At 31.6% G+C, this 72,089-nt stretch overlaps 2 long non-coding RNA genes and 1 pseudogene across 2 annotated transcripts; 2 read left to right on the top strand and 1 right to left on the bottom strand.

The window, feature by feature from the left end:
• The first annotated feature begins 27,959 nt into the window (after positions 1–27,959).
• LOC121218526 (uncharacterized) lies at positions 27,960–29,300 on the top strand. The gene is made up of 2 exons (XR_005914860.1): positions 27,960–28,205; positions 28,372–29,300. It is a non-coding gene; the product is annotated as an uncharacterized lncRNA (long non-coding RNA).
• Positions 29,301–33,590: 4,290 nt separating this feature from the next.
• Positions 33,591–36,384, top strand: LOC107901803 (uncharacterized; annotated as a pseudogene).
• LOC121218527 (uncharacterized) lies at positions 36,182–41,116 on the bottom strand. The gene is made up of 2 exons (XR_005914861.1): positions 40,993–41,116; positions 36,182–36,647 (listed from the first exon to the last, which is right to left on the bottom strand). It is a non-coding gene; the product is annotated as an uncharacterized lncRNA (long non-coding RNA).
• Positions 41,117–72,089: the final 30,973 nt, after the last annotated feature.

Here is a 72,089-nt window from a genome sequence, read left to right as displayed (position 1 = left end):
GACATATTTAGGGTTATCTACTAATACAAGTTATCTTTTTTGTACTACGATCCAACCACGTAATACCGCTTAGTATTAGTTAAACATTTAAACAACCAATAAGCAACATTTGCTTCTATTTTTCTTTGCGTGCAAAATCATGTGAGGAAAATAATACAAAGTATATTAATTTAATTCATGAATAATTTCGTTAATCAGTCTACTTGGAAAAATTACAAGTTTACAAATGAATATACTACATTCATGGCACCAGATCCAACAATCTCTCACTTGCCCTAGAGAAGTAAAAGAGCCATATTCTTCATTCTCATGCTCATCACGTGTTTCTCAAAACTCCTAGCTAGTAGAGTCTTGTTAAATAGGCCCGCAAGGTTGTACTCGGATGTGACTTTAACTACATCCATGATTTTGTCTACAACTGCCTCCCTTATGATATGATACTTTCAATCAATATGTTTTGTCCTCCTGTGGTTTCTCGTGTCCTTGGTATTAGCTATTATTTTACTATTGTCACAATACAGTGTCATAGCTTTTTCTATACCAGGAATGACTACAAAATCCATGGGGAACTTTCGAATCAATATTGCTTCTTGGTAGCTTAGAAGCAACCCCATATTCGGCTTCCATAGTGGAGTCAGCAGTACAAGTCTGCTTTACACTTCTCCAGATAATGAACTCGTTGCCTAGGAAAAAAACACAAGTTGATGTCAGTTTCCTCAAATCCAACATGTTTGGAAGATAGAATTAGTGTATCCAATAGGAGTAAGGTCTCATTCGAAATACACAAGGATATAATCCCTCGTTCTTCGTAAATACTTGAGTATATGCTTAATTGATTGCCAGTGTCTTGGACTTGGATTTGCTTGATATCGACTTACCAACCCCATTGTAAAACAAATATATGGATGTGTGCATAGCATAATATACGTGAGACTTCTTACTGTTGAAGCATAATGAACCTTTCTCTTGTTTTCTCTAAAGAGATATGAAGTCCCAATATGGAAGGTTGATTTCTATTCTTTGAATCGGTCATTGCATAACAGTCCAATATCTTGTCTATGTATGAAGCTTGAGATAGTGCTATCACTTTATTCGTTCGACCTCATAATATTCTCATACCTAGAAAAAAATTAAGTTCTCCCAAGTTCTTCATGCTAACATGTTGGGATAACCACAGTTTAACTGATGACAATGTCCCTACATAATTTCCAATGAGTAGAATGCCATCAACATATAGAACGAGAAAGACCACCATTCCATCCCCTAAACATTTGTAAACACAATGTTCATCTATGTTTTGCTCAAATCCAAAAGTCTTGATCGCCTAATCAAATATTTGATTCCATGAGTGGGATGCTTGTTTTAGTCCATATATGGACCTAAGTAGTTTGCAAACTTTATGCTCATTTTCTTTAGCTATATATCCAGAGGATTGCATCTTTTAGATGTTCTCTTCAAGATAGTCATTCAAAAATGTTGTCTTGAGATCTATTTACCAAATCTCGTAATCGAGAGCCGCTGCAATGGATAGTAATATACGGATTGACTTGAGTATGGCAATCGGAAGAAGGTTTCTTCGTAATCGGTACCTTCTTTCTACGTATAACCTTTTTCTACAAGTTTATCCTTATAAGTTTCCACTTTTCCATCCACTTTTCTTTTCTTCTAGTAAATCCACTTACACCCTATGGGTTTTATCCCTTTCGGTAAGTCTACAAGTTCCCATACTGAGTTGGAATAAATAGAGTCATCTCAGCTTTCATAGCTATTTCCTAGAGCTTAGAATCAGTAGTCTACATCACTTCATCATAAGTGAGAGGGTCATCATCTTCCTATTCAATAGACTCAGTTTTAAAAACACTTCCACCAGATTGGAAAAAATCAAGCCTACAAGAGCCCCTCCCACTGCGATGAAGCTCCCTATGTTGCTGATGATTTGCAGGTCCACTATTAGATGTTGGTTCTAGAACTATTTCTGTAGGGTTTTGTATATTTCCCAAAAGCTCCTCAAGTACCTCTTTACTACAAGGTTTGAAGTCATTCATGTAACTTTCTTCAAGGAAAGTAGCATGAGTTGAGACTATAATAGTTTGATCTTTTAGGTTATAAAACAAACCACCTTTTTTCCTCTTTGGATATCCTACAAACATGCACAATTCTGTCTGTGAGTCCAACTTCCTCGCATCTTTATCCAATACGTGGTTAGATAACCCCAAATTGTAAAATGATTAAGATTCAGCTTCCTGCCATGCCACAATTCGTATGGAGTTTTTGATGCTACCTTAGTTGGAACATCATTCAGAATATAACAAGCCATTTGTACAACGTATCTCTAAAATGATATTAGCAGCTTCAAATAACTGAACATAGAATGTACAATGTCTAACAATGTTCGATTTCTTCTCTCTACCATGCCATTCTGTTGTGGAGTGCTAAATCTAGTTAACTGGGATAAAATCCCATTATTTATGAGGTACCCTAAGAGCTCATTAGATCAATATTCTCCACCTCGATCAGACCAAAGTGCCTTTATGGGTAAACCTAGTTGTTTGTCTACTTTCGCACAAAACTCTTTGAATTTATCAAAGTTTTCACTCTTGGAGTGCATCAGGTATACATACCCATATTTGAAATAGTCATCAATAGAGGTTACATAATACTCGTAACCACCTCTTGCACTAATGCTCATAGGGTCGCATACGTTAGTGCGCACATGTTCTAGAGGTTTTTTAGTCCTCATTCCTTTTGCATTAAAAGATCGCTTAGTCATCTTACCTTCCAAGGAAGACACACATTGTAGAAGATTAATTTTTTTAAGTGAACTTAAGATGCCATCTTTCACAAGTCCAGTGATTCTTTCTCAGTTAATATTACCAAGTCTCAAATGCCAAAGGTATGCTTTATTAGATTGAGAAGTTTGTCTTTTGTTAAATATTTCTATCACAAGTAGTATGTACATATTTGGTTTGATAAAATAGAGATTATTTGACATCCATCCGTTATCGATAAGAATTCAATTTCTAAATATTACAATTCCATTATTAAAAGTCAAAGCCAAGCCGTCTTTATATAAACATGCAATGAAGATTAAGTTTCTTTTGAAACTTGGCATATAGAAAACGTCTCTTAAAATAATCATCCTAAAATTACCAAAATAAATATGTACATCTTCCACTTCTTTAGCTATCACACTTGTTCGGTTTTCAACCCGTAACGGTAAACTCTTATCTCTAAGATCTTCTGTCTCCTCAAACTCTTGTAGAGAAACACAAACATGATAAGTGGCTCCCAAATCAATGACCCAGTGGTCTATTGAATCTTCCACTAAACAAGCTTGTTTCATCAAAAGTTCCATAACTTTGCCTTTAGTAGCTAGATATTCCTTCCACTCTTTACAATTTTCCTTGAAGTTCCCTTTCTTACTGCAAAAGAAGCATTTAGACTAAGATAACTCTTTAGGCTTTCTGGTTCTCTCCCTTTTCAGTAGTGGTGGCCTAAAGACCTTAGCCTTGCCTTTCTTAGCATGTTTTCCCTTCTCTTTTGAGGAAAAATAGATGGTTACATCGACTTCTTCTCTTCGGACTAGCTGATGCCATTCAACATCAACTCATAGGATTGTAACTCCTTCATACTTATGTAAGTATCAGGTTTTTTTTGCCAAGGTTATATGCGCCCCAAAAACTAGCAAAATCCATTGACAAACTTTTGAACACCATCTAAATTTGAGTGTTCTAGTCCAGGTTGGCCTCATTGTCTGCAACCTCGGTATAGTAGCCCATAAGAGTGATAATATGGTCTTTGACCAGAGTGCCGAGCTTTTTCTGGGCATTCATCAAGCTAGTTGTGGTAGTCTATCGAGCCAAGACAGCTTGGCCTCTAAACATGTCTTCTAGCTTATCTAGAATCACTTTAGCAGTCTTACAATTCTCTAGTTGCTTATATAGAGTACAAGGCACGCTTGCCAGCATATAGCAACAAGCTATCTCATCACACTCTTCCCAGCATTTTCTAGCCTCAACTTCAGTGGCCGATAGGAACTTATTGGTAATAACTATTTTAAGTTTGTCATAGCTCAGGAAAATTATTATGTTCCTTTTCCATTCTTTATTGTTATTTTTTTTCAATTTTTTTTCAGTGAGTATGTTCAATAAGGGAGTTGGTGCCATTTTCGAACTGAAAATAAAACATTCATATATTAATATCTTTGTATTAGGCAAATGTTTGAAATTGTTTTGAAACATTACAATATGTATTAAGATTATGCATGTGTCTTATATTAAACCTTGAAAACATTTGTAAGTTGTTGCAATGATAATCCGTACACCCATTGAATCAAGCCACCTTAGGGTGGTCATGATCAACTAGTAAGAACATGGATTTCCATCCAATTAGTACATGAACCTAATTCCTTAGGCATTCACACGTACTAATAATCGTGTAACATTTAGCCATCATTCTAGCTTAAGCATAACTTCTTGAGGAGTTATTAACTAGATGATCTTGAGTGTATAACCATCAACTCAACACCTATAACATCATGCACCACAAATAAGCCATCTTAGGACAATCTCACTGAGTAGCATGCTGTGACTAGTTGTCTTCTTTGAAGACAAAATTTCTTAATGTATTGCATGATAATACCTACCATAGGGACAGGTCCAACTATCAAATGATCATAAGAAAATTCTCTATACTTTTAAGAAGTCTCCTCAGTGAAATCCACATGATAATGCCTATCTTGGGGCAGGTCCATTTCATGCCATGAAGAAAAAACCATTGATGAAGGCCATATGTCCTGTTTAGGGACCTTCTCCCACTCAATATTTTAAAAAACATACAAGGTTTTTAATTTCCGATTTCAATTATGTATGATCAATATATGCATGACAAGTACATGTGGCATTCTTTCCTAAACCATATGTCATGATTATCTCATGTATGCATGACATGCTATGACAATTTTATAATTTTCACATTTAATTATTCAAAAGAGTCAATAAAACAATTTTGATTCTCCATAAATTTTCTCTTAAGGGAAAAACCAAATAAGTGAATGTGAATAGTGCACCAGGTAGGTTCTCTGGAAAGGGATGTGAGTCTTATTTGACAACTTAAAAACCAAACCTTTACTTGCTAGTTCCAATCCTAGACCTGCACTTTCTCATTACCACACTCCTCACAATAATCGGATGACTTAAAAAAGTGAATGGAACAATACAACAAATGTATTTTCTCATTACCACAATTCTTATGTTTGAGAGATGAAATATGGATCATCTCATAAATATATATCACATTTATATCATAAATTATTATCAAACATATATATAAAGAGATGGGTAATAAAATAAAATTGTCCGCCAAGGTTTCCAGGTTCTATTTCTAGAAAATAAATGAAAAAATTACATAATTTTTCATCACAAGGCATTCCTTGTGTCTTTGGCTGCCATCGCTCTAACCCTTTTTGGGTGACCCTAAGGTGACTTATATAGGCTACACATTACTTGGTGCCCACACAACCTAGATACACTTTGATACTAATTAATTCAATATATTATTAAAGGACTAGTGTTCAATTAAGGAAATATCCAAAAATGGCCATCCAAGAATTCAACTCATTTCTTCCCATCTTTGTCGCATCGCTGTGACGTAGAGAAATTCCTAATCACGATGTCACTACCAAGACTTCCTTCCTATCTTTGTTGCATCATCGTGACGTGAAAGAATTCCTCGTCACGGTGTAAAGTGCATTTTTGCCTTAGTAGCTTCACCGATGTGACAACATAGACCTCCCTATGTCGTGACACAACCATCGTCCCTTATTCTCATTAACCTAAATTGGCATCCTGTACACTCAAGTAGCCTATTAGTCATACCCAAAACCCAAGTTGGCCTACCATGTCGTCAAAATAGTAAAAAGTGCATAAATATTCTTATTTTGAAATAAAATGAATCTAAGCTAAAAAAATATTAAAATACAATAAAATATGTTAGAATTCTTAGAAAGAAAACTCGTTAAGTGTTGAAAAGTACTTAATTTGCCAATACGATTTGTGGTAGATTTGAGATATGTTGGATTTGGTATCTAATATGTAGTATTTTCATCAATATACACTTGTAATTTTTCAAATAGATTGGTTAATAAAACTAATTCATTGATTATGATTAATCTAATTTGTATTATTATTCTCAAATGGTTTTTGAATGTAAAGCAAAATGGAAGCAAATATTGCTCATTGGTTGTCTAATGTTTAACTAATACTAAGCGATATTATGTGGTCAGATCATAATACAAAAAGACAGCTTCTATTTGTAGACGAATATAAACTTGTCTTTAGTCTAATCGGTAATGAGAAAACTAATTGAAAGACTAATATGTCATTTATCATATCCAATTGGGGAGATGCCTTATCTTGGGCATCAGAGCAGATACTCCCAGAAGATAAAGACATAGATTTGACTGACTAGACTGACTGTACATTAGATAGGACCTAAGCAGAATAGATCTTGAATCTGCTTATGGATTTATTCACTTGTGATGTTCATAGTGTGACATACCTCATCCTAAGTGGATGGTGGACTATGTTTGCATGACTCGTACAGTTTGATGTAAGCAAAAGCCTGAGTTCAAATAGATAATGAATCGAAAGTTGGTACGTTGGTGTACGACTTCTATAGTATGTAGTGTCATTCACAATAGTGGAATTCATAGCCCATAACATGGGTAAATAATATCCTCTCATTCATATTACATGGTTGATGAAAAGTAAACATCGCCACGGGTCGTTTGTCTTTGTGATGGATGACTTGTTCACTATTTGATAGTGATTGATTTTTCATGAAGTAATATGTAATGATTACCATGAGATAAAATAGGATCATATTAGGAGCACGAATATTATTGCGAGTAAGAATAATGCAAAAAATATATGAAATAAAGCGGTGTTCACAAGTATACGGGTTAGGTTGTAATATAGTTATTACAACAGAATATGTAAGTATTTCGAGGATCGTACCCAAGGGAAGCGAGTACTAAATTAATCCTAACTTAAACAAAAATAGACCTAATTGGTACTTTAAATAAATCATATTAGGATAAAATATAAATAGAACTTTTTGGGGTTTTATAAAGAAAGAAATAAAAATAACATAAATTAAATGAGTCTTCGGAAAACTAATTTCTAAACTATATCAAATGTAGGCATGGGTGATTAGCTCACTTCGATAATCATAACTAACTATCATTTTGGGTTTCTAATCAATCAACTAGTCGTTACCCTAGTAGGATCTCTCGATCTTCCACTAAACTAGTGAGTCAGCAACAACTACTTATCTCTCGACTTTACAGTCTAGACTGGTTCGAGGCTAAGGTGTTCATGGATAGACCATGCCAATTTTGGATTAATTCCCACCTAAATGAATTACTAGGGTCGTCAAGCTTAGGGCTTAAGTTTTTCCACTCCCAAGCAATTGATCCGCTAATAAAACCCTACTAAACAATTAATCAATCATACCTCTACTCGCTAATCTCTCATAAGAGGATTAGTTCCTAATGGAATCAGCAAACATTATAAACGTGACAATAAAGATTTGCATGAAGATAGATCAAGAATAAGTTTAGAGAATCCTGGTTGTATTCGTATATGATGTGCTGAAATCCTCAAACATTTGATGGTGCTTAAAAACCAATTCTCCAAAAAACAGAAAAGAACTAATTGAAAAAAAATCTAAAATCTAATAAAGGAAAAAACTTAAAAGTACAAAGAAAATTGAAAAATATGGAAAGCTCACATTTAACAAGTGTTTATGAGCCTATTTATAGAGTTAGGGTTGTCGTTGTCCTCAACCGTAGGTTAGCTTATGCTCTTGTATTTAACTTTTGATTGTGCAAACCAAAATGCCCTTGGTTCGTAAGTATCTCCCATGTAAGGTCGATGTCGCAATACCCTAATGCCTGTATCGCGACACCCTAGTGCCTGTGTCACAACATCAAAGGCAATATGCTCAAGTTCAAGGTAGCTTCAAGGGTGTGTCGCTACATCCTATGGTTGTATCATGACACCAAAGGCAGTGTGCTCCTTCTGACCTTCTGCTCCCTATGTTGCAACCTCAATTCCCCATGTTGCAGCACATAGACCAATATTGAGTTCTTATGCCCTTGGATGGTCTCATGCACACTTACTAAGTTAAGTGGCCTTTATGCCTCATTTGACCCCTAAGGTCAATAAAAGACTCAAATACACTTTTTTATTGGATTTAAACTAAAATATAAAAACATAACTAGAATATAATAAAAGTACTTGTATTCAAGCTCCTTTCGTTTGAAAACTAGTTTAATCTGCTACACCAAATTATGACAGATCAAACTCCCCTACACTTAAGTCATTGCTTGTCCTCAATCAAAGCAAAATAAAAATAGAAACATAAAATATGACCCTTGAGCAAGTATAGTGCAAGCATCATTTTGGAGCACCTAACTAGGTATTTCATATTTGCACATAATCTAGGCATGATATATAAATGACTTACCACTTTTAATATCAAACACCTAAGTTCTGTATATTACAAAGTACATAGACACTAAGGTTTTCAAATTTATGAATCCATCAATAAATTACACACATAATTTTATTATCCTAGTAGAATACAAACAGTTGTAAATATAGTTACTTGATATGATGTCAACTCATGAATAAGTCTACCTAGATCACATAAGGCTTTTCGGCTTGTAATGTTCTGAAGCTTAGGAAAGGTATGGAATTCCATAACAGGAAGCATCAAAATAGTTTCAAGCGTGAAAATAGTTTGGCACATCGTATTGTTCCCTATTCTTTGTCCTTAGTGACCATTACCCACCCATCGCCTTATTTCTCCTTCTCTCACCTTCCTTATTTCTCCACATAGGAAGTCACAACATAATATAACAACTACGAATAGCTCACGAGTTTTTTGTGCACTAACGAATGAATTTTTTATCCTTTTGTGACTTTGTCATAATTTTCTTTTTCAGTATGTCTCACTCACAAATGCTTTTACTTTTCTATTTCCAAGTATTATTTCTACCTGTTTTTCTTTTCTTTTTGAATTTTTCTTTTATTTGGCACATATTGACTAACCTATATTCACTATATCACACTACTTCTTCCTATTTCGCTCTTATTTTTACAAAAATCTCCTTGATGTATCTACTTAACCCTCAAAATATATGACCAGACGTCTATAGTCGTGCAGTTCAGGACTAAAGAAAAAGGGTAAATACAAATTGATATTTTGGGTCGGGTTCTGTATGAAGGTTCATTAAGAAGTGTTTTCTAGGTCAAAATAGGTACTAAGGATGAATAAACAGGATTACCTTTTTGGCTCTAGCTGTATACAAAACAATACCTTAAGTCATCCCTAAGCATCTCAATATTCAATATTCAGTCAATCAAGGAATCAGAAATTCAATAATTTATCATACAAACTAACATGTTCGTTTCCGTATATTCTCTATATCATTTGGTACATTCAATTGCTCAATGCCTATTTATAGTGTAATATATAGAACATAGTAGTATAATAATAAAATTTTAAAATCATCTGCTATCATGTCAAAATTATAGTAAATACAATAAACCTATGTGCATATTCCTAATCAATCACCAGAATTTCTACAAGTTCAAGCACACAATTGACAATAAAAATTAAAAGAAAAACATAAAAATTAAAAACAAATTTTTCATGTCACCCCCACACTTTAGATAGCAAATTGTCCTCAATTTGTAGCCCTAAAAATATAAGGAAAGAAGTTACCCGATTGATCGTGATGGTTCTGTTATCTGATGGTCGGTGCTCGCTTCCAATTTTTGTTGAAAGCTCAAAATTGTTTTAATTCTTTCGAGTGAGGTACCTACACAAAAAAAACTTTAAAATAGAGAAATAAAACAAATAATAATCTACTGCTTATCCTACTCCTAAAAATAAAAATTAAAAATTATCCCAAATACAATCTTTAAACATTAACAATTAAAATTTTCAATTGTCCTCCTCCTCAAAATAATTTGTCTCCTCATCCTCCTCTCTTTCCTCTGTACTTTCTTTTCCTACCTCAGCCTCTTGCTCTTCTATCTCTTAATGACTATGATCAAGCCAAACATATCTGGTGGGTAATTAGGAACTTTCATGTTGTTTCACCATGCAAATTCTTGAAGATCTGGGCATGTTTCTTGTATCCACTCTATCATTCCGTTTATTTTTGCTTCACTACTCTCGCCCCTTTCTTTTCGAGGTGTCGATTTTCCTTTCCTTTTAAGTGATGCTGGAACATCCTTTCGTTGGGCACATGAATTGCTCGGTCTCCTCTTGTGGAACCTCTGCGCTTTTGCAAAGTGCCGTCACTAGGTAAGGAAAAAAAAATCCCAATCTTCTGGCCATTCACACATCGCTTCATATTTTGATGGATCCATTCCCCTATGCATATTTGTTTCTTCTGTAAGATGCCATACAAAAAGATAGCTTGAAAGTATTTACATTAGATACCTTTAGTGTAGGTGCTATCCTAGTACTTATAAATTACATCCACATCTTAGCGACTGGAAACATGATTGCTTGATTGAAATTGATCAGAAGTCCTATATCTGGTCGGAGTTTCCATTCACCATGATTCCCAGTTAAATATTTTACAATGCTTTTCATGTTTATGTCCTCAAATTTGTCTAAATCAATATTTTCTAAAAAGTTAGTTCCATAATAAGGAGCATCATAAAATTCGCAAATGGTTTTCGGGCTGAATGGTACATCCTTACCTCTTACCATTAGTAATTTCCACTGGACACCGTATGGTCTCCGCGTCTCTTCGTCCCTAAGAGTAGCATAAAATTCATGGACGAGGGGAATAACAACATTTTCTTTTAGGGTCACGCGAAAGCGTTCCCATCTATCATACCGGACTAAGGACATATTTCATTGCAAACAATCATCGATGGTTCGAATCCTCTTTCTTGAATGAATGTTTTACCTTGTAATTCTAGAAAATATTTTTCAATAGTACGGTTTTAAAATTTTAAAGGATTCGAGACCGCCATTGGTTCTTATGTGTTTGTTTTTCTAGATTTCCTAGGTGGCATATTGAATGTGATATTTCTCTAAAAACAAAAAAAAATATCAAGCAATGTACTCAATGTAACAGTAAAAACAATTGAGTTTAGGAGCCTTTAACCTTGAATGATTCCTTTGGGATTCCTCATAAAGCTTGCTTGTCTTGATTCTTCTCATTTCTTTCATTTTTTTTCTACACCAAATAACATTAAAAGGAAAATTTCTTTTGCAGCAAACTAATAGAGAAGAGTAAAAAAAAGGTTTAGGGTTCAAAGGGTTTTGACAAATTTGAGAGGATTTAAATGTTAATAAGGTTTTAAATTTAAATTAAAAGAGTTTTTAGGCTTTTAAAAAGGATGTTTAAGGGTTAAAACTAATTGAATGATGTTTTAATCAGTCGGGTTGCATCATCGGGTCGAGTTAACCCTATAAAAATTACAGCAATTAGCGACACAGGTTTTGTGTCACGATACCCCTAGCAGTCTATCAAAGTCGTGACATCGGAGTTCAATGTCACGACGCACTCTGAAATTTTGAAAACCTAGGTAAACTATCCTCTATGTTAAGACACAAAGGTGTTGTGTCACGACATCAAGATGATTTTCTCGATTTCTTTGATTTTAGAGACGGTGTTGTGACACGGAGTTGCCTTGTTGCGACACCAACACTATTTTAGCCTAAAATTCCAATTTTCAAAGTCCTTCGATTTATAATTTTCAAAAAATAAAAATTAGAATCTAACAACTGATTAGTTAACAAATACAATAATATAAAAAAAGTTAAAGTTTAATTTAAAAATTGTCATGTTTTGCTGTCGGATTCATCAGTTAGCTCAATTAATGTACACGTGGATACTCTTCTTGTTCAGGTTCTATCTATATTGGTCCAGCATTTATCATGTAATTCCACCTTCCTCCGCTTGTGCCATTTCTTGAACTTATTTTTTTGACCTGCACTGATCACAAAAAACATTTTGACTTGTTTAAGTAATAGGGATTTTTACATATATTTCAAAGCATTGCTTCCCTAGATTTTCCCTATGTTCCTCATTCTGATGGTGACCACATTTAAAGGTTTCAATTTTAACATTGATTTTCATAGTTAACTCATTATATTCCAGGTCAATGGTGGACATCGAGGTTGCTAGAAATGGTCTACCCAACAGAATATGTATGTTATGGTCTTCAAAATCTAGAATAACAAAATCGACCAGGATGATAAAGCTCGTCACCTTAACCAGCACATCTTCAAGCACTTACTTAGGTCGTATCGAAGATCTTTTGGCTAATTGTAGCGTAATTTGTATGTTTCTGAGCTCCCCTAACACGAGCTTTTCATAAATGGATAATGGAATTAAATTAATTTTGGATCCTAAATCGCTTAAGGCCTTACAGAAATGGACTTTCCCTATCTCAATTGGTATTGTAAAACTCCTTGGGTCTTTTATTTTTGGGGGTATTTGTTTAGATATAATTTCACTATAAGAAGCGCTTACGTTAACTTGCTCTCCTATTTTTATTTTCCTACGCCTAGACGTAATTTCTTTTAAATATTTGGCGTACTTAGGAACTTTTTCAATGAAATCAATTAGAGGTAAATTAACTTTCAATGATTTAAATAAATTCAGAAAACTTACAAATTATGCCTCATCCCTTCTTTGTTTCTCTTCTAACCGTAAAGGGAATGGTACCTTTTTTAGTGTAGGTTCCTTGGCTTGATCATCTTCCTGTTTAGCTACCAGCTCGACTACCTCTTCAAGTTTTGGTTTAGTCTCATCTGATGTTCTAGCTTAGTCAATGTTTTCGTTGTAGTGCACTCAGACTGCACTTGTTCTACTTTAGTCCTCATTGACTGCATCTCCCCTTCAATCCGATCAAGGTGTTGACCACATACAGTACCACAATTTAGGTTGGCCTTTTTCTTGAGGCTTCTATAAATAAGGAGGTTGGTAATTAGCATTTTTAATTTGGCTAGAATTATTACCTCCTCCTTGGTCTTCGCCCCATCTCAGGTTTGGGTGGTCTCTCCATCTTGGATTATAAGTATTTGAATAAGGATTTCCACCCCTATTCTCGGTATAGTTCACATCCTCAATTGGGTTGTTGATGTAATGAAAAAGAGGTTTATCTACTTCATATATTGATGATGAACAAGTCGAGGACTCTATAAAGTTGAGTCTATCCACAGTTTGTTGATATCTATCTTAATCTCAGACAGTTTTGCCCATAGACGGTTTCTGGCCATAAGTGTAAAGTTCAGTTAGACACTAGTAGGAACTCATTGCCATATTTTCTATTAATTCATATGCATCTTTGTATGTTCTATTCATAAGGGCCCCCTTGCGGCTCCATCTAGTCATGATCATGCATATGCATCCAACCTGCTAGGGAACATTTGCAGTATTAGCCACTCGGGTAATCCATGGTGTGGGCATCTCTGGTTCAACGTTTTAAAGCATTCTCAAGCTTTCTATAAACTTTCTGCTTCCATTTGTTTGAACGTTGCAATCTCCCTCCTTAGTTGGACCATTTTGGTAATAGGGATGAACTTTTGTAAGAATTGCGAGTTCATACCATGTCGTGATATATCTTGGTTCCTATGAATCTAACCAAGAGAAAGCGTTATCAATTTAGTAGAAGAAGATCAGTCAAAGGCGAATAGCGTCATTGGTGACCCTGTTGTATTTAAAAGTATCACAAAGTTGAAGGAACCATTTTAGATGTTGATTCGGGTCCTCCGTCATTATGCCTCTAAACTACAAATTATTTTGGATCATCTGGATCATGGCCGATTTATCTCGAAATTGTTAGCCATGATGGCTAGCCTTGTGATGCTTCCTTGAACCATCTCCAAATTGGTAGTGCATAGTCCTTTAGGGTTTTTTCGTTGCGAGCTATAGGGATATTTGCAGGTAGTTGTGGTTGTGATAGTGGTATGTACTATGGGTTAGCTTCATTAATGTCATCCAATAGCGGGTTCTCATATGGTGGATTACCTACAAGAGGTGGCTGATTCTGCATCTGATGTTCCTGTCGACGGTTCCTACAGATCAAACTTTCCGAATCAGTGGCTAACTCTATAGGTGTTCCTCTATTACAAGTCACAAACTGAAACTAAAAAGTAAAGTAAAAACGCTACTAAAAATAAAATAAAAAATTGTATCTATGATTTAGATATTTTCTAATTATTTTATTTAATGCAAAGATAAAAATCAATCTAGTGACGCTACCTCCCCGAAAATTGCACCAACAACTTAACCGCCTCTTGTTGTGCTATCGTCTTGAGTAAGAATATTGCACAAAATATAAGAAATCAAGCGGTGTTCGCAAGAATACGGGTCAGGTTGTAATATACTTATAACAACAGAATAGGTAAGTATTCCGAGGATCATACCCAATGGAGGTGAGTACTAAATTAATTCTAACCTAAATACAAATAGATCTAATTAGTACTTTAAATAAATCATATTACGATAAAATATAAATATTTTTTTTGATGTTTTATAAAGATAGAAATAAAAGTAACATAAATAAAAAGAGTATTCGAAAAAATAATTTCTAAACTATATCAAATGTAGGCATGGGTGATTAGCTCACTTCAGTAATCATAACTAACTATCACTTCAGGTTTCTAATCAATCAACTAGTCATTACCCTAGTTGGACCTCTCAATCTTCCACTAAACTATCGAGTTGGGAGCAACTACTTATCTCTCAACCCCACAATGCAGACTGGTTCGGGGCTAAGGTGTTCACGGATAGGTCATACCAATTTTGGGTTAATTCCCACCTAAATGACTTCTTAGGGTCTTCAAGCCAAGGGCTTAAGTTCTTTCTCTCCTAAGTAGCTAATCTGCTAAGAAAACCTTACAAGAAAATTAATCAATCATACCTCCACTCGCTAATCCCCCCATAAGAGGATTTGTTCCTCATGGAATCAGTAAACATTATAAACTTGACAATAAATATTTTCATGAAAGATAGATCAACAATAAGTTTAGAGAATCCTGGTTATATTCAATATATGATATGTTGAAATCTTCAAATGTTTGATGGTGCTTACAAACCAATTCTCTGAAGAACACAAAAGAACTAACTAAAAATAAATCTAAAATCTAAGAAAGGGAAAACTGAATACTCAAAAGTTCAAAGAAAATTGAAAAGTATGGAAAAATCCCCTTGAACAAGTGTTTAGGAGCCTATTCATAGAGTTAAGGTTGTCATCATTCTTAACCTAGGTTAGTTGATGCTCTTATATTTAAATTTTGATCGTGCGGACCAAAATGCCCTTGGCTCATAAGTATCTCCTATGTAAGGCCGATGTCGCGACACCTTAATGCTTGTGTCATGACATCAAAAGTAGTATGCTCAAGTTCAGGGTAGCTTCAAAGGTGTGTCGCGATATGCTATGGCTGTTTCACGACACCAAAGGTAGTGTGGTCTTTCTGGCATTCTACTCCCTATGTTGCGCCCTCAAACTCCCCATGTTGCAACGCAGTGACCAGTATTGAGTTCTTGTGCCTTTGCATCGTCTCGTGCACACTTACTAAGTCTAACATACAAGGTACATACTCCAAAGACATTCATACCAAAATGTTCATTAACATACTCGAAGACATTCATAATAGAAAAGTCCTATACATGACATTTATAACCTTGGCCAAAATAACTCAAAAACTACCGAAGTGATTATTGGATAATGTAATAGATCTTCAAAAAACCTCCAACCAATTGAGCTTCTGATAATCTACGAAACAAAGGAAAAATAACTAAGTAAGCAACTAGTGCTTGTAAGCTCGTATAAACTCAAACACAACTTACCATTCTTAAGCTCAATTTATAAAATGTGTATAACATATTTACCATACTCATAAACTTAATACAATCCTATAATCTCATCATAATCATAAATTAGTAGGCTCATGGTATAATGCATATAAAAAATCAACCATTTCACAAATGAATCTTCATGAACATAACATTCATCACATAATCATTTAGTTCCCTTCAATTCATTTGCATTCATCCAAATTTACCTTTCATAAGTTTATGAGAAATTATCCATTTGAACACATGTCTTGCCAATTACCTTTACTTACCCATTGAATCATCTAAAATTACATTGGATACTCAGAAATGCTCACACATAGTGTGTATTCAAGACCAGCCCCCCAAACATGAAATCCCTAATGACATGTCATCCGTATCCTAAGAATTCTTAAGGTTCAAACGGGATTATTTATTCGTTAATTACTCAAAATGTCAATCTATTTATATATTCAAGTCAATTTATAACCAATATAAGCTAACAGATAATCAATCAACTATCATTAATAAGATTTTAGTTCATACAAACTTACCTCGATAACTATAGTCGTAAAAGTAGAGTTGGAAACTAATCTGAAGCCTTTGTCTTTCCTTGATTTAAGTCTGGTTGTTGTTTATCTTGATCTAAATAAATAAGTTCATTCAATTAAGTACTTCAATTATCCTCAAGTATTCAATTCAATTATAATCCATATTATCATGAAATTACAAAATTACCCCTCCTATTTAACTTTTTCACAAATTAGTTCTTAAGCTCGTAACTTGAAATTTAATCATTTTAAACTAAACCCATGTTAACTGATTCTACTAGGGGTCTTGAATAGCCCATAATTACCAATATTTCACATTAAAACCGATGGATTTTACACTTTCAACAATTTAATCCATAATCTGAAATTCATCAAAAATCACTTAACAAAACAAGTTTATTTCACAACTAACTTTAATTATCTATCAATTAACTTCACAATCTCATCAATTTTATTCATAGGATATCCCTCAAACTTTAACAATTTTGCAAATTAACCCTCGAGCTAAGTAGTTTAAGCTAAAACGAGCTTAAAAACGTAAAATCATTGAAAACTAATAGAAAAACCACTTACATGCAAGATTATTGCACTAGCCGAAACTTGAAGTTCAAAAATGGTGCTTTCCTTCACAAATTCAATTTTGAAAAACAAAGAAATAATAAGATGGCCACCAACTATTTTGTTTATGTTAATTTAATCATTAATTACCATATTGCCCTTAAGTTATTACTTACAAAACAATTAAACCATGTCCATATTTGTCCACCATAAATTCATGTGATATATTTACTACCTAAGTCCACTAACATACATTTCCAATGCTATTTAATCCTTTTAATTAACAGAATCTAACTTTTTCACCTTTTTCAATTTAGTCCGTTTTACCTAAATAACCATTTAAACCTTAAAATTTCTTAACAACAATTTAATACTACTTTACATTAACCCTATAGACATTAAATAAATATTAAAATATTTACTCCCTCGTCAGAATTGTGGTCTTGAAAGCACCGTTTTTGACACCACTAAAAATGAGTTGTTACACCCAACCTCATGAAATGTGACATGGCATGCAAACTCATTTTCAAGATATTAATCATGTTAAACATTGTAATATCTCATTTTTCATTAGTGTCAGAAATAGTGATTTTGGGACCATAGTTCTAAAATACGAAGTCGTGTTTTATTAATTAACTACTAATTGTAGAGTTGCATTAAGGTCATATTAATTTTTGGTGAAGAAATTTTAATTTGTACCTAGTTAATTTAGTAAAAAGGACTAATTTGTAAACGTTGTGAAAGTTAGTTGCTAGTAGTAAATTGGGCTTAATAGCTTTAGAAATTTAATTTGATGGCCTCAAATGGTAATTAGACCTTCATTATCCATGATGGACGGCAATATGTTTAGGTTTGGATTAATTGAGTAATTTATTAAAAGGGTATTTTAGTAATTAAAGTAATATAACTTAAGTAAAATTAAAACAAAATGAGTATCATCTTACTTAAGGCATTCCCCCATCGAAAATAGAAAAGAAAATTCTCCATTGTTGTGCTAGCAAGGTTCGGTCAAGGTACTCTTTGCATACAAGTTCAAATTGAGCTTAATTTTTCTAATTTTTATGTTTTTGAGGTCGTTACAACTAGATTCATCTAATATGTACCTTCGCTTTTGAAACTGTCAAAGTTTTTGAATGTTGCCATTGATGAACCCTTGTTGTTATGATGTTAAAACTTTGATTTAAGGTGTTGGTTGTAGGTTATAATGAAATTATAAAGTAACTTTTGCTAGTTTTGGTTAAAGGATTATATTGATTAAATGTTAGAAATAATAAAGAATTTATGTGAAATTTTAACATATGTGGGTTGAATATATTAGGGTGAAAATTTGGCTAGCTTATGGTAGCTTAATATTTTGATAATTTGGAATTTTTGGATTTAGGGACAAGATTGTGAAAAATGTAAAAGTTTAAGGAAAATGTGTGATTAATGAAAATTTAAAGGTCATATGTATTACATTGAATGTGAATTTTAATAGATTGAATTTAATTATTATATAGATCAAGAACCGAACCAAAAAGACATTAATCGAGGAAAGGGAAAAATTACGGAATAGGTCCCTGTATTTTAATCGGAAGTGTTAGTAGGTAAGTTCATAGTATTTCAATATGTAAATTTAATTTTATTGTGATTTGTATTGTTGTTCTCTAGTTAATTGATTTATATATTTATGTGAAATTACTTTGGTTATTTATATAACAATAAGTGTTACAAATATTTTTGTGTATTTATGAAATTGATAAGAGATTATTAGTAGTGTTTTTCTTGGAATTTTATTAAATTTATATGTGAATGAAATGAATTTAAGTATGTATATAGAAATTAAGAAAGTGTTCCTAAATGCATATTAATGCCCCTTCTTAAACTTCGATACTCCTGTTTGTACTTCAATACCTCTGAATTGCACTTTGGTGCCTTTATTTGCACTTTGGTGCCCCTAAATCACATTTGTGCCCCTTCTTGCACTTTGGTGTCCTTAAAGCACATTCATGCCCCTGTAAGCACTCTGGTGCCTTTGATTATACACTCCTATTTTGGTTGCACTTTGGTGCCCTTGTCTTGCATCTATGATACCCCTGAAAATGTAGTAATGATCGAGCATATGAATTGAGTGTTGACGATTTAGATTAAATGATATGGAATGTTTATAGAATTTGATTTAGTATGTTATTATTTGGAGTTCATAGTTTAATCTAAGCAAGTAAAGTAAAAGTTATACTAAGTACTTACTAAGCTATTTAAGCTTATGTTTTTTTTTCTTTTTTTTCTCTCATGTTGTTTTGTAGATAATTGTTCCTGGCCATTGGAGGGATCAACCATAAAGCACACACTATCCAATTACTTTGGTAGCTTTTGAATCTTTTTTTGGGTTGTGGCATGTACATAGGTTAAAATTTTGAGTATATGAATGTTGATAGACTTAGATAAGGAATGAGTCAAATTGTTTTTCTTAGAGTACACTTTGTAATGTTGGAATAGTAAGTAATGAATAGATGAGTGAATTGATGTATATTTAACGAATGGTGTTGGATGAAGTTGTGGTTGGTTTGTTTGAATGTTTTCTTGAATTGTGGTATCCTTGAGTGATACATTAGTTAGAAATTTAGGTGAATATTTTGACATGTTTTAGGTGAACCTTACTGGGCAAGTTTTGGCTTGATTTTAGCTTGTTTAAGGGGTTAATTTGTACGCACACGAGCTATCACATGGTCGTGTGCCACACACAGTCACTCCACACGACTATGCGTGCTTTGTTAGTTTTGGTGCAAGTTTCACACTGTCTAAGACACAGGCTAGGACACGACCATGTGTCTCAAGTCAATAGGTTACACGATCTATGGCACGGGCTGGGACACGGCTGTGTGTCCCTGCTTCGAATACTCACATGGTCTGAGCTGCGTCACACAGCCTGGCCACATGGCTGTGTGACCCCTATTTTCAAAATTTTCATATTTTCCAAAAATTTCTTGATTTATTTCAATTTGATCCCTAATTGTTTCTAAATTATTTTTATGGCCCTGAAGGCTCGGTTTAAGACCCAAACAGTAATATTTTCCATAGTTAAATTATGTTATCAAATGTTGATATTTAAATTGCATATGGTTTTAATTTTTAATGTTATAGTTATGTATTGTTCCGTAATACTTCGTAACCCTAATCTAGCAACAGTGATGGGTTAGGGGTATTACAAACATGAAATCATATACAAATAAAAAAATCAATGGACATGGTATTTCATGCTGTATAGAACGGACATTTCTAATTTTCAATACTAACGAATCCTGACAAACAAATATGCCATAATGCCACATGAAATGAGAATTAGAACAAAAACACATATTAATGAACATAACATATCAAAGAAATTTTAGTTAAAATATAAACCCTAAATCCACATAATCATTAACCATATTAATTTTTTCTAGTAAATTATGCTTATATTGATAACTACTTAATCATATAGACATTATAATCAAAATAAACAATTTTACACAAAATACTTGAATAAAATACACACATTTAATTGTCCAAATCGTAAATCCTAAATTGAAGTCGAACACTTTAGATCCAAATTGGTAGAAACTTGATATGTTCCTAATGAGATTATATTGAAAATTAGAATTCATTTATAACCGATAGAAGAAATCAACTTCAAACCAAATATCCAACTTACTCTTCATACCTGTAACAAACACTTACCCTTAATCTTTTTCAACCACAACTCTCACTTGGAATCACAAATGAATTATGCTTCTCGAATCAAACCTTCAATCCAAAACAATCACTTGATTAAAAGATCATTCAACTTTTCTCCATCAATCAGAACTTTATAAAATTGCAATAAAGTTACACCACCTTTATACTTACTCATTTATTTCCAAAAGTCAGAGAAGATATGTTATGAATGTTGATGATCTAAATTAGTGCCAGGATCTAAACGTCATAAGAAAAGAAGGAATAAATCAAAATAAGTAGAGATTAAAATGAAATAATAAGGTGAAATAAAAAGAGAAAAGTGAAGCAATAGATGAAATACAGTGGCTGCCGGTGGTGATCAAAAGCAGCAATGATGGTGCATGGTGGTTGTCTATGAAGGAGATTCAAAATTATATTCAATAGAAGAATAATAATAGCTAAGTAATTAAATAAAGAGAAGAGAAAATAAAGAAAACTGAACAAGAGTGGTGATACAAAATGAAAGATGAAGAAGAGTGGTGGCATAATGTGGTTTTCGTGGTGGTGATATGGTGGTTATAGGCAGCCAAAGGTGGTGGAATGGTGGAAGAGAAGAGTTGAATGACAAACAACAATAGAAAAATAAAATAAATATGGTGGAAAACTTCCAAAGAAGAGTGGCTCACAGTGGTTGATAGGGAGGAGAAAAAGAGAGAATTTGATGGAAAACCAAAAAATATTTTTAACCAAAATGCTTACTATAGGACAACAACACTAGCTACCCAATTCAAAATCAAAATTCAAACTCCCAACATCTCATTCATGAGGACACAATGGAGTTAGAATAAATTGATGATGAAATAAACATGGGAGTTTCAAAACATAATATGAATAGCTTTTAAAAAAAATGCTACAAAATTGAAAATGAGTTACATCCATGCACACTTGCATGGACGGTTTGCAGGGCTAGGTTGACCAATCATTTAATCAATTTTTTTTTAAAAAAAATGAGAACATAGAGACTTGAACTTGGTTCACTAACATCAACATTTAAAATTTTGGGATGTGACAAACCTAAAATGTTTGGAACTTGAACATGTATTGTTTACAATCTTATAAGGTTAATGTTTACATTTATAATAATTGAATTATGAAAGTACCATTGAGCTGTATCGCTCAGCATACGGTTTGTTTATCTTGTACATAGGTAATAGTAGATCTTGAAGACTCGATGAGTGATTCAGCATCTGGTTCGCAACTCTTAACTTAGTATAGTTCCTTTACGTTTTGATTAGTGTTGTAAATGAATCGAGCTTGAACAAACAAACCTTTGTTCATGTTCGTTTGTTTATTTTTAAACTTGTTTGTGTTTAGTTTGTGTTCGTTAAGAATTTTAAATTTTTGTTCTTCATTTATTTAAAATTATATGTCTTCATATTCGTTTGTTTAATGTTCAAGAACATGTTCATTTAACTTAATCGAACATGTTCACGAACATTAAACGAACATGTTCATGAACATATGAACATATAATTGAACATGTTCACGAAAAATGTTAATAAATAATAAACAAACAAACAAACAATAAATACACACACATATATTGTTTAGATATAAAATAGTCAAATATAAATATTAATAATTATATTATAAATGAAAAAATACAAACCAAGATAATTTTATTAATATATACTAATGGAATTTTTATAAGAAAATATCATTAATAAATAAACAAGTCAATAAACAAGCTTATAAACGAGCCAATAAACGAGCTTGTTCGTGATCATAAACGAACCGAGCACACCTTTGTTCGTGTTCATTCGTTTATTAAATGAATATAAAGGTTTTGTTCATTCTCGTTTACTTTAATAAACGAACATAAATGAACATTATACGAATGGTTCATCAAACGTTCTGTTCATTTACACCCCTAGTTTTGATATATGGCATGTACTTAAGGTTGAATTGGTTTTATATTATTAAACATCATATTGGCACCTTAAATGAAAATTGTGAACTTGAATATAATTAAATGAATTGTAAGTATGTATGTTCGATGTCATTTGGCATTGGAATTAATATTTGAGATGAATTTATTGCATTTTTGGCTCATTAGACCATTTAAGTATGTACATTGATAGGTTGAATCAAATGAAGAAAAATTTGAAGGAGTTTACCCTCAAAGTCGTGACACATTCCTATTGTTGTCATGATATCAGCTCTCAACGTCGCGATGTCCCCTGGTGAAGTCGCGATATCAACCTCTTATTTTTGGAGTCACAACATTGCACTATTGAAGTCACGATGCTGAGCATCTGCCTTTGATGTCGCGACGTGATCCTTTCATGGTCTCGGTGCCAACCCGGTAAACTTTGAAAATTTTAAATTTTAGTCCTCAAATGGCCTTAAGTTATTGGAAGAGCTTTCGTAAGCTCGTTTTAACCCCAGAATTGATTATATAACATATTGTGCTTATTTATTGAACTTAATAGCATGTATAATTTATTTAATTGATTTGCAAATGTGATCGTAGTTGCTTCAACATGGAATGTAATATTCCATAGCTCGAACCCGATGATCGGGTCGGGTAAGGGTGTTATATACAACCAGTGATTCTAAACCTATTACTCCCTAGTGACAATTTTCTCACTATTGTACCTTTGAATACTAGAACTCTCATTACTAAATTCTCTCCATGAGAAATTAAATTGTAAAACCACAACAAAAGGGTTTTATAACCAAATGCACTCATACAAATAAAGTTCCCCACTTGAATAGATTAAGTATACTTTGAATTAGTACGTCAATCTATACAAGTCTATCAATTATATAGAATTTTTTAGACTTGCTAACATAATGAAGCTAAAATAGCTAAATACAATATAATAACAATCAAGGTAACATAGACTATTAGCGAATAAGATAATAAAGTTTATATCCGATCCAACTTCCTAAATATGGTTCCACAATCTCATTTCAACCCAAAAATATGGTTCAATAAGTTGCCAATGTCCTAAATACCTTCAACTATATGTGAGAAACCCATAAGCAAAGAGATATGAATTTGAAAAGATTGAAGTCAATAATTTAATTTTTTTTAAAATATCATAAGAAAATTTGAAAATATAAAACTGAAACCAATAATTAAAAATTAAAAAATTGGAAAAGAAACCATTAGCAGAAAATTGAAAATTGAAGAATGATTAAATTTGAAAATAATGCTTTGGTATTTGATTAAAATTTTTTTAAAAACTTGAAATAGAAAACTATTAAAGATAAAAAACGAAAAAATGTTTGTTTATTTTTTAAAAATAATTATTTTAAAATAATTTACTTAAATTTAAATTATTTTAAAGAATATATTAAAGATGAATAAGTATATAATAATATTTTTATATCATTAAAATATGATGACGTGGATTTATGATGTAGGTGATTAAAAATCTACTGTCATCTCAACATAATTTATATATTATTATTTGTTATATTAATAGTAGAAATTTTTTAACTTCACAAGTAAATTAAAAATTGTCTAAGTACCTTATTTATTTGGTAATACATCATTATCAGAGGTTTGTAACTTCACATTCAGGTTAAAAATTTGTTACATGTTTTATTTATTTGTTTTTTTTTATTTTGTAAAATTCAATTATTGACACAAACTTCATTTGTGAAGATAAAAAAAAAACTTTACCCTTATCTATCAAATATTTACCTATAATTTATTCTATTAGGTTTGAACGTAAAATACTGTGGTCATTAATTTTTCTAATTTGATCATTTCAACAAAAAATTCATTTGTTTGTTGCATTAAATATTTATAAATATATTTATTATATAATTTTTTTTCCTCTTGTGATAATCTAATACTAGATTTTATCACATTTATGATATGGATGAACAAGTTATTATTATTATTAAAACACATCTTTATAACATTGGTTCAATAAATAATTATTGATAGAGTGGTAAAAATTTTAAATTTGAATTTATTGATTTTGTGTTTGATTGCCAAATAATGTTTTTCAACTATTTATTAAAAGATAAAAATATTATTATGATAATATTAATTATTTTTTAAAGTAAAAATATTTTAACAATACTACAAATGTGAAGTTCATTCCTCACATCAATTCAATACACCATTTTATAAAAAATATGAACTTTATCAATACTCAAATTTATAAAAAAAAAATAAAGTTGAAATATTTTGTTTTGAGGTTGGAGCTCTGTCTAAATCGAATGGAACAAAATCTGTAATAATTGATATGTTATTTGGAGAAAAAGACTTGAAGGGAAAATCAGTGTGTGAGCAGCACTTGTCTGATATTTTTTTTTGTAATGATAGGGCCTAGGAGCGTTAGTAAAGGCACAACTGTTGAGGGAGAAGTGGGTGGTAGGTGATGGGTGGTTGGGGGGTCACTCTTGTAACTTTCCTCTGCATGCCAAAGTCTGTGAATGAATGTGATGTGCCTCCACAAAAGAAAAAAAAAAGACCATTTTTTCAACTTAGCCCACGGAAAAATATCATATTCCAACTCACCTACGATTAAATTTGCAAGAAACCAAAACTATGATATTAACAAATAGTAAGGACATCATCTTTGACCATATAATATATAATATGCTACTACACTTCTCATTTACTTTTTATACAATGCTGAGTAATAGAATTTAAACTTGACAAAAATTTTAAAAGATTTTACTCTCATGTTTTCAATTACTTAATACTTATATCAATATAATTATTAAAAATTATAATCAGATAAAACCCCTAAAATTTACAATCTAATAAACTTCCAAAATATATATAAAATAATATATTAATGAAGTGATAAGAGTTTTTTTATATAAATTTGGTGATTTTGTGCTGGATTCACAAATAATAATTTTCAATTATTTTATTTGAAGATTATATGAAAATATAAAAAAATAAAAATATTCTTAAAATAATATTAATCATCCTTTAAAATAAAAATATTTTAGTATTTTTCATATTTTACTTGAATTCCAAAAACAAGGAACTAGCTTCCCAAATTGTGGGGTGGTGTTTTCCAAGCATGAGAGAGGGAGATGTAGTGAAAAGAATGTGTATACTATTATTTAAATTCATCCATATTTTTTTTAATTATATAAGGGAGAAATTAGAATTTTTTTTCTTCGGGTGGGAATTCAATTGTTTATTCTTACAACATTTAAAATGAAATTCCACAATTTTAATAGTTTATATAAATTCAATTTTTAAATTATTAAATCAAATTTTTATCATTTTAATGGGTTAAAATGTGATTTTATCTTTTACTAAATTAAAATATTGTAAAATTAAAGTATCAATGTGAAATTTTTTGTTTTTAGGGGGTCGGGGCCCCTACCAACCCTCTCTGGTTTCACTATTGTGTCTATACTATTTTTTTAATAATATTGATTGAATTGGTGTATAAATAAATTGTATTATTGCAAGAAGAATTTTTTCTTGTTTAGATTTTTAATAAAATTAGTAAAATATTTGCATGTTGTGAAATTTATATCGATATCACCAACATTTATAAAATCTTTTTTTACCACTTTAATTAAATATTTATATTTATTTTCTTATACATTTCAATATTATTACACATTGTTTTGCCCATATTGTTTGTATATCTATATTTACTATTATTTAAACCCTTAACTGAGCTGATGTCACCATCAATCGGTTCTAACTCGATTAAGAAAATTATGAAAATATCCCTTCATGTATAAATAAATTATATTATTATGAGGTTACTTTTATCTTTTTTGTATTCTTAATAAAACCAGAAAAAAATTGTACAATGTGAGATTTGAACCCATGCCACCAACTTTTTTTTACCACTTCAACCAAAAATTTATATTAATTTTCATGTATTTCAATGTTATTGTATGTTGTTTCACATGTGTTGTTTGTATACCTATACTATTTTTAAAACCCTTGATTGAGCTTATGCCACCTTCAACCAGTTTCAACTTAGTTAAGCAAATTATGAAAATACCCCTTCATGTACAAGCAAATTATATTATTGTGAGGGTAATTTTGCCTTTTTATATTTTTAATAAAACCAGTGAAAATTTTCATATAGTGAGATTTGGACCATGCCACCAGCATTTATAAAATCTTTTCTTTACCACTTCAACCAAATATTTATATTAAGTTTTTCATACATTACATTGTTATTATACATTGTTTCACCCACATTATTTGTATATCTATATGTATTATTATTTAAACTTTTGATTGAGTTAGTGCTACTCTCAACCGGTTCCCAACTCAAATAAGAAAATTACAAAAATACCCTTTCTTGTGCAAATAAATTATATTATTGCAAAGGTACTTTTGTCTTTTTATATTTTTAATAAAATCAGTAAAAAATTACATATGATAAGATTTAAACTCATGCCACCAAAATTAATAAAATCTTTTCTTTACCACTTCAACCAAATATTTATGTTGATTTTTTTATACATTACAATGTTATTACATATTGTTTTACCAACATTGTTTGTATCTTTAACTATAATTTAAGCCTTGTTTGAATTTGTATCACGAGTCACTAAACACCAACATGGTTAGAAAAATTACGAAAATATCTTTTTATAATTAAAATAAGTTATATTATTTGAAGGTACTTAGTCTTTTAATTTTTTTCAAAATGACAATAAAAAATTATTATGTGGTGGGATTTATACCCATTCCATTTGCATTAATAAAACATAAATTTTACCACACAACTAAACCTGTATTTTAATTTTTTCTATATTGATAAAGTTGTTGATTAAGTTGGTATCACAAGTTAGCTTGGTACCAACTAAACATTGATGATAAAATCAGGATAAACAATTGTAGTGCAATGTATTTACATGTTTAAATTACATTTTATTCACAATTTTATCTATTAGTTTCATTTTAATATCATACTTATTTCATGTATTATTAATTAGTTTCAAACTGTACATTTCATTATTCATTATATGTTATTTTTATACACACATCTGTGTTCTAAGTACGTAGTTTTCACACACATACATGTGCTATAGAATTCCTAGTATTAATAATGCCATTGCTTGAGTTGGTATCGCAAATCAACTCGATACCAACTAAATAAAAATGACAATATTATGATAAATAATTGGAGTACATTTGATATTATTAGTAAGATATGTTACTTATTTAAATTTCATTTTACTGAAAATTTAAATTATTTTATTTCAATTTTATACATATTTACATATTTCAAATCAAACCTATGTTATAAATACACGTGTGTAAGAATTTAATGCTAAGAATGAAAATGTAGATGGATAAAGGAGAAGGCTCCTCCCCCATTCCTAGTCCTAACTAAGCATAACGAGTATCATGCGTTCCTGACCATGACCCTCAACTAACCAATTTATTCGCTTCTTCATTACTTCATTCCCAACCCTTTTCTTTTAATTCATACTATCACAATTACACGTTAGACTACCAGTATCCAAACTGTGGCTTTCGCTCGGTAATGGTAGGAAAGCAAATGTCCCTTCGCTCGGTAAGTTTTGTTTTCGTTAAAATGTTGAAAGAAAAGCCCTTCAAGTTCTTTTTTAATAATTACTATAGATTAAAATTATTTATCGAAATATAATATTTTCTACCATGTAAAGGAAAGTGAACTTACTTTGATTTTTCCCCATATTTCTCATTTTTTGGTAACAAAGGAAGGCATAGCCTTAAGAAAATTATTACAAGGGACTATTCAGATCATCTTGAAGAAAACCGAATACAGGCAATCGGTGGTTGCCTAACCAGTTGAATACAGGCAATCGGATTAGAAAGAAGGCTGGCCAATTTATCAGCTCCCTTGTTAGCTTCTCTGCATATTTTATCCCAACCATTATAACTGAATTTAAATGGAAAAATATATGCACACACTTCCCTGGTTTGAAGTGAAGCAAACACAGCTTTTATTTCCCTCATTTGCATCCAGCTACAGCTACAGCTGCGCCTAAATGATTGCCATACACGTGTATATAGTCTTAAAATAAATAAAGAAATAAAAAATATATTCAAGTGAAGTTTTCAATTACACAAAGATAAGGAGATGCGAAAGACAATAGATTTTATTATAAAAATAGATAGAGAAGTAAAGGAAAAATTTTTACAATTACTAGGAGATAAGGATATGCGGAAGACAATAGATTTTATTACAAAAAAGATAGAGATGTAAAGGAAAATTTTTTACAAAGAAACAATGATTAAGAAAAAGAAATATTTCTAAACTATTTTTCGATGTCTTCTTTAGACTTCTTCCTTTTCTATTTATAAGACAATTCTTAAACTCTTTTTAATTTTATTTGAATCTCGCACAGTTATTTGATAAGGACTCCTTCTCATCATGAACATGGTTGCTTCCACGTTGCATTGTCTTGTCATATCATTGATTTGATGGTTGCTTCCACTTTGCAATCTTTTTTGTTATTTTTCCACATGGCTGCCTGTTTTGGCTTTATCCTTCTTGAATGTTATCTAGATTCATTTCTTCTATCTCATCTAGATGTAATGAATTTAATGCAAGTCTTGGTGAATTCCAAGTCTCCCACGTGTTTTTGATTTCTTCTATTATATGAGATGAAAAATCTTCAATCTCCATTTCAGCTATCTTCTTTAATAGTTGCACAAATTCTTCATCTCTCATTCTGGATGCTTCTAACTTCATATGCCAATATGCGTCTTCCATCAGTTCAGAGTTTATAAATTTCATGCTGAAGTAAATATTGGGCTTTTATCATCAAATCTATCCCTGTTTGGATTTGATAATAACTAGGATTTTTGTAACACTTGTCAATGTTTTTTGTCAAGTGTTTTTTGTCTTCTTTGACTGATGGTAATTTGGGGCTTCCAATCATTCTTTAAATAATTCAAATTTGATATGGCTGATAAAATTTTTCTTTTTCAAGAATACCAATAATAAGACTGCTTATTTCAATATGAAAATAATAGTAAAAGTCACCATTATTTATTATATTTAATAATATAGATTTAATAGATGCATGAAAATCTCTTAATAGATGAAAAGAAAAATTTTGAACTACTATTTTTTTAATAAAACCCCATTCAATACTGCTTATATCAAATGGTTCATGATTCAGTCTAAATTTTATTGTAGGAAATTTTTTATCTAAATCATTAGTAAAAACATAAGCTTGTAAAAAATATTCTCAAAAAACCTTTTGAAATTGAGTTTGCTGTTTGCAAATAGGTCCATTTATTTTTGTAAAAATTTCTACTAGTAAAATTTTTCTAGCTTTATTATATAGACATAGTCTAAATATTTTATACATAATAGGACTATTTGTTCCTTTATTAATAAAATACTGAAATATATCAAGAAGATTGTTTATCTCCTTAATATCTATATATTCTATTTCAAGCTCTTCCTAATCTCTATATAAAATAGATTTTAATAATAAATCATGAGCTTCATTTTATTTAGTTGTTTTTTCAACTAAAAATTGTGAAAACTTAGTAAGAACTCTTCTAAAATTGGCTCTTTGTCCAGAAATATGAGTTTTCTATATTTCATTAATAAAATTATATAGTTCTAGTGATAAGCCTGGATTGTAAAAATCTTTTATTTCGTGAATTTATTGTTGTTTCAACAAATTTTCTGCTCCTTTTATCATTTCAGCATAACTGGCTTACAATGCTGAATTTGAATCTTGAGATCAAGGGAATTGACTTACCATTTTTTGTGTTAATGATAAATGAGTTCCAACTGGTTGTCTTACCATTGGATATTGCACATAATATCTTTAATTAGGATAAAAAGGTGCTTGTGTAGGTATAGTCACAAATCATTTATTAGAATTTGTTGTTTTCCCTTTGTTTAAGTTTTTGTATGGACAGTTGTCCATTCACCAACTTTTTCTAGAGATTTTTTTACCTCTATCCATAAGGCCTGCTAAGATAATCAGCAATAATATTATCAGTTCCTTTTACATATAAAACTTCAAAATTAAAAGTACATAATTCATTATACCATCTAATTCTCTTAGGTACAGTTTCCAAACTTTTGTTAGTAAGGACTTGTTTCATTGCCTGATTATCAGTTTTTATAATAAATTTTTCAGGTGTTAAATATATAAGAAAGTTTTTTATTCCTTTTTTATTGATAATAATTCTTTTCATATATAACATAATTAATTTCATTTGGTTTGAATTTTCCTGAACTATATCCACATATTAGTTCTTTATCATTTATTATTTTAGCTTTTAAAATACATTCTCAATAATTTTGTGAGGCATCTGTTTCTAAAATTAATTTATCACCTTGTTTAGTAAATAAACTTTTGGAATATAATTTATTTCAGATTTTAAGTTTTGTATAATTTCTGAGTCTTTTTTAGACTAGATAAAAGGTTTATCCTTTTTTAATTTTTCATATAACTTACCTATTTTTTTAGATAAGTTAGGAAAGAATTTTCTTCCATAATTAATAATTCCTAAAAATTGTTGAAGCTGTTTTTTATCTTCAATATTTTCAAGGAATTCTTTTATTTTTACTATAATATGATCTTTTAATTTAAGATTATCTACAGATAATTTTAATCGTAAAAATTCTATTTCTATTTTTTCTAACTCTAATTTCTTAGGGTTTAATATGATTTCATGTTTTATAAATTCTTGAGAAATAATATTTAAATATTTTTTATGTTTTTCTAATGTATCTGTAAATATTAAAATATCATCTATATAAACTACACAAAATTTTTTATATTTATTGTATAATCCATCCATCTTTGGAAGATTTAAGGTGTATTACATAATCCAAATGGCATTACTCTCCATTGATAATGTCCATTAGGAGCACTAAAAGCTGCTAAATGTTTAGATTATTCGTTTAACATGATTTGCTAAAACCCCGATTTACAATCAAATTTACTAAAATATTTTGCTTGTTTAGCTTGATGAATTAAAACATCATTTCTTAGAATAAAATATCCATCAAAAATAATATTTTGATTTAATCTTTTATAATTAATAACTATTCTAGTTTTTCCTCTTTTTATTTCAGCATGATTTTTGACCATAAAAGTTGGACTAGAATGTGGACTATTAGTTTGTTCTATTAATCATTTTTCTAATAATTCTCTAATTTGTATATCGAATTCATCTATATCTTGTTTAGTATAGATCATTAGTTTAACTCTAATAATTTTATTGGGATTTTCCAATTTAATTTCACAATATCTAGGGCTATTTTGCCATAATTTTAATGGTTCTTCACTAAAATTATTTTTTAAAATTTTAAACCAATGACTTGTTTCAAGTTGTTTAATCTATTCATTTCGTGGTGGTGTAAAATTTTTATCAGACACAAATTTATGATTTTCTACTAATGGTATTTTTACAGAAGATTTTTCCGCAGATAGCATAATTAAATTTTTATCAATAGAAAATGGTAAATGCTGGTATATAAAATTATTTCCTAATAATATATCTCCATGCATTACAGGAAAACATAAAATTTTGGGTATCACAAATCTTACATTATTTATGTATATTGATACATTTCTAGCTTTATTTTGGATTATGATTTCATTACCATCTATTCCTATTGCTTTTATTGGATGTTTCATAGGTTTCCATTTTTCTACAGGAATGACATTCTTTCTGCAGCTACTAGTTGTAGCTCATGTATCTAATAAAGCATGTAAGGAATATGTTTTATATTCGAATATGTTTTATATTCTCTAAAATGAAATATAATTTCAATATATGTGTAATATTTCCTGGATTGAAAATTTGAAAATATAATTACATCATTTGTTCCAATTTTCATTTGTTGAATATTTGTTGAAGTTTGTATTTCTTTCATTCCAGTGTTTCTAGAATTTCTACTTGGTTCTGTAGGAAAAATAGGAATATGAACTATTTTCATTCCTATTGATGTAGAACTTGCACTTATATTATCCTCTTCTTCCTCTATTGGAGTATTTGAGGGTAAAATTAAATTGTCATTTATATTTGTTATAACAGTATTTTTTTTAAATATAATTTATTTCCAAACGACATATATTCTATAGTACTTACAGGTTTAGAAGCACTTGCACTACTTATTTTTTCTATTATCTCATCAGAAAAGTCTTTTACTTCTCCAATTAAATTTCCTAATTTTATATATTGTTGTTCATTTTTAGGAATTTCTTCTAATTGATTATTAGAACTACTTCCTATTTTAAACATAAATATATATTCTTCATCTGTATCAGAATCTGTTTCTGATATTATTTCATATAATATTTCTTCAGGATTTATTTCCTCTTCTGAACATATTTCTAAGGCTTCTTTTGGTTTGTCTTTGCATACCAGTGAGGAGCAGTTGGGGGGAAAAAATGGTAGCAGCCTCACTGGTCAGCCGTTTGGTTCAGCATGCCAGTCCGGTGAGAAGCCATCTCCACCACGCTGGTCAGCCCCAAATCAACTGGAGATTTTTGGTCCAGTAAAAATTTAGCAACTTCAGTTGCTTTTTCTTTTCCTCTTTTACCCATATTTTATTTCTTTTGTTTCTTCTGTTTGATAACTTGTAAAAGCTTACGGCTTTTCTGATGTTTGGTTACCCTTTTCTCCCCTTTCCCCTTCCCCTTCCCCTTCCATTTCCCCTTCCCCTTGGGTTGCAAATCAGTTTGGTCAAGGACCTCTGCCGGTTCCTCCTTCATCCAGGTAAGGCTTCTTCTCCTTCTTCCGTTCTCTATTCCTTTTTCTTCTTCCGCTCTTCATCTTCTCTTCTCAGCATATTCTGTTTTGTTTCCTCTCTTTCTCTCTTTCTCAAGCAAATCTACCATGAATTCTTCGCTGGGTCTCAGGCAATAATTGAATACCAAGTTGATCTTAATAGATGGAAAGCTAACTAGAAAGCAGCCATGGATGGTATGTGAAGGTTTTTCTTTTTTTGGTTTAGATGTATGTTATTGCAGTTTTAAGTAAATGATTTCTTGTTTATGGTTTCTAAAGTTTTAAGGCGATAGCTTTTGCTTGTTATTTTACTTTAAATGTGAAAGATTTTTCATTTTTGTTATTCTGGACTATGGCTGAACATAGTTATTGTTTTGAAATTGAAATTAGTACCTAGCAATTGTTAAATGTTTAACATAAATTTTGTGTTCATGTCTCTGCAAAGATATATGAATTTTGCTTTCTATCAATTCTAGTTATTGTTTAAAATTATGAGTGACCAATACTCATTGACTGATTTTCTTTGTTACCTACTGTATGGTTTCATTTGATTCACAACCAACTATGGAGGAAACCATATTGGTTGGTGATGACCTAATGATGGGGCCACCATCTCCTGTCATCCCACAAGAAATCACATCTCATGTGCTTGAAGGTGTCGAGTTATGTGATGGGATCTTACGGAATTTATTTTTATGTAAGTTTTGTGTTTTTAACTTAGCAATCTTTATGTAAAAGGCGGAGTATGTATAGCATTGATTGACTGATATTTATCTTCATTCTTTTTGGTGACATGATTGATTATTTGCTTAATTTTGCCAAATGATAGACCAAATACTTTCTCATGCATTTCGTGTACAGCCATACATTCTTTATGATTGATGTATGCTGTAGGTCTGCAGATTAATGATATCGAGCCTTTCTGTCAAGATGAGCTGGCATTATATAGATAATGTGTTAAAAAGAGGGTAAGGTTTCTAATGGTTATTCCTGTTGCATGAATAAGTACATCGAATTAGCTTTCTTGAGTTTCTTAAAAAAAAAAAGAGGCTTTCTTGAGTTTGTTTGAAAATTATGGTTTTAGGACAAAGTTTTATGCTGTATTTTAAAATGCTATGCTGTATGTATGCCGATCTGCATTTTATTCTCTTGTGTTCTTTGTCTGGTGATGTTCAAATTGTTAGGGAGCTTGTTACAAATACTTTTTAAAATGTCAACAACATTCTATTTCAGCGTATACCTTTTTTTATTCTTGCTATGTCTGGTGTTTGGTATTGCAGGCAGAGCTCGAGTCTTTTAAAATGGAATATGAAAATGCACGACTGAAATGTAATGCAGCTGATGAACGTGCTAATATATTGGCTTCTGAAGTCATTGGTTTGGAAGATAAGGTAACAAAGTTTCAATGGGTAAAGGTTTTCTTCCTTTTCCAATTTCATTCTATTCATTACAGAACATTTATCACTACTGATAATAATGCTGAAAGATCAGTAAGCTGCCATGTTCGTATATGCATGGTTGTAATATATACCACGTGAAGGGTGTTTCTTGGACGTATAGTAGAGCTGCAACGTTTTTAAGTGCCAGTTTAACTTAAGTGGCTCTCTAGTCCTTTTTTATATTTGATTTGATCCTGTTACTTGCTTGTTTTATATGATATTATTAGCATTTGGAGTTTCTTACTTTATTCCATTGAATATATTTCTGTATAAAGCAGTTGACACTGGAGTGAAATTACTTTTGTCTTCTGCTAGATTAAAATGAAATTAAGTTCCTTTCTGTAGGCACTTCGATTAAGGTCAAATGAGCTAAAATTGGAGAGGCAATTGGAGAACTCACAGGCTGAAATTTCATCTTTCAAGTATGTATTTTTTAGGTCTAATTATGAAATTTGTCCCTTTATTTTACAGCATCTGAGAAGTTAGTCCCTCTGATTTGTCAGAATGGTCCTCATATTTTATGAACACTAAGAAATTAGTCCAATTGAGTAACACTGTTAAACCTTCTTGTTAAAATGAGCTGTTTAGCAACTTATGTGCTAGGAATTAGTAAAAACCAGCAGTAGCATATTTATGTTACAAAAAAATTGACCTATATTCAACTTAGGTTACTATTTAAGTTTTGAGTATAGTTTTGGCACAGCATGCAACAAGTTAATTTTGCACCATGCATCTGGTGCAATTATATGTTATTTTCAGTCTTACTAACCTGGATTATTTTAATAGTTTGTATCATTGGTGTATCCATCAGTTAGTGTTGATTGTTCGATACTACATGATTGCTATGAATCATTTGCAATGAATTGCTTTGGAAGATACCTTGTTGCTTGCTTGGGTATGTTCATTTCAAAGACCTTGAACTTCAAATAAAGATTTTATTTCTTATCTCTAGATCAGCCTTGCATGATATTTCATTTAGTTTACAGTTTCTGTGGTGACATTGTCTTTGTTATTTGCTTTGCTTATACCCTTGAATCTGAATTTTGGACACCCATATATTATTTTCAATGTCATTGAATAGTCATTTCAACACTCTGCTTTTTCATATCTTTACTTTTAAGAATATATAGGTTCTTCTGATGTCTAACATACCATAATCATAATTCCCCTTAATGCACTAAAAGGAATATGCACTACTTTGTTAGTAAGAAAAGTACAGGATGTTGTTGAACTTTGGCCTGCAATGCAACAGGAAACCAGCAGCAAACCAACATGCAGACCAGCATCCAAGTTGAACCAGATAAGCAGCAGCATTTTGTTTATTTTGTTCATTTGTAACTTGATTCAGTTGCAATGTAATTTATACTTAAAGTTAGTAGGAGTAGTTGTTGATTTATGTTTGATGTTATAGCTGGTATGTCAGTTACATTTTGTTTGTAATTCTATCTAGGCTTTAGTCATGTATTAGTGGGAGCAGTTATACATTAGTTAACTGCCATATTTCATTATAACATGAATGCTTCTCAAGTCAATGAAAAAGAATCTGATTTTTGGAAATCAAATTCAGTTTTCTTCTTGTTTAAACTTCTTTGCATTTGTTTTTCTTTTTCTCCATAGTTTTCTGCTAAAAAAACCAGCACATGTAATCCGGACTACTTATGTATATGGCATATTGCTTATTCAAGTAATGAAGTTAATCTTTACATCATCCGGGTTACTTGCTTCTGTTTTCTTCCTCTGTTGTCAAAACCCCAACAGATGTGATTTTCAACTCTTCCCTTTAGCATTGATGGCCAGCTCAAGGCTCGACATTGCACGTTCTACATGGTGGCCATAGGCTATGTCAGTTACTAGCCAACGGTTGGTTTTAGTTTTAAAGTTATTTGGTGCTAGCAATGTCTTGCATTGAGTTACTGATGACAAACTTTTGAAATAACATGCATTAAGACGCACAGACATTGAGAAAAAGGGTATTGTAAATATTTCATTAAAGAGATTTGAAAGAAGAATGAATAGTTTTGTACTTATGTCAAACTTATGTATACATGCTTTTTTTCTCTTCATGTATTTGGCATTATAGATCTATTTGTCAGAATTCATAAATTGGTGCTTTCTCAGAAATATGTGAAGCAATGCCCTTAGAAATGTGCAGATGTTACTATTAGCTAGTAGCTGCACTTCCTCAGAGTCTTCTATTAGATGCTTTCGTACCAAAGTTCAGCAGTATAACAGTCTGATGCCATATATTTATTTATAAACAAATCATTGCAATATATGAAAAAAATTTAAAATATAAAAATTTATTAATATATGTAAAAACAACTTTTTCGGAAAATATTTTCAAGAAATTTGCCAAACAACAGAAAATATTTTATACAGATTCATACAAATACCAGAAAATATTTTCAGTAAATCATTTTCCAGAAAACATTTTACTGGCAAACAAATAGACCCTTATTCTAGAGTTGCTTTATTATTTTATCTTTCAATAATGTTTTATTTTTCTAAAGGCTCAATAATTTCAATAATCTTTCAATAATGAATTGAGCCCCTATAATTAAATATATGATTAATTTTGAAATATTAAATAAAATAATTTTTTGAATTTTTCTCTAGTTTTAATTCATTTTTAATTATTTATTATTGAAAATAAATATAATTGTAATAATTTTTAATCATTTATTAATTTTGTAATTGTTAAATAATTTTAAAAACTTCTATTATATATCATTTTTAATCTAATGTCCTTAAAAGTCATTTTCTATTTTCACCTCACCGCTACAGCTGCGTTTGAATCCAAACACACACTCCATCGTTGTTTCTAATCTCATTGCTACAGTATCCAATCTCACCGCTACGGTAACTAATCTCACCGCCACCGCTATTTTTAACCTCACCGGAGCTAAACACACCGCTCATCCAAACTAAGCCTAAATCTTGTTCTTCAAGTGTTTTAATCATTTTATTTGCATTTTTTCCTTTATTAGGACAATTTGGTGCTATGTGACATTCTTCATCACATATAAAACATTTACATATTTGTTTTTTAGGTTTTTTAGAAGTTTTTCTTCTAACAAATCTTTTCTTATTGTTATAACCAATATATTTTTTATTTCCTGATTTCCATCTAACTAGTTTATACCTTTTATAAGTGTTTTATATCTTTTATAAGTGTTAGGACGTATTGATTTACATCCAAATTCCCATTCATTTTCTAAAATTTTTGTACAATATTTAGTACTTAATTTATGCTTAACTTGTTTAGAAGTTTTATCTTGTAAATAGTATAAAGTTATTCTTTCTTTTGCAAAATTTATTCTATTTCCTATAGAGTCTATGGTACACCAACCATTTTACTGTGTTTTTCTAAATAAGAAACATATTTTTTTTATACATATCTCATCCCATAGTGGTGGTAATTTATAAAAATATTGATTTTTTCAAAATTCTATATTTTCATTTTTTAGTTTTTGATATTCATAAAGAAATGTTTTAGAAAATTCTTATCTAATATCACATAATTTAATCTTTGACAAGATATAACTAGATATACTATCTTGATCTTTTTTATCAAAATAGCCACAAAATTTTGTTTTTAGAATAAAAGTTAATCATTTTAAAAGATCTTTGGAAGTTCCTATTTGGTTGATTAACTGTCATTTTTGTTATTTTTATCAGATTCTTCTCATCTTAGAAATTGTAGAATATCTCCTTGATATGTTCCAACAAAATACTTTAAAATTTTTTCTTTTGACCACATATTGTTGTTGTTTACAACAATAGTCATAGATTGTGCCCAGTCATCTATGGTTTTTTCATAGTCTGCTATAAGAATATTAGTTAAATCTAAATATATTCCACCTTGAGCAATGTTTCTTTTATTTAAATCATCTATTATATATGGAATTGGTTGAGTAGATGATTCTCCTAGATTTTCAGTTTTTATTTCATTTGTAGCTATATTTTCTGTTTTATTACCAAAAATTCTAGTTGTATTTTAAACTTTTCTAAAATCTTTTCTAAAAGATCTCATATAACCATCATTTTGAAGATCTAACTCTTTTTCTTTTTCCATAAGGATCTGTTTGATTAGTATCTATAGGTTCTAGTATTTCTATATTTTCGTCTTCATCTGTTGAAGCATTTTCTTCATCAGATTTATAACTTGTAATTTTTAGGTATTCTAGGTTTATAGAATTATCAGAATTACTGGAACTACTATTGTCTGTAATGTCATAGTTTAACATACAATGATAGTTAAATAAAGTAAATAAATCTTTATGTTTTTCATAAAATTGTTCTATTAATTTTAAATTTTCAACTCTTTCATTTTTATCAGAACTCTTAGTAAATTTATACTTCCAATGGTCTATAAGTTATTTATAAAATATTAGAAATCATATTTTTGTTGATAACTATATTTTCTTTTCTGTTTTTCAAGTTTTTTTTATTTCTTTTATTAATAGAAGATGATTCTTCTGAAGAAGTATCTTCTTCCTCAGACAGTTAATATTATATTATTATTTTCATAATATAAAGGTACTAAATCTACCTCTTGTTCTATATTTTTATTAATAAGAATTTGTTCTAATTTATTATTAACATTAGATAATATTTGTTTAGATTTGTTGTTCAAATCTAATCCTGCAACTTTTCTTAAATTATTGACTTGATGTTCTATTTTACTTACTATGTTATATAATTTATGAAACTATATAGAAGTAATATCTATTAAACTATTAAAACATTTACTCAGAACTGAAATATTTTCATTTTTAGAGTCAATATGCATAGCATGATTGCAAATTTTTTCTTTATAGAGACAATCTATTTCTTCTATGAAATTTATCTTTGGTACCTAAAACCTTCCATTATCTTTTTATGTCTTTACTTTCAAAGGCCTACAGTCTCACACAGACATAAACAGGCAATAGAAAGACAGAATAACAAATATACGAGTTTTAAGATAAATAACTATGAAAGAAACAAAATTGTAAATAAAAGATAAAACTTATAATGAATACTACAATATTATTTCTCCAAGTATCATTACTCCGGCCTCTAATACCAATTACAGGGAGAGAAGAAAATAGGAAAGACAATAATTTTTTTCTCAAAAGTCTCCATGCAAAAAAAAATGTAAAATATATTAAAATTACTCCTCAAGAATCTCCATGCAAAAAGAGAAGTAAAAAAAATGTAGATTATATAAAGTAAAATAATAATTAATACCAAACGAAAATAGAACTATACCTATTTTTTAATCATATTCTCTCTCGATTTATTAAAAAACAAAATATAAAACAAAACACTTTTGTGATTTAGAAAACTGGCTTATTTAAGTATAAAAAATCAATCACAATTTATATTTATTATAAACATTAATAAATTTATCATAAGATCTTTTTATTACACCATTTGTAATTGTACAAGTATTTTTCTTCTGAAAATTATCTTTAAATTTTGTCACAACATCATTGAATATTACTATTTGAATTGTAGTTTCCAGAAATAATTTAAATCAAATGTAAAATCAATATTAACTAAAGATAACTAATTAAAATTGAATTAACACATAATACAAGCAAATATACTATAAAAATTTGGAGCTAAAATAAAAAAATATAATATTAAATTAAATTAATAAAACATGAATTAATATATAGTACTATTAAAAGTAATATAGAAATTTGGAACAAAAATAAAAGAAAACACTATAATATTAAATTGAAATAATAAAACATTGAACTAATTTATACATACTACTATTAAAACTAATTTAGAAATCTAATATATATATTAAAGTAAATTATATGACACAAATTTAGCACCAGAAATCTCATGGAGGGATAAAGTCTTGGGTCGAGGAGTCCCTGGTTATGGTAAGGAGGAGGACTTTGAGCTTTTGGATGGAGATGTTACGAGATCTACGGTGAATGGTATCCCTGTTATCAGTTTTTCAGAAAGGGTTCAACAAATTCTGTTTAGAGAAATGGCGACTACGGTAGTGGTTAAGCTTCTAGGTCGGAATCTATCTTATTCTATACTGCAAAATAGAATTCAAAGCCTGCGGATATTGTCCCAACAGTTCCACCTCATGGATATGGAAAATGGGTATTTGCTGGTTAAGTTTCAGAGTCGTGTTGACTATGATAAAGTACTTACCCAGGGGCCTTGGATCGTGCTTGGCCAGTACCTCACGGTTCAACCATGGACATCGGAGTTTGATTCTCTCCACAAGCTTTCCCTAGCAATGCGATGGTATGGGTCAGGTTGTCTGGTCTTCCGGGTTTCCTCTACAAACGCCAGATTTTGGAGAAAATAAGGGGTTTGATAGGGACGGTTATCAAGCTGGACTTTCAGATGGACAAGGGGTCGAAAGGGAAATTTGCAAGGATGGCGGTAGGCATCGATTTGAGACAACCCCTGGTCTCTCAAATCATGGTTAACGGGGTGTTACAGAGGGTGGAATTCAAATCGCTTCCAACTGTTTATTTTCTTGTGGCCGATTTGGTCACTCAAAAGAACTTTGCCCGGTGAGGGGCCTTCAAAAGAGATGGATGTGGGTGTTAGATCGACGAAGGAGGACTTACTGAAGGCAAACAAGGTGGGAGAGGTGACGGAACCATTTGGCCCTTGGATGATCGTTGAAAGAAAATCACGGCGAAATCCCCAAATTCGTCAAAGCTTAGAGACGAAAGGACCCGTGATAAACGCTTCAAATCTGCTTGGGAGGAAAATGGTCGTGAATAGTACGATGGAAGCTGATTTGCAGGGGATCCGTTTCTAAAAGGGGGATTTTTCGACGACTAAAAATTAGGGGGGAATGAAAACAATTTTAGTGTCTTTGGTCAAAACAATATGGAGGGCAGAATTTTTGGATGGGGCCGAGAGAATAGAGGTTAGTGGACCTGCTAGGAAGGATTCAGGTAATCTGTCTGGGCTGTTAGTGGTGCCCCTAAATTTGGATAATAACGCGCTGGAGTATGCTGGAAATTTGGTGTCGGTTGGGCCTGGTTTAACAGCCCAAGGAGATGGGGGTTTGGTTAACACAATTTCGGTGGACAATCTTACAAATGTGTAGTAGAATATTTTTAAGGGTGGGTTTGGATGGGCGATTGGGTGCGATGCAGTACGTTTAGCTTACTTTTTATCTCACGCTACAGTATCGCTACAGTATCTAATCTCACCGCCACTGTTGTTTTTACACTAACCGCAGGTAAACGCACCACCTATCCAAACCCACCCTAAGTCTGTTTCTCCCTTGGAAAGCCTAATTTCTAGGGATGATCAGTCCCTGGTAGGTATTAATTCTCATTTTAATCCAACGTTTGATGGCCCAATAGAATCAGTTGTGGTAATAAATAAGGGGATTTTAGAGTTTATGAACCATTCATTTGTTATTTTCAAAGAAAATGGAGAACTAAAAAATGTCAAGTCTCTTGAAGATGTTAGTTCGAGTAGAAGAGGTAAAGGAATTCGATTTCGAAAGGGAGAGGATCTGGAAACGTTTTAAAAATTTTGGGAATGCAAGGGTTCCATTGTCGGATACAATAAATTCTATGGCCAAACTCATCATCTCGCAAATTAATAACAAGACTGAGATGACGAACTTGGGCAGCAATGGAAAAGCTAGAGATGGTTCATGCTAGCCTTAGAGCTATGGTAAGTCTTCTTTCTTTATTTTTTTTTTATGAATTTATCCATTTTCTCTTGGAATTGTTAAGGTTGTGCAAATAGCAAGTTTTTTTTAGGGTCTTTCGTGAATATAATTGAGATTATAAACTAGATATTATTGGTCTCTTAGAAACTAGAGTTAGTGGCAATAAGCCCCTAGACTCAAGTTCGACCAGTGGCCTATTCTCCTGTCACTTCGACCAATGATTTATTCGTATTTGGGTCTTTCTTTTCATTTTTTGGCAGGATGGATTGAACATGCAAATTTTTTTGATTTCGTTAAGAAAAATTAGAATTTTGATAGTGATTTGTCCAAGTCACTCTCTAACATTACTAGTCACCTTAATGAGTGGAATAAGAAGGTTTATAGTCATATTGGGTTCACAAAAAAATATTGATTCAAAAACTTGATATGGTTCAAAGAGATTTGGATTTTTCTCAGTCTGACCCATTATTTCAGTCGGAGTTAGAGATTAGAGAGGAATTGGAACAGGTTTTGTATCACGAGGAGTTTCTTTGGAAACAAAAGGTGAGATGTGAATGACTTTCTTTGGGGGACTGTAACACTAAATTTTTCATAGGCGCACTCTAAAAGGGTGTAAGTAGAATCAAATTTTAGCTTTAAAAAATGTGAAAGGGGAGTGGATTTTTGATGAGGAGGAATTATGTTAAGAGACGATTCGTTTCTTTGAGAATTTGTATGGTGAGGATCCGGTACCGATGGGGGGACTTCAATCTAGTTCTTTTCAAAGGCTACAGGATGGTGATCTCTAGTTTTAAAGTAAACCTATCTTGAATGAAGAAATCAAATCGGCCATGTTTGATATGGGACCATTGAATATGCCGATGAGTGATGGGTTTCAAACATTTTTTTTCCAGAGCCAATAAGATCATCTTGGGGACTCGATTTGTAATTGGGTTAATAATATTTTTAAAGGTGAGAAAATAGATCCGGAGTTGAACAATGACCTTATAGTTCTCATTCCTAAGGTTTCGAATCCAAATTATTTCTCCCAATTTTGGTCGATTAGTTTGTACTCATTTCTGTAGAAATTGGTAATGAAAATCATTGCCAATCGGTTTAAGCTAGTTTTTCCAAGAATAATTGGCGAAGAACAGACGGGTTTATTACGGGAAGAAGCACTACTGATAATATTATCATTGCTGAGGAAGTTTTTCACTCCATGAAAATAAAAAAGAAGACTAGGAGTTGGATGACCATTAATATTGACATCGAGAAGGCTTATGATCGAGTGTGGTGGGAGTTTATTTGCGCATCTCTTCATGCGGCATGTATTCTAAATTTTCTTTGTAATGTGATTATTTTTGCTAGCACTAACTCTACTATGCAGATTTTGTGGAATGGAACACCAACTCAGAAATTCCGGCCGACTAGGGCTGTTCGTCAAGGGTGCCCATTATCTCCTTATCTCTTTGTTCTGTGCATGGAATGACTTGGCCATAGTATCCAGTCATGTATTGATTCTGGGCGATGGAGGCCTATCTGTTCAGCTCATTCGGGACCCTCTATCCCACTTGTTATTTGTTGATAATCTGATTTTTTTGGTCAAGCTGAAGAATATTAAGCCACAGTTTTGAAGGAAATGTTGGATAGTTTCTGTGAGTATTTAGGGCACAAGATCAATGTTCATAAAAAAATGTTTACTTTTCAAAAAGGGTATATGATTACTTAGGAGATAACTTATACCACATTCTTGGTTTTCGAAGAGTGACTAATCTTGGAAGCTATCTGGGAGTTTCTTTGTTCCATAACTGAATAACCAATAGTTCTTAGCGGTTTGTGGTGGATAAGGTTCAGAGTAAATTGCAGGGATGGGATGCAAGATTATTTTATTTAGCTGGTAGGGCCACATTGGTGCGATCGGTCTTATTAGTGATCCCTAGTTATTTCATGCAGTCAATGTTGATTCCTAAAGAGCTATGTGAGGAAACCGAACATATGGTGTGTCAGTTTGTTTGGGGGTCTTCGAGCTGTGGTAGGAAAGTTGCTTTGGTCAGTTGGAAGGATGTTTTTCAGCCTCAAGAGCACGGAGGTCTTGGTCTTCGAAGGATGCAGGATCATAACACTTCTTTCATGATGAAATTGAGGTTTAAAAGTGTGACTAATTCGAAAGCTCTTTGGGTACAGGTGTTTCGGGCAAAATATTTGGTTGCTGTTGGCATTCTAGAAATCCCTTCTAAGGTTTGGCCACCTATTCGAGAGAATTTACTTTGGTCAGTGGGAGATGGGAGAAATATTAGATGTTGGCGTGATCCATGGATTCCAAATGTAGGGCCTCTCATTAATCTGATTCTAGGACATGCTAGTCTTGATCTGGATTATTGGCTTAATGATATGGTAGTTGACAATGGTATTTGGAACCTTGATCTATTTTGACTCAGGTTGCCTGAGACTATCATTCAGAAAATTATTGGTATCCTTACACCTTACTCGGTAGTAGGAGCTGACAGGATTATCTTGGGACAAACGAGGACAGGTTTGTTCTCTATTAAGAGTGTCTATGGAAAAATTTGGAAAGGTTCTTGAAATTAGAATGATGATGCCTGGAAGATTCGTTGGAAATTCAAAGGCCCCCAAAGGGTTAGATTTTTTATCTGGTTAGTGCTCATGTAGAGATTACTAACCAACACACAGAGAGTTCGATGAGGATTGGGTCATAGTTCGACGTATGGACTTTGTGGTCATACTTTAGAAGATGTGTTGCATGTCATAAGGGATTGCATTGAAACAAGGAGAGTCCGAGACCCTATAATTCTTTCTGATAAGCATCGCATGTTTTACTCTAGAAATCTACTGGATTGGCTTTTTTCTAATTTGCAGAATCATTTTGACATTTGCTTTGGGGACGCTGATTGGAAGTGTCCTTTTGGGATTATCATCTGGCGTATTTAGAAGAGCCATAATCTTTTCATCTTTCAAGGTATGACTTGGAGCAGTAATGATACTATTAAGGTATCGTACAATTGGGCAAAATAATTTTTTGTTGTCTAACAAAAGGCTAATTGAGAATAATATTCGGAAACCAATCCTTTGCTCTAATTGATTTGGGAGTGGGATTTATTTGAATACAGATGGATCCGATAGACTTGAGGATGGGTCGGTGGCAGCAACAGGAGTTGTGAGAAACATAAATGGGGAATGGATTACTGACTTTAATAGGTTCTTAGGCGGTTGCTCAGTGTTTGAGGCTGAATTGTAGGGTATATTAGATGAATTAAACATCCTAAGTGATCGAGGTTTTGACAATGTGTTGATCCAGACAGATAGCTTGGAAGTGGTTACGGCTAGAGGTGTCCATGGTCAGGCAGGGCCTAACAAAAATTTTAGGCCCGGACTCAACTTGGCCCGGATAAAAAGGCTAAAATCCAGGCTCGACTCGCCCGTATTAATTTTTTATATTATTTATTATATAATTTTTTAAAAATATAATACATAAAAATACTAGAAACATTAAAATAAATGTTTTCGACAAATTGAAAATAAATATATATGTATACTTAAATAAAACTAAGATAAGTGAAATTTAACAAGCAAATGTCTCTAAAATAGTAACAAAATTAACAATAAAACAAGATTTATACAATATCCAAACAATAACAACAAAATAGTACCAATATAATAGTAAAATGATAGCAAATTAGTGAAAAAAATAACAAGAAAATAGAAAACAAAAGAGAGTAAAAAACAACAAGAAAAAACAACAGTTTCTTTTGCATATTCGGGTCGGGCCAGGCCTGGGTCAAAAAAACCTTATCTGAGGCCCGATTCATTTTTTAAACGAGGCTTATTTTTTTTGCCCGATCCATGGACAAATTTAGTTATTACCATCAAGGAAAGTTTTACAGGAGGGACCAATTTAACTCTGATCGGAAGAATTCTTAAACTTTTGTATCAATTTTGCTATTGGAAAATTTATCACATACCTAGAGAATATAGTCACAAAGCCGATAGATTAACGAAATTGTCTCACTTGAAAAATCAGGGTCTACACATTTTTTAAATGGGGATTTGGGTTTGCCTTTGTAGGTTATGATTTGTATTTGTTTTTCAGGACAAAAAAAATATTAAGTATAAATCATATAAACATTGTACCAAAAATAAAGGCATAACTAACGCTATTAATCAACGCAATACCAAAAATACAATTTGCAGTAGTCAAAGACTTTAAATAAGAAATATAGCATATTATTACGATAATAACATATTATTACATTATTATATTTTAAATGAAAAATACTGACCTTTGAAAATATATCTTATCAATAATGAGAGTAATAATATCACTTAAATTTTGGCGAATTTTTTAATTTTAAATGATTAAATTTTTTTTAGGCTGTAAAAAACTTTAAAAAAAAAATTAAGTCCTTGCTTTTTTCTTTTTGTATTCAATTGAGCACTTGAACTTTTAAAATGCATTAAAAAGGCCCTCAAACTTCTTCAAAAAAAGCAATTAAGCCATTGCTTTTCTTTTTCCACTCAATTGGGTACTTGAACTTTCAAAATGCATAAAAAAGACACTCAAAATTTTTCAAAAATGTAATTAAGTCCCTGCTCTTATTAAAAATTAGAAAAGGATTATAAAAAATAATAAATTTTAGAAAAAATATTAATTTTTAATAAAAATTTAAAAATTATTAAAAAATAGAATTTTTATAAAATAGAAAAAATAAAAATTGTAAAATTTTATAAAAATCATAAAAAAATTAACAGCCCCCTAGTTTTTTTTCAATTAAAGTCATCACGTATTGAAACACAGCGTGACTTGTGGTAAAAATGATAAAATAAATAAAAATAAATAAAAGTTATAGAAAAACTATAAAATGTTTCTTTTGGTACGATAATTTTTATAAAATTTTTTACGAAATTTATATTTCTTTACATTTTGTATAATTTTCTTACGAATTTATAAAAATTTATAATTTTTTTATATTTCTATATATTTTATATTTTTTTAGAATTTTTATAAAATTTTAGAATTTTTATATTTTTTACGATTTTTATATTTTTTTCTAATTTTTAATATTTGATTTTTATTAAAATTTAATAATATTTATAGATTTGATTGATTTTAATTTTTTTATAATTTGTAATAAAAACAGGGGCTTAATTGCTTTTTTTTTTTGAAATAGTTTAAAGGTATTTTTGATGCATTTTGAAAGTTCAAGTACACAATTGAGTGCAAAAAAAGGGGGGGGATAAATTGCTTTTTTTGAAAAGGTTTGAGGATCTTTTTGATGCATTTTGAAAGTTCAAGTAACCAAATGAGTGAAAAAAAAAGGGACTAAAATTTCTTCTTCTTCTTCTTTTTTTTTTAAATTTGAGGGCTTTTTGTACCCTTAAACCTATTTTTTTAATATCACAATATCTACCATCTAATGTTTCCAAAAATATTAAAATGTTCCCGTAAACACTACACATATAGATATAGAAAGTTTGACTTATAAGGGCTAGTTTAGCATTACTTTTGAAAAATACTTTTAAGAAGTTTGGTTTAAAATTGAAGTGTTTAGTATTATTGTTAAAAAGTGCTTTTAAGAAATAAAATGTCCATTTTAGACGTTGTATTATAAAGTAACAAATATGTATTTAAATAATGTTCAAATTAGTTAATATTATGATATTTTAGGAAGAATATAAAAAATAATTTATTATAACTTATTGTTAATATTTTAATATATGAAATATTAATTTTAAATATTTCTAAGTAATTAATATTAATTATTTATAAAATTTAATTGGAATATATAAATTATATTTTAAATATTTAAATATAATCATTAAAAATTTGTAATTAGATATTAACGCAGTTGTATTATTTTAAAAAAATATTTTTTTTAATTTTTAATTAATGATTTTAATACATTTGTATTATTTTATTTTAAAATATAATTTGAGCATATAACCCATATTAAATATTAACAAAACATAGAGAAAATAAACCTAACAAATTAAAATATTGCATGGGATTAAAGTTTCAAAAAGGGGTAATATTTATATACCAAATATAAATATTAAAAATTTTACATTAGCATTTACAATTTAAAGTGAATTCATTAAACTAGAAGCTATAGCATCTTTTGTTAATTCCATTTCAAAACCACTTAAATTGTTTGATTCACCACCACCACCACCACCATCATCACTTTCTTCATCATGTACATCTTTTGGATCAATAATATTCTCATATGTCCTGTTAATATTTTTTGTATTCCATATTTATAGATTGATGCACAGTATCATGATTAGTTTAAATTTCTTTCACATCTTGAGTCAATGTCAATCCTAGTAATCTTTCATCACCTTCATCCCCTAATGATCATTTCAAGATTATTCCATTCATGGATAAAATTCAAACCTTATATATATGAAGTACATATCCAGTGCCTACTTTATTTAATCATTCAAAGCCTATTCCTTGATGTTATTGCTTGCGGTGTTGCATCATGTTTCATTTGTTTTATAGTAAAACTTCAATAATTAGTTAACAATTTAACATGACTAGTGATAAATAGTACTTCAAGCCCATGATAAACAATCTATAGATATATAGCAGTCTTAGGAATATTACATAATCAATGGAAATGATGTTTTAAGAACTTGCAGGGACTAGGATTTTTTTAATATAACAAACAAAGAATGCAAGTTTGAAGTCAAAATATAAACAAAACATGATATCAACAAAACAAAAAATATCTATATAACTCAATGGTTATGATTTAAGCTTCCATTCCCTTGATAGAGAAGCTAATTAAATATCATGGAAGTTGGCCTTGGCTAAACATGATATAACAAAAATGTCAGTAAAACATGGTTTAAATAAAAACAAAGAAACCTTTATTGCTAATAATTGGTCAAATTGAAATTGCACAAATCATCCCACTTTTCATTTCTCCTATATTAAGAACTCTATAGATGTTGCTAAGTGGGTTGTTGTTAAGATATGTAAAAACTTTCAATTGCTGTAAGATTTTAAAAAACCTTATAACAAAGGATTCCAATCTTCTGTAACATTTTTCTTCTTGTTTCATCATAAACTAGAGATTGAAATATTAGAACCCTTTTGATCATTGTCTGTCATGTGTGAAGGGAAAAAAAGGATATTTATTTTAGACCAGTTTGTGCACATCAATTCCAGTCATTTTGATCATTGTCTGTCAGTGTGTGAAGGGAAAAAATGTAGGAAACAACTAAAACTAAGAATAAGGAAACAGTTAAAACTAAGCATAATTAAAGATGAGTTTACAGCCAAATCGATGATCAAACATGAAAAGAAGAAAAAATGGTTGTAAAAGAGAAGAAGCTCACCGGTGGAAGGGAATGGGGAACCAAAAATAGCTTAACCTAAAATGGTGAAAAAAACAAGAGTTAAAGTGAGAAGATGAGATTAAGGGAGTAGAAAGAGAGAGTGAGTGAGTGAGAGAGAGAGAGAGAGTGAGTGAGAGAGAGAGAGAGAGAGAGAGAGAGAGAGAGAGAGAGAGAGAGAGAGAGCACCCTAAACATTGAAGAAAATGGAAGAATAGAAAGAAATAAAAGAGGAGAACCAAAGAGATTCTCTGAAAGAAAAAATGAAGAAGAGATTGTCCCTATACCTTGAAAAATGAAGGAAAAAAAGTAATTAGCCAACCAAAAGCACTTTTGGCTTAAAAAAGCTAAAATTCTTAGCTTTCTTCATCTAAAGGAAATGACTTTTTAAAAGTTAAAAAAATCACTCAAATTGTGTTTGTTTTGCTGTTCTTTAAAGCTAAAAGTGCTTTTCAAAAACACTCCCTAAGTCAAATCATCCAACCTATAAATTCCGGAGATGTGGGTTTCAATTCAAGCTAGTAAATATTGGAGACGTGGACTTCAAATTTCAATTTTCACCTATAAACTTATATGTTTTTTAGTGGTTAAACTACAGTACTTATTGATTTCATGTTTTTTTATGCGTAAAATGTGAAAGATGAAAAGATAAGATAAAAAAAATTAAAGATTTTGAAGAAAATATGTTTTGTGATAGTAAAACAAAAAGTTTGATTCGCAAAGATTGATAATGATCTTGATATCAAGGACACTCTCGTGATAATAATCTTGAATTTATTTAAGAAATTTAATAATATTTTTTTAATAACATTATCGAAAATAGATAAAATCAACATTAGAATTTTTTAAATCATGTTAAATCCATTTTGAATTAATTTATAGGTGTTCGGAAGTGTTAAAGACCAAATACGAGCTTTGGAGGCTCAATTTCCACAAAGCAGTGCAATAGCTCTATGTAGGGCCTATGTATCGGTACCTATGGCCCTAGGTATTGATGCGTAGTCCTTGTACTATTTGGTTTGGTATTTTTCCAATCATGGGTGCGGTACCCTTAGCAATGGTACCGGACTCTAGGCACCTGGGATGCATTTTTGGCCATGTTTAAGCTAAGAATTGATACTTACACCATGGGTACCTGACTTAGAGTGTAAGGGGCCAAAATTTTGAGTACTAAACACCTAAAACTCATACCAGAACATTTCCAAACAAGACAACCATGAAACATGCTTCAAGAACAATAATGTATAAGTATAACTCTTCATAAAACTTGCTTAATTTAAACCAGTATTCAACTAATCATTCATGCATCCATACTAGCATAACATGACCATTATAACATCAATTAAAATGAGTTAAATGACCCTCAAATTAGAACACATATAACAACAATACTAGCCAACCATACACCAAAATTAATCAATTCAATTTAATACATTCTTGCATCCATGACCATACAAAGTAGCATGAAACTTAAGTATATGCATACAAGACCGTTGAGTTCTACGTACACGCCATTATGATCCAAAAAAACACATATACAAATATTTCATACTCTTTGAGTGTAGCAAGGGGTGATGTAAACTAAGGGAGTGGGTTAGCTTCATGAACTCAGCTAGCAATCTATGAGTAAAAACAATAGTGCGATAAGCATAAAGCTTAGTAAGAAAATCAAGGAAAGTGTTCACTTAACTTTCTCCAAAGAATAATAAAGCATACATAGGTAAATTAGATACCATATACACAATTTTAGTAAATAAGACACGCATGTAAATCAAAGAGCCCATTAAAATGCACAAATGTGCTATGCTACAAAGGCATCACATCACATTGTTGTTACAAATACACATTGATGTTTCAAGGTGTGCAATCTAGTCCCTAATTAATATGCCAATCATTTTCTAGCTATTCCAACAAGTTTACAAGGGCCATACTCTTTGTAACACCCCTAACCCCTCTCTGTCATCGAATTAGGGTCACAAACATTACTAAAAAATCACATCAATTAATCAATAATAATTAAAATGCAAGTTAACTATTAATATTATAAAATTTAGGGGCAGGTCACGACAATCTAATACTTTCACACTAGAGTTTTATACAATCGAATAATTAATCATGCTATTTCATTCAAAATCACAATAAAAATTACCCATACAGTCCTAAATATGAGTTTACGGGACCCTAAAAATAGTCTAAAAATAGGTAGGGACTAATTTGAAATAATTCTAGAAGTTTAGGGTAAAATCTCAAAAAAGCCTAGAAACAAGGGACACACAGCCATGTGGAATGCCCCAGACCATGTGGCTTTCGAAGTTGGGACACATGGCCGTGTCCAATCTCGTGTCTCTGCCCGTGTAACTCATTGACTTGGGTCACATGGTCGTATCACAGGCCGTGTGTCTGTCCGTATAACTCACTGACTTGCGTCACACGGCTATGTCGCAGGCTGTGTGTCATCCCGTGTGGAAACTACACTTATAAAATTATTCTACACATTCAGAGCATAAAACAACTTAATTACAAGCCATTTAACCTATTCAAAACATGATTAAGCATGCTAAAAATAAGCCAAAACAACCACCTTAACTTCCTAACCAATGTACCCTCATTGGTATCACAATTCATATTTCCAATACATAACAAGGTATCAACAATTTCATTCACATTCATACCAAATTATCAAGATTGAGTAATGTTCTAACTATTTAACTAACAAGCTAAGTCTAACATATACCAAAACATCAACTAAGCTAACCGACCAAAACATAGCTTCACTCTCAATCTTATGCACATATAAACATCATTACACATAACGTTCAAACCATCATCATATTAACAAAACAACATCATTCCAAACGACCCCCTAGGTACATGCCATTACAAAATAGAACATCACCACACTTGAGACCGGGATTCGTTGTTGGATGCTGAGTTGACGATAAGTTGAAAGTACCTAACCTACGCACGATAAACAAAACCGTACGCTGAGTATAAGTAGTGGTATTTCTATAATGTGAATAATTTAACTTGATATAAGTAATCAAAATGTGAGAATGCAAAAAGAAATGTTATTCACTTATGATTCAAGTCAATAATACAAATTTACTCATTCTTTATTACATCCATTAAATTCCACATGTTCAAGCACATATCAATGGCATTTCATATAGCATTTGTTAATCTCAACTTATACAATGGCATGATCCAACTCTTTGATTAATACTTGATTTCATTTCACAATTCACATCTCATTTCATCATTTCATATTTCATTTCTCATATTTTCCATCTCAATATCAGACATACAAATTTATCAATTAATTTTCCTTATCAGAATGACTCGGACTTGGATGGATACACGAATCCAACTAACACACTAGTTTGGCACCCAGTGCCTCATCGGATAAATCTGAAGTAATAACTGTGCCCAGCGATATATAAATTGACACCCAGTGTCTCATCGGTTAAATTGAAGCAAATTGACACTCATTGCCTCATCGATTCGAGGTCGAAAAAATCCCTAAACTCTTCCTATCCTATGGCATGCCATTTATATTCGACTTTTCCCGAACAGTTAATAGGGTTTCATTTCACATTTCAATAGAATCAATGTCTCATTTCCATATATATATTTGTAACATATAGGCATTTGAGTCAATTCATTAACAATCACAATTCTCAAAACATATATTCAATTCATCATATATACAATACGTACATTTCTCAATACACACATTTAAATCCTTATAAACATTCATCAATTCAATTCAATTCGTTTCATCCCAGTTTTAACAAAACTTCTCACCTCATGTCTTACCATGCATAATAGTTCAAAATGCAACAATTTACAAGACTTCGGATTATAAAAACACAAACCGTGAATTCCAAGCTATTCGACGTCGATTTTATCCTTCCCCTTTTTACTCGAGGATTCCAGTACAACATTAGCTATGGAATAAAGTAGTTATAATCAATTAATACTGCACAACTCAATTCTCAAGAATTTCAATTTTTCTTCTATATTTTGCTTAATCCTCAATTTAGTCCTTAAATCGAAACTAAATTTAATATCCATATTTAACTTTAAAATTTATACTAATTTCATTCTAAGCTAAATTTTAGCTCTCTATTTTCAAATCTACCCTTAATTTCTAATTTTTCACAATTTAGTCCTTATTGCTAAAAATTAACAATTTATTCTACAATTTAGTCCTTTTTCACTTCTAACTAAAAAATCTATCAATTTAACCCCTAGTACTTAAACTATTCAATAATGGAAACATTTAAAATCTTAAACAATATTAAAAATTACAACATGGGTCAGGTAGCTCTAAGTATTAGGATTACAAAAACATAAAATGTACAAGAAAATGACTAAATTGCACTAACCAATTTTGAATTTGAACTCCAAACCCCCTAGGCTGTGCGTTTTCTTCTTTTTCTTTTCTTTCTAATTTGCAAGCTTTCATCTCTTTCCTTTTGTTTTTATTATATAACTATTATTATTCTATAACATATATATTGAATTCATTTTATTTATTATTATGACATATATATATCAAGGCTAACTTTAATCATAATATATATAATAACATAATATTAATTATTTTTAACCTATGTCCATCCACTTTCAAAGAACAAGGTATAATTGCTTCTTTAATCCTTTTAGTTTATCTCAATCTATAATTCAACTTTTAACTTTAAAGAGATTTAGTCTCTATACCTTAACAACTCCTAATTTCATGGAAATTACTTATCCAAAATTTAATTAACTAATTAACTAACTTCATAAACATTTAATAAAAATATTTACGGGTTTGTTTTATGGATTTAGAGTCCTGAATCTCACTTTCCTTTACCCCTAACTATCGGGTCGTTACAATTCTCCCCCAAAATAAATTTTATCCCCAGAATTTACTTGAAAAGAGGTGGGGATATTGAGATCTCATCGTCTTTTTTGTCTCCCAAGTCACCGCCTCAACACTGTGACTACACCATAGAACATTTACTAACGGGACATGTTTATTACGTAACTCTTTTACCTCGCGAGCAAAAAATTTGACCGGTTCTTCTTCATAAGACAAGTTAGGTTGAATTTTTATATCTTTCGCCGAAATAACAGGAGACAGATTCGATCAATACATTCTAAGCATTGAAACATGGAAAACGTTGTGCATTTTTTGTAATTTCGCAGGCAAAGCTAACCGATATGCCATTGGTCCTACTCTTTCAATGATTTCACACGGTCCAATAAAACGAGGACTCAACTTCCTTTTTCAGCCAAATCTCAAAACTTTCTTCCACGGTGAAACTTTTAAAAACACATTCTCACCAACAGTAAACTCAATTTCTCGACGTTTAAATTCTGTGTATGATTTTTGTTTATCTAAGGCTGCTTTCAATCCATCTCGGATTATCTTAACAATGTCTTTTATTTCTTGAATCAATTTTGACCCAACCACTTTTCTTTTACATAAATCCATCTAGCAAATAGGTGTTCGACACCTACAACATATAAAGTTTCGTATGGAGCCATTTGAATACTCGATTGAAAACTATTATTGTATACGAATTCAGCCAAAGGTAAATAATGTTCCCAACCTGATTCAAAATTGATTACACAAGTGCGAAACATATCTTCCAAAATTTGGATAACACGTTTAGATTGTCCGTCTGTCTATGGGTGAAAGGCTATGCTGAAATTGAGTCTCGTTTAAAAAGAGTCATGCAACTATTTCCAAAATCTCGAAGTGAAACGTAGATTTTGATCAGAGATAATCGACATAGGGACGTCGTGCAATCTCATAATTTCTTGAACGTAAACTTCAACAAGTTTTTAAAGTGACCAATCAGTCTTGATCGCAATGAAATAAACTGATTTTGTAAGTCAATCAACAATCACCCACACAATATTTTTCTTACTTGATAATAAAAGTAACCTCGTTACAAAATCAATCATGATGCGTTCTCATTTCCACTCAGGAATAGAAATAAGCTGAAGTAATCCTGTAGGAACATGATGTTTTGCCTTAACTCGTTGACAAGTTAAAAATTTAGCTACGTACTCAACTACGTCTCTTTTTATTCCTGACCACCGATAGGATTCTCACAGATCGCAATACATTTTTGTTCCTCCAGGATGTAAGGAAAAAGGGCTATCATATGCTTCGCGAGGCATCAATTCTTTTAATTCTGCAACATCTGGAACATAGATTCAATTATGAAACCTCAAACAATCACAATCATCAATAATGAAATTGTCTATTGTGCCATTTTGAACAATTTCTCTTTTCTTCGCTAACTTGGCCTATATTCTAACTGTGCTACCTCTGATCAAACAACATCGGTTTGATCTCCAACTCAGTCAACACAATCAAAATCTTTTAGAAGCTCAACTCAATGTCGTTGTCTTAAATTCAACTCCTTTTGAGATACGAGGTATTAAAGACTTTTGTGATCGGTATAAATGTGACACTTTTCACCATACAGGTAGTGTCTCCAGATCTTTAGAGCAAAAACCACAATAGCTAGCTCTATCGTGTGTCAGATAATTGTATTCATGTGTTTTTAGTTGACGAGACGCATATGCGATCACTTTCCCATCTTACATCAAAACCTAACCAAGACCACTCAACAAAGCGTCACTATAGACCACAAAATCCTTCCCCGATTCTGGTAAAGTTAAAACCGGCGCTTCAGTCAACATCTGTTTCAATTTCTTGAAACTCTGTCTGCATTCATTACTCCAAACAAACTGACCATTCTTATGCAACAACTTTATCATTAGTAAAGCTATCTTTGAAAATCCATTTACGAATCTTTGGTAATAACCAGCTAGCCCAAGAAAACTGTGAACCTCTGACACATTCCTCGGTGCTTTCCACTAAATAATGGCCTCAATTTTTTTCGAATAAACTCTAACTCCATCTGTCGAGATAACATGCCCCAAAAACATAATTTTTGATAAGCAAAATTCGTACTTGCTAAGCTTTCTATATAACTGTTTCTTTCGTAACACTTGCAAAATAATTTTGAGGTGTTGTTCATGCCCGGATTCAGATTTTGAATAGATCAAGATGTCGTCAATGAAAACTACCACAAATTGATCTAAATACGATTGGAAAATATGGTTCATGAGATCCATGAATGTCACTGGAGCATTAGTCAACCAAAAAGGCATCACTAAGAACTCATAATGGCCATAATGCGTATAAAACACCGTCTTAGGTATGTCACTATCTTTTACTTTCAACTGATAGTAACCAGATCTTAAATCGATCTTAGAAAAGATGGAAACTCTTTTTAGTTGATCAAACAAGTCAGTGATATGAGTTAGAGGGTATCGATTCTTAATCTCCAAATTATTCATTTGTCGATAGTCTATATAGAGTTGCATTAAGCTATCTTTCTTCTTAGTGAACAATACTGGAGCTCTCTAGGGCGTATAAAATCGTGATCCAGTAAATCTTGCAATTGTACCTTCAATTCTTTTAACTCTGTTGGTGCTATACAACAAGGAGACATTGACACCGGAGCCGTACCAGGAAATATTTCAATTGCGAATTCAACCTCCCAATTTGGTGGTAATCCTGGTAATTCTTCGAGAAACACATTAGGGAGTTCACAAACAGTACGAATATTACTGCTCTGACTACCACTAGAATTTGAGTTGATAACATAGGCTAGAAAAGCTTTATAGCCTTGATTAAGAAGTTTATTAGCTCGAATTATCGAAATGATACGAGTTGAACCACCTGTTCGAACACCATTTACCTCAATCATGTTATGATCCGTACGCTGAACCATGAACTTCTTTTTATGGTAGTTTAGAATTACTCTGTGCTCCGTAAGCCAATCCATACCCAAAATTAAATCAAAATCACCAAATGGCATAATCAACAAATCAACAGCAAATGTTATATTTTGTATCTCTAATGGACATCATCTACACATTTGATCAACTAACACTGATTGCCCCAATAGACTTGACAGAACTATCGATACTCTAGATGTCTCAGATTTTAAACTCCTTGATTTAACTAACTCAGCATTAACATATGAGTGTGAAGATCTCGGGTCAATGAAAGCATAAACAAGTTCTGAATGCAATAAAAAGATACCTGCCACAACGTCATTAACATCACCTTCCTCACATGTTCGCACAACATAAGCTCAGGCTGGCGTTTTGGCCTCTGATTTATGAGTAACAACATCGTTCCCTTTTCTAGCACCACCTCTACCAATAAAAACACCCCGACTTGTTCCACGACCCCTAGATGCAGGTGCAAACCTTTGAGAAGAAATAGGAGTAGCATTCTCATTTCTATGACACTCTCAAGAAAAATACTCTATAGATTCACAGTAAAAATAAGCTCATGTTAACTTCCAACAGTTTCCCCTATGCTTTTTCCTACAGTGTTCACAACTCGGAATGTCATTATCTCTGGACGGACCTCGCACATTACCCGTAGACACAGTCGATTGTCGATCACAATTTCTATCAGGTCTATCAGACTTAAAAGTTGACTTCTAGTTACCACAAAATTTTTTAGTTTGTTTGGGTAATGGATTTGAGCTAGTAGCTCCAAACCACTTTCCAGCTGTGTGAGTAACCTCCACCTTTTTATCAAGTCCCAAGACATGTTCTACCATCTTTACTCGTTCAACTAAATCGACAAACTCTATAATTCGATGCGATACCAACTGTACCCATAGCTCATCACGCAAACCACGTAGAAATCATTTACAACTTTCGACTTTGGATGGCACAAATTCAACAACATACTTAATGAGTCGTAAAAACTCTCGTTCATAATCAACCACTAACATCCCACTCTGTTTTAACATAAAAAATCTTATCTTATATCTTCGATATACAATTCTTCGATGTATTTCTTTTAGAATTCCTTTTGAAAGAATCCTCAATTGACTTGATCGGTAGGTACGTGTCGTGTTACTGACTGCCATCAAGTATACGCTTCTCCTTACAGTAGAGAAACAACAGAAATTACACTTTCATGCGGATTGCATTCAAGTTTTTGTAAGATGCGTTTAGTAGATTCAATCCAAACTTCCGCTGCTAAGGGGTCTATCCCTTTCAATCCCAAAAATTTAGTTGCACCATATCTCTGTAATTCCTTTATTGGAGCTCCTCGAGCAGTAGATGCAGGTACTATAATAGAGGTCATTCCCGCAAAACACTAAAGAGCATCAGTGATAGCTCGAAGTAATTGTGAATCACCTACTCCCTCATTACTACCTCGTTTAACATTGGGTTGTTGAGCACTAGTTGGATTAGCACTCGGTGTCATCGATTCTGTTCCATCTAACTCATTAAAAACATCATCACCAATATACATCTCTTGATCAACTTCATTATTATATTCTTTTGACATTATTCAACTATAAAATAGAAACAAGTATAATCAACATCCAAATCCTGAATCAACTCGACTTGACTTTGGCATGCATCTCTAGACTCGATTTTGAGCTCAATTTAGTTTGAGAATCGACTAAACCTATAGCTCTGATACCATTAAAGGTAACACCTTAACTCTTTTCTATTGTCAGATTAGGGTCACGATAATCTAATACTTTTATAGTAGGGTCTTATACAATCGAATAATTAATCATGCTATTTCATTCAAAATCACAGTAAAAATTACCTATACAGTCCTAAATACGAATTTACAGAACCCTAAAAATAGTCTAAAAACAGGCAGGGACTAATTTGAAATAATTTTAGAACTTTTAGGTGAAATATAAAAAATGCCTAGAAATAGAGGACACACGGCTGTGTGGCCCGACCGTGTGGAATGACATTAAAAAATGCCTAGAAATACAAGACACACGACTGTGTGGACAGTTGTGTCCTAGCCCGTGTCTTTGCCTTGTAACTCACTGACTTAGGTCACACTGCTGTGTCTCTGCTTGTGTAACTCATTGACTTGGGTCACACGGCCGTGCCGCAGGCTGTGCGTCAGCCCGTGTGGAAACTACACGTATAAAATTATTCTACATTTTTAGGGAACACACTTGTGTGGGTGCCCGTGTGTGTCACACGGCTGTGTGACAAACCCTGTCTCAGGTCGTGTGCACCTAAATGTACCTTAAAACTCAAATTTATCATTTCTTACTTACTTGGACACTAAGCTACTCAATTACTAGCCATTCAACCTATTCAAAACACGATTAAGCATGCTTCAAATAAGACAAAAAAACTATCTTAAGTGCCTAACCAATGTACCCTCATTGGTACCACAATTCATATTTCCAATACATAAGAAGGTATTAACAATTTCATTCACATTCATACCAAATTACCAAGATTGACTAATGTTCTAACTATTTAGCTAACAAGCTAAATCTAACATATACCAAAACATCAACTAAGCTAACCTACCAAAACATAGCTTCACTGTCAACCTTATGCACATATAAACATCATTACACATAAGGTTCAAAACATCATCATATTAACAAAATAACATCATTCCAAAAGACCCTCTAGGTACATGCCATTACAAAATAGAACATCACCACACTTAAGTTTGAGATTCGTTGTTGGATGCTGAGTCGGCGATAAGTTAAAAAGTACCTAACCTATGCACGGTAAACAAAACCGCACGTTGAGTATAACTCAGTGGTATTTCTATAATCTGAATAATTTAACTTGATATAAGTTATCAAAATGTGAGAATGTAACAAGAAATGTTATGCACTTATGATTCAAATCAATAATACAAATTTACTCATTCTTTATTACATCCATTATGTTCTACATGTTCAAGCACATATCAATGGCATTTCATATAACATTTGTTAACCTCAACTCATGCAATGGCATGATCCAACTTTTTGATTAATACTTGATTTTATTTCACAATTCACATTTCATTTCACCATTTCATATTTCATTTCTCATCTTTGCCATCTCAATATCAAACATACAAATTTATTAATTAATTTCCCCTATTAACATAACTCGGACATGGATGGACACACGGATCCAACCAACACACTAGTTTGGCACCCAATGTCTCATCGGTTAAACCGAAGCAAATTGGCACCCAGTGCCTCATCGACTCGAGGTCAAAGATATCCCCAAACTCTTCCTATCCTATGGAATGCTATCTATATTCGAATTTGCCCCAACAGTTATTAGGGTTTCATTTCACATTTCAAGATAACTAATGTCTCATTTCCATATATATATTTGTAACATATAGACATTTGATTCAATTCATTAACAATCACAATTCTCAAAACATATATTCAATTCATCATATATGGAAATACATACATTTCTCAATACACACATTTAAATCCTTATAAATATTCATCAATTTAATTCAATCCGTTTCTTCCCAATTTAGCAAAACTTCTCACCTTATGTGTTGCCATGCATAATAGTTCAAAATGCAACATTTTACAAAAGTTCGGATTATAGAAACACAAACCGTGAATTCCAAGCTATTCGACTTCGATTTTATCCTTCCCCTTTTTACTCTAAGATTCCGGTACGACGTTATCTACGAAATAAAATTTTTATAATCATTTAATAATACACAACTCAATTCACAAGAATTTCAATTTTTCTACTATATTTTGCTTAATCCTCAATTTAGTCCCTAAATCAAGACTAAATTTAATTTCCATATTTAACCTCAAAATTTATACTAATTTCACTCTAAGCTAAATTTTAGCTCCCTATTTTTAGTTCTACCCTTTAATTTCTAATTTTTTATAATTTAGTCCTTATTGCTAAAAATTAACAATTTATTCTACAATTTAGTCCTTTTTCACTTCTAACTTAAGAACGTATCAATTTAACCCCTAGTACTTAAACTATTCAACAATGGCAACATTTAAAATCTTGAATAGTACTAAAAATTACCACATGGGTTGAGTAGCTCTAAGTATCGGGATTCCAAAAACTTAAAATTTACAAGAAAATGACTAAATTGCACGAACCAATTTTGAATTTGAACTCCAAACCCCCTGGGCCGTACGCATTTTTCTTTTTCATTTCTTTTCTTTCTAATTTGCATGCTATCATCTCTTTCTTTCTTTTTTTATTATATAACTATTATTATATGACATATATATATTAAATTCATTTTATTTATTATTATAACATATACATATTAAGGCTAACTTTAATCATGATATATATAATAACATAATATTAATTATTTTTAACCTATGTCCATCCACTTTCAAAGAAAAAGGTATAATTGCTACTTTAATCCTTTTAATTTATTTTCATCTATAAATTAACTTTTAACTTTAACACGATTTAGTCCCTGCACCTTAACAACTCTTAATTTCATGGAAATTACTTATAAAAAATTTAATTAACTACTTAACTGTCTTCGTAAACATTTAATAAAAATATTTACGAATTCGTTTTACGGATTCGGAGTACCAAATCTCACTTTCCGTCACCCTTGACTAGCATGTCGTTACACTCTTGATAATTGTAGATTCTCAAATTATGGACTTTTTGTTCGAAATTCAGTTTCAGAACAATTTTCTTCAATAGAGGAAAAGAAAATTTTGAAAATCGAGCAGGTTTGTGATATTTATAAGAATAAACTCTTTATCGAAATCGCACTAGGATTTTTTTTCTAGACATATTCGTGTCATTCCCGGCTTTCAACTGAACGACCTTCTCCGCTATTCTTGTGCCACAGATTGCTTCAAGTGTGGGCTCAAGCGATTCGAATCAAACATAGAACTGGAAATATTTTTTTTTTACTTTCAGTGCAAAAGCAAAATCTCCCTCAATAAAAACTGACACAATTATTATTCTAGAAAACAAAATTAATACTTAGATAATAAACTCTCCCTATTTTTCAGTTGAATAACAATATCTTAAAGTTTTGTATGTTAGCCCTACCGGTGCCATCTAATTATAGGAAGAAGAGGTGAAATGCTTGTTGAACTGTTGAAGTCTATTTCAATAGAAAAACGAACTCCTAGTCTAAGTAGGATTAGGTAGGGTGACAAACCTAGTTAAACAAACTAGGGTTTGTCGTCCCTCTCTTTAAACAAAGGGGCTTTTGGGCCTCTCCCATATCGAGTCTAATTAAAAGTACTCCTTAGACTTTTAACCAAGTACTTTATAATTCAATCTAACCCAATATTTATTTTTCTATTTCCCAAAATAAAAATCCTAGTCTAAGTAGGATTAGGTGGGGTGACAAACCTAGTTAAACAAACTAGGGTTTGTCGTCCCTCTCTTTTAAAAAAGGGGCTTTTGGGCCTCTCCCATATCGAGTCTAATTAAAAGTACTCAGAATTTTAACCAAGTACTTTATAATTCAATCTAACCCAATATTTATTTTTCTATTTCCCAAAATAAAAATCTTAATTTAATTTAAATAAATTGATTTCCCAATTAAATAATTTTTTCAATCAAATTCTAATTTCATTAAAATCATGATGACTTTATCCTAAAAGAATCTATGAGAAAATATATTTAATATTTTTATATTCAACAGATTTTACAATGACCAATAAATTTGTTTCCATTTTCTAACTTCAATTATTTAATCAATAATAATTCGAAAAGACATAAATTCATTTTCCAAGACATTTCCATTTATAGAATATCACATTCATTTCCAAATGTTTCTTATTCCTCTAACTTTACCATTTCTATCCATTTTTTTTGATTTGATTCAACATGCAATTCATTTATGGTTGCATCGAGCTAGCGAGGAGACCGATTGGAAAAATGCAATTGTGGCTCAAATGATTTATAATTAAGTTCCAGGTTTTTTGCCTATTAATTATAAACTCATTTAGTCATGAAGTCATTCCACTATAGTATCGTGACTGAGCTCTCTCTAATGGCATACCATTATGAAAACAACTCGATTAGTGCTCATCCAATGACTGTCTCAAAAGTGTGTTACTCTCATAGGGTATCCTTAATCTATTTGGGATTAATTTGTTCTCCCAATATGATCCTATTTTATCTCATGGTAACCATTACATCTTTCTTCATGAAAAGTTAATTACTATCAAATAGGTTTTATTATTTTTATAAAGTCAATTTTCTCATCACTTTAGGATCAATCGTAATATAACTAAATGAAAATGCTAACTAGACCCATTACCATAGAAGTTAATATTAGTTTAGTCTTACCTCCCTTGGGTACAATCCTCGGAGTATACTTCGTTGTAAAAACTATATTACAACTTGACCCGTATACTTTAGGATAGTGCCTTAATTCATATATTTAGCTGAAATATTCTCACTTCCGATGTTGGTACATCAGGAGGCAGTCATACGCGAGGTAGGATATCACAAAATCACTGTAGATGGTCCCTTTTCTTCTTCAATTTGAGCCTGTCAGAGGTGTTGCGACTTCAATGCTTTGATATTGTGATTCCTCTATCTTTTACGATGTTTTCACTCAAATTTGGGCCACCATCAAGCTTCTACATCACTCAATCAATCATTAAATCCTTCATGGTGCATTTGGTTATTTCGAGTATCAAAAGTGTTTAAAAAACAACATTTCATTTATTAAACCTAAAAAAACATAATAAAAACATATAAATTGCTCAAAAACAAGCTCGTTAAGTGTAATGAAGAGTCTAATTTGACACGTCAAATTATAGTAGATCAAACTCCCCCACACTTAAGTCTTTACTTATCCTCAAGAAAATACACAAAACATGCAGAAAGAGAATGACCCTTGAACAATGAATTTATTTGACAATTGGTGAAAAGGGCATGCACTATGTACCAAGTCCTTTTATTGAACAACTCAAAATTGTTGCATGGAAAACTCATAGCTTTGAGAGCAAATTATCTTAGTTCAAAAAGTTATAAAGGAAACAGGAGTAGAGGTACTTTATGAAAATCAAATTTTACACATTATTCCATCAAAATAAGACATGAAGATATGATGTATCTATGTACGAAAGAAATTGACTTATTCATTTACAATAAGTTTCCACAAGTTTTGTTATATACACGGAGACACTAAGGTCACTTAAGGCTTATTGACTTGTAACATTCTGAGGCTTAGGTTGGTGCGTATTTAACAAAAGGTAAGTTCAAAACGGTTCAAGCACTATGAACAGAATAGCACAGGACATTGTTCCCAATTCCCTCTAAATGCGATCATTTGATCTCATCACTTTATTTCTCCTTCTCTCACCTTCCTTACCTCTCCAATAATGTGGAAGAGGTGGGTCGATTTTAGCTCGTTATTGTGCATTATGATTTTGAAACATTCATGTTATGTTATGTTATTTTCTTTTTCTTATTTTGAGCATATTTTCATTTATTTGGTCTTTTCTCTCCCAATGCTTTTGATCCTCACTATATTTTCGTTCTTTCAGATTTCTCTTTCTTTTATGCATAATTTTTTAGTAAGAATCAATTACGAGCTAAATCAACCCTCCTACAATAATCACTCAAGTAAATTTTGTAAGAAACCTCTGCAATGTTCCTACCTAACCCTCAATGTCCATGGCCTGATGTCCATTCGATAGTGCAATGCAAAGTTTAGGGACTGTGAAGGGTTGAGTTACAAACTCAATTTCAGTTCAAGGTTTCAAACATAAAGGTTTATGAAGAAAGGACAATGTAAGGCTCAAATTCAGAAACTAGGGATAATGTAGCATAAAGGTTGGTTCTTTAAGCTTTAGGCTACACAAAAAATGCCTTAGGTCATCCCTTAGCATTTCAACGAATACAAAACCGAAACATGCTTCTACTTATTTCAAAGAATAATGATAATTTCCAAAACATGCATGTACACACTTATTTTTATTCTTATTGATCATTTGGATAAAACAAAGAATTGTTCAACTACCTCTATCCTATTATGCAATGTTACTAGTTGAACTAAACAATTTATTCACAAAGCATGGAATTCATCAAGCATTAATTAAAATTTATACATTCAAAGAAATTAATCGACAATACCATGCCACAATTCAATAATATCAATCAATTCATGTTTAAGCATCGTGCAACAATAACAAAAAGTAAAAAAAGTAAAAGAATATTTTTTGGAAATTTCTGAATTTTTTTTCAAAAATGACATAAAAGCCAAAAATACGCAAAACACACATAAAAACAAAGAAAAATAAAATAATGTGCATCCCTCCCACACTTAAATTACATATTGCCCTCAATGTGTAGCCCAATACTAAAGATTAGAAGGTTATTGAACTTCCCTAATAGCGTGATCATTCATGATGGTATTGTCAGGTTGTCCACCTTGGCTTTAATGCTCGAAGTTGTAATGTAATTTTTGAGTGGGTGACCTGCATAGGAAAACAAACAATACACAAAAGAAAAGAAATACAAATAACAAAATAAATAAAAACAAAAAAAAATAGTCAAACTAAGTTGGGAGTTTAGGGCTTGAAACTAAGTTAAATTGGGGGTTTCAGAATGAGTCTTAGGTTTTAAAAAGGGTAGCATGTTTTCAAGTCAAAAATTAATTTTGAAAATGTTTTGGGTATCGCAATACCAGAGGGTCAATACCACAATATCGAAATGTGTTTTGGCCTCCCCTTGAAACTATCTGTGGTATCGTGATACTAACCCATGGGTATCGCGATACCATTGTAGTATACCCAAAAAATTATCAATTTTTCAGTCTTACTCCCATCTACACAAAAATTAAACCTACAAAATCATCAATTTAAACATGCAACAAATTTAAAATCTAAACTAAAAAAAAGTAAATAGTGTCCCAGCATGATTAAGTTTTGTTATTTTCAAAATATGTTTAAATTTAAAATCCCTCTTCAATGATACGCCATACCCTCAAAGTGGAACTTCCATAAAGTCCTCGAGACTTTGACCCTTCTCTTCTTCATCTTTAGGTTGATAAGGGCCTCTTCAAAAAATTAACATATCGAAACCACCTTGACTTTAGTCATTTTGATATGTACATTTCGAACCAATTCTCATTGAAACCAAACCCACTCCATTGCACCTTCTGAGGGATCATCAATTCCAGGATCACAAACTCAAATTCTTCTGAGTTCTCCATTTTCATTTGAACATAAATATGTTTGAACACTTCCTCGACCAATTCTTGTCATGGGGGTTTCTTCTAAAACGCCCGAGATGTATAGCAGCTCCTCCACACTTACCTCACTAAATTCGAAGATTTCCTCTTTAATACCCAACTCTTTACTCAATTCTCCGCCTTCTGTCTCTTTTCGATGGTCAACCCTCAAGTCTTGTTGCTCAACAATTCTATAGGGGGTTACCTCATCCACTTCAACACTGTTCAGCTCGACAAACTCATCCACCAGAGCTTGCTCCCTAACTCAGCGTTAGACAGCTTATAACACGAGGTCCAACTAATTTTGTATGATTTTCAAATTTTCTTGGCACCCAGTCATGCTATCCTCAGATGTGATACCCCGAGTGGTTTGGTAGTGATCTTCATTAGACTCTTTCTAATACACTCCGCCATCCTCGTAAGAACACAAGGAATAGGGGTCATACGGGTCGTATGTTGGGTAATTACCTTCCCCTCCTTGGTTGTCGCTTTCCACCAGACATGCATAAGTATACGAATCATAAGAAAGATCATATCCTTACCTCCCATAAGGGCCGTAATCATCCCAGCTAGGTATTGAAGTACCATATGCATCAGACACGAATAAACTTTTAGGCCACTTATAGTCATCATTAAATATGACTATTAGTTAATTATCAACAAGAAAAAATCAAGAAAACCATAAAAAAATAAAGTTTCATATCTATAAAATTAACTTTCGCTAATTATCTCCCTCATAAGCATGCAACAATCACATAAAAATCACTAAGTCTAGCATTGACTCCCGACAATGGCACCAATAACTTGACCGCTTCCCCCTCGATCATTAAGGGAGGTAGAAAATCAACACTCTAGAATTTAAAATAAGATATAAAAATTACGTCTTTATTTCAAGTGTGACAAGTCAGTTATAATATTTGTAGTGTTAAAATGGAACACTAGATATTGCAAGGAACAAACCCAAAGAAGTTGGCGATTTTGTGATTTCTATTCAAAAGTGCATGCAAGAAAAGAGTCTAGCTAGCTACTCACTAATTGCTATAGTTTGACAAACCATTAATTTGAGAGAAATTAAACTAATTAATAATCTAAAATAGAAAAGGACTAAGTTGTAAATAATGCAAAATATAAAACTACCAAATACGATAACTGACAGTGGTTGTTTGATTTCCATGTTATTAATTAACCCTCGAATTAGGGATCTAAATTATTAACACTCTTAAATTGGATCCCTTTTACCTCTCGGTTTCAACTTTACCAACCTACAAAAATTAGTCCGGTTTATCTCTCGATCTCACTTGCTAACTCGTCACTAATGAATTGGTACCCAACAAGATTACCTCTTGGTCTCACTTGTCTTGATATTCCCTTAAGGTCATCAATCCTAAATTTTGAAGTCTATTCAATTTATTTCAGTTTTGTAATTTAGTCCCCAAATCCAAAGACTAACCAAACAATATCTCTATCAACCAACCACCTAGGGCTTTGTTACCCATTACCATATTAAAGCTATCAAACATGAAAGAAACAAATATGGAATCCATTAACATAAACTTTAACAAAAAGATGAAAGCTTTGATTTTTAACTTAATAAACTTAAACGAAAGCAACAGAACACAAAGATAAAGAAACAATGACACTAAAGATGAGAACTTTAACAGATGAAAAGAAAGAAAATTGAAATAACATTCAACTAAAGGTTAAAATGTGATTACAACCAAGTTTAAAGTACTAAACATGTAAATAGACCTAACTACAATAATAACTAAACTAACTAACTACCATTAATAATAAGAAGAACAAGAAAATGTGCAGTAAAAGTAAACAATAAGATATGAAAAAAAACTACCCTAAACCTAAACTAAGAGATGAAAGAAACCCTAAAACAAATGAGTTTTCTAACTTAAACTACAACCTCCCTTTCTTCAGCCAAGTTTTGGCTTTTAAAGAAGCTAACCTAACCTTAAAATGTTTCCAAAAGTGCCCTATCTGCCTTTTATTTGATTGGTTCTTCGGGTGGACAAAGACTGCCCCTAATGTCATTTTTTGTCCCCTAGATAGTGATATCGTGATACCCAAGATAAAATATCGCAATATCATCGATAGTCTCCAAAATGGGGTGTTAGGGCTAGATTTCGTTGTGACATCGAGGAATCCCTTGTCGCAACGTCACCCCTGTTTTATGTATGGGAGTTTCATTTTTTTTGTTTCAGTCGGATGCCGCGATACTCAGGGTCGGATATCGCAACATCACTGTAGATAATCCCTTTTCTTCTTCTTTCATTTGAACCTGTCGAAGGTTTCTGACTTCCACGCTTTGATGTCGTGATACCTAAATCAATCGTTAGGTCCTACATCACTCAATCAATCGTTATGTCCTAGATGGCGCATTTGGTCATTTCGAGTCTCAAAAGTGTTAAAAACACCATTTCATTTATTAAAGCTAAAAACGAAAACTAAATAAAAACATAATAAAAACATATAAATTGCTTGGAAACAAGCTCATTAAGTGTAATGAGGAGCCTAATTTGACACATCAAATTACGATAGATCAACTACCAATGTTGACCACCAATGGTATGTCTCATCTTTTAACAATGATACATCACACCTCAAGTAATCATCAGATGAACATGCCATCTCATCAAACACACTTTGAGTGTTTTCTAACCAATATTCAAACTTAGTTGGATCATTGCCCGTCTTGCCTTTGAATTCTTCGGCACCACTTTTTTGAATATTATTTATATGAGGTTTATGCACATATACTAAAGTCAAACTTTGAGGATTAGGGGGTGTCGGGAAGGCACAATAGGGGGTGGAGGTTGTGAAGAAAAAATATTTCCTCGTAAAAACTCAGTATACCACTAACCTATCACTCCAAAGAAGGCATTTTTTGCCTCGTTTTTTGATATTTTCAGAATTGGCATACAGGGATTTGTTTCCTAATCGGAAGTTAGTACGTTAGAGTAAACTTTTTTAGTGATTGCACTGTTAGATTTGACCGACATCTTTATATTTATAAGAAAATAAGGTCAGATTGTATCACAATCATTACACTATCACATGTTATATATGGCATGTATTTTTTAGACTCCAAACATGCTGTGTTCAGTCCTAGAATCGACTAAACCATAGCTCTAATACCACTAAATGTAACACCCCTCGCTTAATCCTATCGCCAAACCCGAGTTATAGGATGTTACCACCAATACCATAACCATTATGTACAATTAAGTCATTTAATCATGACAATTTATACCAGTTTTATGCATAATAGTAATTTCAAGCATCTTTAAGATTAAACTGAACAAACAATCATAGTTTATTTGATTCGAGCATGAATAAGGACCAATATATAAAATTTCAAAATTTGAAACTAGGTATTGATATTGTTTTGGTATTCTGCAAAATTTGAAAATTTTGGTTCAAAACATTCTATCGATACCTTGGAAAACATATCGATCTTGACAATTGGGTATCGATAATATTTATAGGTATCGATGCCAAATTGGCATTCTGTTCATTTTGAACAATTTTCATTTGGTCAAGTATCGATACCTTGGTCCCTGTATTGATACTTTTGTCCAAATGGTTAAAAATTACAAGTTTAAATGTTCATTTCATGCCCCAAATCAAACGGCATATTAAGGGTGCATACAAACACACACACAACAGCTGCATAAACTCATTCAATCCAAGCATCACAACATCATAGTTCAACCATGATCAAATCACCTACTAATTTATTACAATTGATACTCAATTACACATCCCTTTCCATACATTTTATACCAAATTACCTATGCTTAATCACAACACATATTCAGTGTCAAACTAACCAATAGACATCCAACTAATATCAAGCATTCAATATACTAGCATCCTAATTCAATCACATAATGCTCAACTTTAAAACATACTTTTTTCACATTTACTAGCTTTGAGCCATAGCTATAATATTCACATCCATATATATACATAACAAAGCACATATATACATTCCAAAAAACCATTGGATAAGGTCATTTCCATCATTATTCAACAAAGACATTCATTCATATTAACCTATATACATGACACAAAACTGTTTAGAAACAATTCAAAAGTCTACCGAGATTGATGCTGGATAGTGTGAGCCTTAGAGTGATGCAATTTCTAAGTTCCGCAAAAATGTCAACTATAGAAAATAGAAAAAAAAATAGAGTAAGCTTTAGGTAAACTTAGTAAGTTCATAAGAAACTTAACTTAACTTACTTTAATGATTTTAAAATTTAAATGATTGAAACACAAGGAATGACATGACATATTCTTGGTATCCTTTCATACGTTCGTATATAGTTCCACAAGATCACCAGTAAGTTAGTAATTTACATTGTAAGATCATAGTATTTAAATTCATATACATGTATAACAAAACTACGTCGCATCATACCATTCAACCTTGTTCGATATGTAAACATATCAATGGAGTACACATACAAATAATGTATTCACAATCATGTACCATGAATTTCATGTAAATCAAACATATACATTTTATAGAAACTTCAATTTGATTCAGTATTAATCCTTTCAACCATTTCATTTTTGATATATTACCAATTTCACTCAGAGAACTATAGTAATTAACTTCAAATACCCTGGACTGATTTGTTAACAAAATTAATATAATACAAGTTTTCTCACACAAGCTGTAGATCAAGATTATTCATATAATCGTTATTCGATGATGCTCACTCAAGTTGTAGATAATCCACAACATATGCTAGATCTCAATCATCGATAACTTAATCCCTAACTTATACCCTATTTGTATCATTTAGATCCACTCGTACAAGCTGTAATCTTTAAATTGATCACACAAGTTGTAATATTCAGATTGCTCACACAAGCTGTAATATTTATATTACTCACACAAGTTGTGATATTTAGATTGCTTACACAAGCTGTGATATTTGGGTTACTCACACAAGCTGTAGATTAGGGTTGGTTATATAAGCTTTATTCAATGTTGCTCACTCAAGCTGCCAAGAATCCTCGACTCATGTTGGATTCTTAGCCATAGATAAAGAAATGCCATGATCAACGCTCAATTCTCTTTTAATCCTGAAAACATTTACTAAGCTTTCATGATTACTATTACTGTTTCCGTACCATTTCAAACTTTTAACATTCGCATATATGTATCATTCAATCATATCACATTTC

Source organism: Gossypium hirsutum, chromosome D06 (genome assembly GCF_007990345.1).
Source record: "Gossypium hirsutum isolate 1008001.06 chromosome D06, Gossypium_hirsutum_v2.1, whole genome shotgun sequence".
Classification (NCBI taxonomy): Eukaryota; Viridiplantae; Streptophyta; class Magnoliopsida; order Malvales; family Malvaceae; genus Gossypium; species Gossypium hirsutum.
This window is presented reverse-complemented; position numbering and strand designations above follow the sequence as displayed.